The 71,698-nt window shown below is 46.3% G+C and overlaps 1 protein-coding gene across 2 annotated transcripts; it reads left to right on the forward strand.

Moving 5' to 3' along the window:
- Positions 1-5,427: 5,427 nt before the first annotated feature.
- Positions 5,428-60,082, forward strand: Eva1a (eva-1 homolog A, regulator of programmed cell death). 2 transcript variants are annotated; one of them, XM_013119251.3, is made up of 4 exons: positions 5,428-5,685; positions 30,789-30,922; positions 35,105-35,264; positions 58,773-60,082. In XM_013119251.3, exons 3-4 carry the CDS (start codon positions 35,165-35,167, stop codon positions 59,144-59,146), a joined length of 474 nt encoding a protein of 157 aa, XP_012974705.1. In that variant the 5' UTR covers positions 5,428-5,685; positions 30,789-30,922; positions 35,105-35,164; the 3' UTR covers positions 59,147-60,082. The 2 variants fall into 2 exon arrangements, with proteins under 2 accessions (XP_012974705.1, XP_012974707.1); XM_013119253.3 differs by lacking the exon at positions 30,789-30,922.
- The last annotated feature ends 11,616 nt before the right edge of the window (positions 60,083-71,698 follow it).

The raw sequence follows: 71,698 nt of genomic DNA on the forward strand, positions 1-71,698 counted from the left end.
GTCTGGAATGTAGAAGCTCAGAGGGTGATTAACTGTCAGGGGTCGTTTGTTTGTCCCTAAGAGGTACCCATCAGACCTTGGAGAGTGCTGCAGGGTGAGTGTGAAGGCTCAGAGGGTGAAGGTGACTCTGACAACCAGAGTCCCATTCACAGAGCCTACCGGGTAGAAGGGGAGAAGTGACTCCCACAAGTTGTCCTCTGACCTCTACCAGTGCCCACATGCTCCCCACACATACACAGGCAACATGAATCAACACATGCTTTGTTTTCTTAAAGACTGCTGCAGTCTGGAGCTATCAATAAGTGGTAAGCCATTCTTGGTGACTAGGAGGTGTTAGTAGCTAACACAGCCAAGCGACTAGCTTTGCTTTAGGAGATTGCCAAGGACTGGATGGATTTAAATGCCACCTGGTTAATGATGGCCCATGAGACTTAACAGAAACCCCTTGGCCATGGAATGTAATGGCAAAAATGAGGCACTGGGTTGCAAAAGAAAAATGAAGAAAGATGAAGAGAGGGAGAGAAGAGGGAGAAAAGTTGAGTATCTTGCTTTTCCAAAACTAAGATTTCATATTACTTTTTCTTTGTTTGTTTGTTTGCTTTTTTTGAGGTTATGCAGCTCTGGCTGGCTTCAAAGTCACTACATACCAGAGGATGACCTTGAACTCATCTCCTTCCTCCCAAGTGTTGGGGTTATAGGTATGCCCCACCATGCACAACCCAAAGTAACATTTTGTTTGATTGTTATTTATTTACTTGGTGATAAAAATAAAACAATTAAAGAACATAGTTCCACATAGCCCAAGATAGCTTTAAGTTCTCTATGTAGCTGAGGATGATCTTGAATTTGTGGTTTTCCTGCCTTCACACACACACACCCCAGCCCCGACCCCTGCCAGGACTGGATTATAGATGTGTGCCACGATACCCAGGTTTATGTAGTGCTGGAGAACAAAGTCAGGATTTTCTACACTCTAGGCCACTGAGCTTCATCTGCACCCCAACCTAGCATCATAAAATAGTATACATTTTCTTTTCAAACTCACTTTTGCCAAGATGAATAGATATGAAATGACTGTAGGGCAAAGCATTCAAAGAAATTTCTCAGTCTCCTGATCTTCCTCAAGTGACATTATTGAAGGTGACATGAGTGTCTCTGTCTGCCTATCCATTAGCATCTTGTTGGGCTGTGAGGCAATTTCCTTTGTCTCCTGGTATTTGGTATACACCCCTGCTTTGCTCCAGCTCTCCTGGAGATCATTTAGTACTTCTGGGATTAATAAGAGCTGCGAGTTTGTAGCTCCTTGTAAAAGCATTGCCACAGGATGGGGAACAGACTCTGGTTTCAATCACTTATACTTTCTTACGAGGGAACCAGATTTCTTCCCCTCAACTTTAACGGCTGAATTCGCCAGTCAAGGTACAAGGCAAGTCCAGGGATTTTTGTCCATGTGGCTTGCCCTTTGTTGTTGTTTGAAGGTAGGGTCTGTTTCTGAGGTTGGCCTGGAACTGACTACTCGCAGATTCACTGGGAGCTTCCTGTCTTAGTCTGCTGAGTGCTGGAATTGTGGGTGCACTAGACATTGATGTTTGTTTGTTTGATGGTCTGCAGAATCTAGGCTCAGGTGGGGAATGTCTGTGGGAGGTTAATCCCCATGGAAGACTTATTTTAACTGTGCGGGGAACTATCCCTTATCAGGAGATTCTGGACTGAATAAAGTGGAGACAGTGAACTGCACATGAGCGAGCATGCCTTCATCATTGGTCCTTTTCTTGATTGCAGATGTGTTGTAACCTGCTCCTATAAGATCCTTGCTGTGATGGATTGTAACATGGACCAATGAATGAGCCAAGACAAATCCCTTTCCCCTTAAGTGGCTTTTGTCATCATATTTTGTCACAGCCACAGAAAAAGAACCCAAGAGTCTCATGCTATGGATTTGGCTTTTGTTGTTGTCTTTTTTCCAGGGAGGGATGATGGTGTCTCACTATGCTTTTGAGGCTGCCTTTAAATTTACTATGCAGCCCAGCTGGCCCGGAGCTAATGGAAATCTTCATATTCCTGCTTCAGCCTCTGGAGTATGGGAGGGACATTAGAGTGTGTGTGTATGCTACAAGCATGCACCACCATGCCCAGCTTGGTGTTGTTATCATGCCTTGGACATGGGTCTGACTGGTCTCTTTTTCCTGCTGGTTTCTACAAGTCATGTTCTATGAGGTTGTCTTCCTCACCATTCTAGAAGCTGTGGTCTTTGAGGCCCTAGGTTCTTTCTCTGCATTTCCTATATCAAGGATGTAGAGCCTGCCTGCACATATCTACTACCCCCAAGGAGTGCTTGATTAAAATGCTTTCTGGTCTGGATCCTACCCTGTGATTTGAGGACAGTTCCCAGGAGAGTGCTGAGTACGATGCACCGTGAGGTTGCCTAGGGTGGCCGGGATAGTTTCCTGTGATGGACAGGCTGTGTCCAGGAAGTGACAGGTAAGTTGAATTACATTGATGAGTACATGCACATCATGGTGCCAGGGGATTCAGGGTAAGGATGTCTTCTGAACACATCTCAGTGCAAGCCTCTTGTGGTCCCCTCAGCAGTGTATCATCTTGGACTACGAAAGTGGTCTAAGGGCTCATCTGGGTATCAGCTTGTAGCTGTTGCTTTTGTCCTCTGTATCTAGATTTGTGCCATGCACCACTGCTCATTAATAAATGAGAACATCCAGGTCAGTGGGTTTTCATTGTTATTTGCTTTTATTTTTTGTTTTGTTGTCTTTTTACATTGTGTGTTTGTGTGTGTGTGTGTGTGTGTGTGTGTGTGTGACATGGAGGTCAGCAGACAACTTGTGGGATATTCAGTTTGATGATCTCTACACTTGGCAGCAAATGTTGCAAACATGGCTATCCCACGGGCCATCTTTTGGGTTCAAACAATTAAGTTTAAGACAGTGTCTCACACTGACTTACTAAGTAGTCCAAACTCACAGCAACCCTCCTGCCTCAGCTTTCCATGTCCTAGAATTACAACCTTGAGTCACCATCTCCAGCTCTGAGGCTATAGCTTTTGAGGCAATAACAAGTATGGTATTGGCATGTAAACTGTAATAGTATCAATTTGTTATCAAGTAAACACAAACAGAGCTTTTAAGTAGAAGCAGCAGGGATGGGACACAGGGAGGGTAGAGCCATAGCTTCTCTCCTGTCAGATCTTGGCATCATTGCAATGTTTGTGCCAACAAGGGAATGATATGAGGAATGCTAAATTACCATCTCTCTTTTTGCTAACTGAAGAAACTCCAGGGGTTGAGATTTTCTCCATAATTATATCTGGGCTGTTGTCAGGGATAGTGGTCCCTGCTCTGGTCACCGGACTCTTGGGAGCCCTATGCATGCTGCAGGGACTGCAGCCTGTGGTCACCCCTGTCCGTATCAGTGAGGCTGCACATCAAGAGGTAGAGGCTGTGTGGGTGACAGCTTTATTCCCTCTCACCCCCTGGACTCCCCAAAGCTGCTGTGAAGCAGAAGTACAATTCTATCTGCTTCATTATCATGGAGTGAGGCTGCATTTCTGTAGGACTGAGCGAGTTCTAAGAATTCAACCCACTGGCAATTCTTACTAGCAACAGTAAACTTATATCCAGAGTCAGATGGTGTCAGAGTACTCCAGTGTCCTTTCTTCAGTCTGGGGACAAGTGACTAGACTCTGGACTGGAGCCAAATGTTCTCCAAATGGTCCCTGAAAAGGTCTCCTACCAGCAGCTGTGGTCTGTGCATTCCTTTAGTCCACACACATTTGCTGAGTGTCAGCTATGTGTGTGGCCCAGATCCAACCTGTGACCTCAAGAATCCCTATGTGAAGTGCCCAGGTGGCCGCAAACACAGCATTACATCACGGAACCTCCTCTGTGTGTGCTGCCTCTCTGTCTGCCTACGATACAACTGGCCAGTTATGGGGAGCATGTTGAGTGTCGGACTATGGAATTTGGAATTAGTTAAGTGTGTGTATGTTTTACAGATAAGAAAACTGAAGTCCAGAGAAGAGGCCTATTCAAGTTCAGATAGTACTTTAGAGGCTGCTCAAAGCTAAAACTGGTCCCTAGACCAGTTGCTTCCATATGAGAAGAGGAAAACTGGTCTACATTTACTGAAGGACCCTGCAATTGTTTTCTTTGGGGGAAATGCTGCATTTCAAGATTACATAAAGAAAGTACCCTTTGAACAAGTATAGAACATGGCTCACAATTCTGGTTCTGTCAAATCACCTGGAGAGTCTTTCAGAAACACTCCTGGAACCCCTCATCAGACCAATTAAGTATTTGTGTGCGCAGAGCTTGGTCCCCTATTTTTAAAAATGTAACAGCTTAATGTCCAGCCAGACTCTGTGGTCTGGTATAGTCAGTCCACCATGCCATCAGTGGTCTAGAGAGCAATGCTTACACATAGTGATGAGTATGTGAATCTGGGAATTTTATTAGAATGTAGTCTTAATTGAGCAGGTCCAGAGGGGCAGAACAGCTGCTGTTTGTAGACTATACTTGTGATAGCTGTTCCTGAGGGCACACTAGGGATTCTGGTGAACCCTTTCGTCCCTGGTTACTCCATTCAGTTTCCACCTCTCCACCATCTGAGCCCTTTTTTTTTTTTTCAGTTGTCCTGGCTCCTAGCAGCGACCTTCCTTTCTTGGACTGGCAGGGTATTCTCTTCCAGGCTCCCGTCCTCCCTGCCGGCAACCCTAAATTTGTGCTGGACCGCACAGTTTTCCTGTCTTGGCTGTTCTCACTGTATGAAAAGCTCAGCCTGTATCTAAGGACTCTTTGCTCCAGACACCTGTGCTAACTGCTTAGGAGCAGGATACCTTTGGGTTCATTTTAGCCTGGGCTACACCCAGCTAGGTGCCTTTCGCCTGCTCCATAAATACTCAGTGGACTTTAACAAACAAAACTCCAAACCCTCGAGAGCAAGGCTGTAGTGGCTGTCTTCTGATACAAACCAACATTCCTTGGAGATTATGCATCAGGCTTTATGCTATCCACTCAGAACAAAAAAAAAAAAAAAACAACAAAAAAAGAGTCGATCAAATTTAACCAAGTAAGTGGTTATTTCCTGTCTGGACTTGGGGTTTAAAAGCTGGCTCAATACAGTGCAGTCCACCAGGCAGGAGTAAGAGCTTATGGGGGTTAGGGGTACGGTTGGAGGTCTGCCTGCAGATCTGGGCTCCTTGCAGCAAGGAGCGAAAGGTTGGACATTCGGGTCAAGGTGGGGTCTCCGGGTGGGGAGATCTTGTAGCAAACAAGGGGAGGCAGGCAGGAGTTGCCAGAGTTGAACTAAGTTGGTGCAGCCGTTCAGGTTTCTCTGGGAGCCCACGTGGGGAAGGGGGCGGGGAGCCGGAGGGAGGGCAGGTCCAGAGCCGAGGGGCGGGGGCGGGGGGGGAGACTGAAGGAAATGAGACAACCTTTTCCTCCCACAGACTCAGTCTCCTTTAGAGTGTGCAGGGCTCGGGAAGTCTCGAGGCCAGGTTCACGCTTTCCCTGCTCAGCCCTGACCAGGAGGGTCTCCCCAAATTGTTCTCGGGTGCACGGGTGCTCCAGCCACAGGGCACAGCCCCACTTTGCCGCACCCCTCCCTGGGTGATCTGATCTACTCCAGGCCCCGCTCGGGCTCCGGAAGTGTGCGCCTGTGATCCCAGAGAAGGTAAGCTACTCCCCTGGTGCACAGGGCTCAAGGACACCCCAATTCTGCTGAGCGGGAACTCTTCAGGGCTCTTAGCATCGGAAACCTCCGCTTTGTTCCGGAACTCCTGTCCAGGTGTTAGTGCGGGTCTTACTTTCTCCTCCTGTTTCCTCTTTTTCCAGTCCAGCCTCTTGCTCCGCTTTAGCTGTCTCCCACCACTCTCATCCCCCTGCCTCCGCAGCTGGGCTTTGAAGAGTCAGTGAGTTGCAAATCTGGGCGCTTCTCTAGCTGCTCTAACTCCAGGAGCTTGGCTGAGCGGGCTAGCCCGCGGCGGTGGCGGGCTTTGACTTTGGGTTTGCTGGGGGTCACCCACCTGAAGTCGGCCTGGTGTACATTGAAATATTTACCCGGTTCCTCTCGGAGCCACTGAACTATTGACACTTATTTGGCGACCCCCAGATCCCTGAGATTAGATTTGACTTGGCGTGCAAAGGCTGTTGGCGCCCCCTAAAGCCTTAAAAGGGACTCTCTACTGTTGGAGAGGGGCTCACTCATGTCCTCAGACTTATCTGAGGGTGAAAGTCCCTGAAGGCTCGGGTAAGAGAAGAGCTCATTGCTGGTCATGAAGACCACGAGGGGAGAGATAGGTTTAAGAGAGAGCTCATTTGGTAGTTTCGATTTTGAGCCTTAGTTAAGCTCGTTTTTCCAACATCAAGTCTATGGACCTTCTAGAAGTCTCTTGTGTACAAACCGGCAAAATGAAACCAGGGAATAAGCAGACTTGAGCCACTTAAGTTTGTAAAAAGGGTCCAGCCTAGATGTAGACCTCATCTGGTCTGTGCCACACACCCCAAGTCCAGCCCTACAGATGGCTCCTCTGTCCAGTCTGAGCAAGAATCTGCCACTTCCTGCCTGCACACACCCGGGGAGACCAAACCTTTGCCTTTTATAGCAAATACATAGCGATTCCATTCAGATCCAAAGTATTTATTTAGTTCCCCGCTGCCGTCCCGGCTCAGTAAAGGCCGTTGTACTCCTCAGCCTTAGCTTTAGCCCCTCCTTCTCCTCCAGGCAGCCAAATTTGTATTCTGCTGCAGCAGGCTGGCTTGAGGTCAAGTCCTGTGTGGAGGAGGCCAGGTGATAGGGTCAGACTATTGGCCTTGGTGATGCCTTCCTGTAATTGTGTCTTTCTCTTCTGAAAAGTAGACAATGGGCCAGGTGTGGTGTAGCACACCTGGGATCCTAGCCCTTGGGCGTGGCAGGAGGATTGGGAGTTCAAGGTCATCCGTGGCCACAAAATGAGTTTGAGTCCAACCTGGGTTCCACAGGACCCTGTCCCCAAATACCAAAATCAAAAACCAAGTCAAGAAAATAGTAAAGGTGGTAGAGTTTATTTTTATTTTGTATTTATGTGCATGTGTGTGAATGCCACATGTTTTAATTGTGTCCCTTAAGAGAAGTCTGGTAGTATCTGGAGGCATTTTTGGCCATCACCGTGTAAGTGGGGGAGGATTTGTTCACTTGGATTGCTCAGGAGAACCTCTCTTCCCACAAAGCAGTTATCTGGCCCACAATAGTTGGGTGGAGTCAGCCTGGCTTACTGTATCAGTTCACAGAGAGCCAGTATTTCACATCTCCTGCTCTCATCAGCTCTGTTTTAGCAGATCATCCCAGCCCCTGTTCTATCTCTTCCCCACTGCAATCCCAGGGTCAGAATTCCATTGCTGAATTCCCACCAGGCTGCGCTACCACCCTGCCCTCCACCTCTGTTCTCTTCTCCATTGCTAACAGAAAGGGCCTGGATTGGTAGGTGCTTGTCAGGCATTAACAGCAACCCCAGAGCCAGTGTTTACGGGTTGAAATCTAACCTGCGACCTTATACACCAGCCCCAGACTTCCCTGCCCAGCCTCATCCTCCAGCCCTTCCGCCATGGTCTCCACGCACCCCAGCTCACTGCCGCTTGGCTGTTCTGACCTCTGGGAATCCTTCCTCCCCATGGCTTGGCAAACACCCCATCATTCTTTGGTCTCTTCTGGATGAAGCTTTCCCCCTGCTTATGACAGCTTCATTGTTCCCTGCTGCCCTATCCAGTCCGCCTTTCTCTCTTGCTGCAGAATTTACAGCAAGGGACCCCTTGCTCACCTGTCCGCTGATATCCACATTCTGAAAGCCTGCTCACAGTGCCCGCTGAGCTCACCAGCTTGTGGACGTTGCTCTCTGTGTTCAAATCTCAGCTTTACCTCTTGTAAACTTTGTTGCCTTGAGCAAGTGGGCTCGAACTCTCTCAGAGTCTTACAGGAAGGGCAGTATGCCTTCTCTGCAGACTAGTGTGCTAACCAATAGGATAACTGAAGGCTATTCATCTGAAGGCTGAGTGCCTGCTCAGTGCTATGCTCGCTTCCTGAGTTTTGACTTGCCTGACCCTTATTTCATCTCTATAAAGTTCACATGGGGGCACAGAGAGGCTACAAAGTTTGCCTAATGCCACACAGCTCATTAGTGGTGGGGCCTACATCCATATAAACATTTGAATTTCAGAACACTCATTCTTCTCACTATGTAGGTAAGGGGTTTAGTTCGTATCAGACTCAGTATATGCTCAGTAAATGTGAGCTGAGGTTCGTTGACTTATTAGCGGGAACCTGAACCCATAGTTTTTCTTTTTACCCTGTACCACACTTAAGATCCATGACTGTACTGTTCAGATGGTACTGTTCTGACTGTGCTGTTCAGATGGTACTGTTCTGACTGTCCTGTTCAGATGGTACTGCTCTGACTGTGCTGTTCAGATGGTACTGTTCTGACTGTCCTGTTCAGATGGTACTGCTCTGACTGTCCTGTTCAGATGGTACTGCTCAGACTGTGCTGTTCAGATGGTACTGTTCTGACTGTGCTGTTCAGATGGTACTGTTCTGACTGTGCTGTTCCGATGGTACTGTTCTGACTGTGCTGTTCAGATGGTACTGCTCTGACTGTGCTGTTCAGATGGTACTGTTCTGACTGTGCTGTTCAGATGGTACTGTTCTGAGTGTCTTTTTCAGATGGTACTGTTCTGACTGTGCTGTTCCGATGGTACTGTTCTGACTGTGCTGTTCAGATGGTACTGTTCTGACTGTGCTGTTCAGATGGTACTGTTCTGACTGTGCTGTTCAGATGGTACTGTTCTGACTGTGCTGTTCAGATGGTACTGTTCTGACTGTGCTGTTCAGATGGTACTGTTCTGAGTGTCTTTTTCAGATGGTACTGCTCTGACTGTGCTGTCAGCAGTCCTGGTTTTCCTCCTCCTTTTTGCTTTGTTGCAGCTACGGAAGAGTTGGGCCTTGGCTCCTAGCCATGCCAACCCCGCTATAGAACTTACATGTGCTTAGTCAAGTCTGGGGCAGCACTCACTCTTGGAGGGGGCTGGGATGGCATAGAAGAATGCAATTAGCACTCCTGTTTGGAGGAGAGAGGTTCAGACATGAAGTAAGGGATTCTGGGTGAGGGAGGTGGATAAATGCTGACTCTCCCTATTATGTCTTCTCGTTTATCTATTAAAGGTAAAATGCAGTAAGGGATTTTTAATGCTCATTAAAATGGAATACTGGAGAGCCAGGTTTGAAGCCCACTGCTGACACTGGATGCTAGGTGACAGCTGGTCACTTTACCAGCTCAGAATCCTGTTTCCTTCAATCAGCCTTGGCTCTGCAAGCTGAATCTGCTGCTTGCTGGTTCTGGAACCTTGCTCCGTTGAGCCGAGTTTGACTCCGTTGCCCAAGTCCCTGCACATTTGTGTCTTCTGTCTTCGAACTCAGCTGCTCCACACATAGTCTGCTCTTTTCAGAAGGCTGTTCCCTCAGCTTTAGTGAGATGAGATCACTTTGTGTGGTGCGGGGACCAGTTTTGTAAGGGGTCCGGGAAACACTGTGGTGGGCATTTTTCTGTTCACTAGTCTATATGAGAACTTTCAGTTTCCTATCCCAGACCCTTTCACTTGGCATGCCCCCTTCCTAGATCACCAGCTGCTGATGCCAGAAGCAGGTTTCCCTGGCTGTTAAAGAGGAAGAAAAGCCAGACCCCAGGCCTGGGCATCTCTTCTATTTGACATTTGGACAGTCTGACTCAGAAAAAATCTTGCTCAGAATGGTGGCTGGGGAGTCAGTTGGTACCAGGACCTTTGATGTCACACCCGATGGCTCTCTCCATGTATCATTCTTCCTGGTCTCTGTGACATGTACCCTCCTGTTAAACTGGGTGTGAATCTCATTTGGCTTATGAAAAGATGTTTTGGTCCAATGTTAGGATCACTGCCTGAATCTTCAGGTGTTACCTTGAACTTGGAATTCTGGCTCAGTGCTGGGTGCTGGAGACACACAGACATGACCCTTCTCAACCAGATCATAGACCCCGATGTGATAGACAGGTGGTCAGCAGAGTCCGTTCAGTAAGAATAAGAAAAAATGGGTATTCAGTGGTATCAGTCCATCCTACAAGAAAAGTCAAGAAGCTTGCTGGGCTTCTGGGCTGGGCAGGGCCATCCAGAAGCAGGAGTATCAGGAAACACAGGCACACAGAAGGCGATCAAGAAAGGGCTTTGTAGATCTTCAGAGGTTTGGTGGGGACTGGAGGCCCAGAGATGGGCATGGGGAGGTGTGGCTTGTCACCAGTCCAACTGTCTGTCCTTGTATTGCTAGAGACAATGGAGTGGGCGTTCCCAGTTCAGGTGCGCAGACTGCTTTGAACGGTGAGATAGAAGGCAGACTTCTATCTTTGCTGGCCTTGTTTCCTTCTGGGGCCAGGGGATCAGAGCCTCCGGGGTGGAGGAGGGACACTGTCTCCAGTAAGCAAAGAAACCACAGTCAAAAGAAAGCTGAGCTCAGTAGCTGTGTGTGGCTGTTTTGTTTTCTTTTCAAAGCCCTGGCTGGTAAACTGTGTGGATGGTCCCTCCAGAGCCCTGGCTTTGGAACAGTTTCCTGTATAGCATCTAGAAAGCTGTATGGATGGCTAAGTAATGGGTAAGTTTCTCAGACTTAGGGAGAGAGGGGCAGAGGTAGAGAGGGAGACAGATTTGTGGAGAACAGAGATGGTGAAACTAGAAGAGATGGAGTTTGATATTTGGGCCTATTCTATTCCAGCAGGTCAGTGGCTATCAGGGTTGACACACTTTCCTGAGCCCAAAGCCTTTTGTGTGCACTTGCTGCCTAAATCTCCCTTAGGTGATGGGCTCATCTGCTTGCTGATTGCATAACTGATGGAGGTACCTCTGTGCTCTAAACTTAACTCTCCACCATTCAGCACCCGCTGGGCAAATGCAGGTACTTTTGGAGAGACAAATGAACAAAAGCCCTAGTTAGCACAGGAGGCAAACATGTCCCAGCTCCAGGATGTCCATAAACTGAATGGAGAGATAGGAAGACAGCCACACAACACGGGTAATCGAGGACTAGAGTACAATGATAATGTAATAGTCCAAAAATTGAATTTCCCCTGGAATCTCAAGATGGGAGAAGGAAAAGGCTGGGATCCTGATGCCAGCCAGAGCAGGAACGTGTCTCTCAAAGAGACTTTATATAGTTCTGACCACTTGTCAGACCACCTCCCCAAAGACAGTGAGGATGGAGGATGAGGGACCACATCCTGACCAGTATTTGGCAATTCTGCTTAGACCCGGACTGCTCTGGCTTCCTTCCTAATGTCTGATTAGCTTTCATCTCTTTTTTACTGTTTTGTTTTATTGTGCTTAACTGGCTTAGCGAAGATGGACAGCTGAGTCTGGCTCTTTAGAACCACCAAGGCCCAGGCTCCGACCCTAACAACTCAGGTAACAGGGATGGAGGAAATTATTCCATCCAGAGCTCAGGGGATGGAATCGAACCTACTCTGGAGAAAAAGGACTCCAGGAGGGGACTCCTTGTTATTACAGGAGTCCCTGGGGTAGGTGTTAGACCCTGGGTATGGAGAATTTTAGATATATTTGTCTCATCGAGTCTCCTCTCTGAGGGGTGTGTGCAAATGCATGCATGTGTGTGTGTGTGTGTGTGTGTGTGTTTGTGTGTGTGTGTGTAGAAGGGGAGGAAGGGAAAGAGGGAGAGAAAGAGTTTTGTGGGGACACCCATTTATAACTAAAAGGCAAACCCAGTATCAGATGCCAGCCATAGACTCAGGCATCCAGTCCAGCTCCAGACTATCTCAGGACAGCAGGGTCTGATTGTTAACCCAACCCAACAACAAGGAAAAAAATGACTGAGGACTTAGCTCAGTTGCTAGAGTGCTTGCCTACTTTGCACTAAGCCGCGGGTTCAGTTCCCAAGACTGCATAAACTGGGTTTGGTGGAACATGCCTGCCTGTCATCCCAACTCGTGGGGTGTGGCGGTAGGAGGAGGATCTGAAATTCAGGGTCGTTATCAGCTATGTAATAAGTTCATAAGTTCAAGGCCAGAAAGGAAGCAAGAAAGAGAGCAAGCCAGTGGGAACAGCCATTTCCTCCTGCTTTCTTTCCTGTCAGACTTGCCTTCTCTGCTTCAGAGAGGACTCTGACTTTTTTGCTTCTCTTGCCCCAGATTTGATCCCAGAGGCAGCTCGCACTTTGTCCTCCACTGTGAGAGGAGGCGGAAGTGCTGCTGGGCCGAGGGGCCTCCATAAACCTGTGAGGAAAACAAGGCTTCTCCCAGAACACCTGAAACGAGTGAAACCTCTCCCCTAGCCCTGCATCTTCCTGTCACTCAGAAGTGCAGTAGCCTGAGGGAGCATACTTCAGGGGATCTCCTTCCTGTTCAGAGAGGGCTAGTCACAAGGGCAGGCTAAGGCTGTCTCCCCAGGCACCTATGCAAACACAGCCTGCGGTCCTCTTGCTTGCTCTTCTTGTTAGACAAGACAGGTCACAGCAGCCCTCAAGGAAGGGACAGGTGGCACCTTCAGGAGGAGAGGACAGGCAGGCGCATTACTTTTTCAAGGTTCTCTGTCTAGTGTGCCTCTCGGCTGAGCAACCTCTAACAGCCGATCCCTGAAGTGTCCCTGAGGTGCAGTAGTGAATGTATCTGTGTCCCGAGGGGCACCCACCGGAGTGTCCAGGTCCTTATGTCCCACTGCAAAGAACTGGACCAGGGACACATGGTTAGAAATAGAGATAAAACAGTTTATCAACCAAAGAAAAGGCACTCCCAAGAGTGGGCATGGACTAGTGAGCTGAGGGAAAGCCTGTGCTCAAAAACACTGGGCCCTGGGCCGCACGGCCCCTTACAGTACGTTTGTAGAGCGCTGGCTTTCTCTCTTTTGTGTTTCCCACTGTTCCTTGAGTTTGCTGTATGAAACCCAGACGGGGAAGGCCTTCATCTTTCTCTATGAAGGATGACTTTGATATGTTAATCTTGATGTAGCTGTCTCTGGTCTCCCACTGCTTGGCTACTGGAAGGGGCTCTGAACTGCCGCTGTTCTACCTCGAGGACTTCTGTTCATCTCTCAGTGAGTCAGTAACACAGGGCAGGAATGGTCGGCCGAGGCGTTCTCCAGGGTTCCACCCTGAGACTCTCATGCAGATTCTGAAAGTAACACCTTGGACATTGCTCTGGGAATCACACTTGTGAAAGTGGGACGTCCTCTGGGCTCCCACAGATGGCTTGGTAGCCTTGGCGTGTTTGCTCAGCTCAACACATCACCATTTGCTGATGCCTCACATGCCAGCCAAGCCTCATAGATATACGAAGGTACTCTATTTTTCCTGAGAACTCAGAGACCCAGTGTAGAGGCAGATGGAGTCAGAGGTAGGAATGTAGCATCTCACTTTCCATTCTTCATATGAATGTGCGTTCTCACATATCCCAAGGACTCAATAAATGAATGTCTTTCTAGTTTGCTTTCTGTGGCTTTTACTGCATACCCCAGACTGGACATTTTATTATTATTTTTAGAAAGGTTTTTTTAGTATATAGCTCTGAAAGCGTAGCTTAGTGCCTAGTGAAGGCCTCCCTGCAGGACCTTGATGTAGATGGCATCGTATGGCCAGACAGAGCAAACAATTTAGCTCAGGTCTTGCCCCTTGTTCTTCTAAAGTAACTCTTGCAGGCATAGGACCTAATCCACGACCTTATCTTATCCCAATTGACTCCAAAAGGCCACCTGCAAATGTCGTTGACGTGATGGAGATTAAGTTTCTAATAAGTGAATTCTAGGAAACCCATCCAAGCCATTTCAGATGTGATGTTCTAAGATGTAGAGATGACAAAGTGCTCTGAGCTTTGAGAGGAGGAATACTTCAGCTGAGTCTGGACAGCAAGTAGGAGGGTCCAAAGGGAGAGGGGAGGGGAGAATGAGAACTGATATGTAGGTAGAGGGGTTGGAGACATTGCTGTGGCTGGAGAGAAGGGAGGTGAGAATACAAAAGAGCAAAGCCCCCATCAGGAAAGGGCTTGATGAAGTGTCTGAACTTGACTTTGAAGGCACTGGGGAACTCCTGCAGGGTTTCGCATGGAAGACCAAGTCCGGGCATCGTAATGATAGAACTTCCTGGCTGTGGAGAAGACACTAGAAAAGAACCAGGCTGGTGTCAGAGGAGCAGCCATGATGCCACTAGTGTGGGGTGTGTAAAGGGCCTGGAATCTGGGGTCAGATGGACCTCTGTTTGCTTCTCTGCCCCCAGCACCCCTGTGTTACTTGGGCTAGACAAAAAATGAGAGACTGTCTTCTCTGAACTCCGGTTCCTCATTTACAGGCAGTACGGCCGGTGTTGGAATCTGTATAACATGAAATGCTTCCAATCGTGTTTTAGCCATAAAGGGCGTATGATTAATCTTTTTAATACTGCCACTATCATCCATGCAAGAACTAATAAGTTTCTAAGACACTGGTAGCAGGGTGGAGAATGGGGCACAGACTCAGGAAACACTTGGCTCTGAAGTCAGCGTGAACTGATGGCTGATTGGATGAAGGAGTACAGAAGGGCAGGAGCCCATGATTGCTGGGGCATTTTGGCCTGGGCAACCTGGGGAAGGATAGTAGAGCTATTCATTGGCAGAGGGGGGGTGGAAGGGTGGAGGCAGAGGAGGGGGAGGGCGCAACATGGCAGGAGAGGGCAGTGAGCTCAGTTTCAGACTGGCCAACTTGGAAGCTTCAAGGACAGGTAGGGAGAGGCATCTGGGCAGATGGCTTTATGAGTTTGGCATTCGAGAGAGGCTTTAACGAAGACTCATGAGCCAGGTCTTAGCAAGAGGCAGTGAAGTCATGCTTTGTATCATTTGATCAGGGAAAGTTATGGGGTTTGGCAAGAGGGCCATAAGTAGTGCTTTCTTTTTCAGTGTTTATCTATTGTTTGAGACAGGATTTCATGTAGTCCAGTCCAGCCTCAAACTTTCTATATAACTGAGGGTGACTTTGAATTTAGGACCCTCTTGCCTCTGCGATTACAGGCGTATATCCTGGTTTATGCGGTTCGTGCTTGGTAAGCACTTTACCTACAGAGCCGAACCACTAGGTCCAGATAGTGCTTTTTAAGTGCACTGTGCATTATAAACCCTTGTATACGCAGATTTTTCTCTGCCCAGCCCTGTTCCGCAGCCACTTTCAAATAGTCATTCAGAGACTTATATTAATTAAAAATGTTCGACCAATAACTCAGGCTTATTACTAGCTGACTCTTACCTTTAAATTAACCCACGTTTCTATGTTTGGTACACGGCTTGTGGCTTTTTACCTGTCTTCTGGCACACCTTGCTCCCTGGGTGGCTGGCCCGGCATCTCCCCCGACTCCGCCTTTCTTCATCCCAGCATTATCAGTTTGGCTCTCCCACCTAACTCCATCCTGTCTGTCGATTGGCCAGTAAGCTTGTTTATGAAATGAATCAGAGCATAATTTACACAGTGTACAGGAATATTCCACAGCACCCTTGTGTCAATCCTAATTATGAGCAAAGAAATACCATCAGGAAGGGGACTGCTGAAGAGCCTGACTTCAGAGTACAACGGGCATCAAGGAGGACGCCTATCAATGTACCTGTTTCATAGCTGAGTAAGCTGAGGCACAGAGGTGATGAGTGACTTGTCCACATGACTCTCAGTGACAGACCCAGGATTTTCACCCAGCTTGTCGGGATCCATGCCTGTGTCAGACTTCTGTGAGAGCAGGGCTTGCTAGGATGCCACACAGAGCTCCGGGATAGGGAAATAGAAGACTCTGTGAAGGCAGGATTGGAAGGGGACTTGCAGAGAGCAAGAGGGCATAGGAGACTGGACTGAGATTCAGAAGCCTTTCCGGAAAGGAGGGACCAACAGCCCAGGATCAGGTCAGGTCCACATAGGTTGAAGTGCCCATTGACTAGGGATTAGAAGGCCATTGAGTGATGAGCTGGTGAGGGGGTCAGCGAGGAGTCTGGGTTAATGAGCACGTGGAAAGTGAGGAAATGCAGCTGAGCTGCACAGACAGTTATTGACGGAGCTCTCGTGGAGGTCAGAGAAGAGAGAAGACAGGTAGAGTACACAGAGAGGGATGAGTTCCAGGAAGCATGGAAGAGAAGCCCCAGCACATCGGGGAGGATGCTATAATTGGGGTGGGTGTGGGAAAGCCCTCATGGAGAGCTCAGCTCTTGATCACCATAGGAGGATTCACACTGGAGAGAAGTTTTTGAATGTAATGGGTGTGAGCAAAAATTCTCTGAGCTTCTGATGAATTAAACATCAGAGGAGCCCCACGAGAGAACCATACACCATCTCCTGGAGTGAGCATCTCTTTGTTCCGCTTTCCTATCACAAAGACCTTTGATATTTTGTTCCACGTTCTGGGCAACAGCCACGTGTACAGTGAGGTAAGGAAGTCCTGATGCACAAGACCTGAGTTTGATATCCAGAATGTGTGTGAAAAGCATGCCACGGTGGTGCATGCTTGGAATCCCAGCAATGGGGAGGTGGAGACAGGGGCATGGATCTCTCTGGGACTCGCCAGCCAGGTGGCCTAGCATACTTGGTGAATTCCAGACCATTGAAAATACTCAGTCTCAAAAGAAAAAAAAGCGGGGCTACAAAAGGTGGGAGGCACCAAGGTACCGACCTCAGGCCTCCACACACACATGACATATCTGCACGCACAAAACACAAAAACACCCGGGTGGGTGTTTCAAACACTCCCCTATTCATAGGTGGAACACAGAAACTTTCTTCAGAATACCCCGTGATGAGTCACTGCTTGTAGAATTCAGACAGGTGAAGTTCAGGGACAGCATCCCACCCCCACCCCTGCCAGCTGCTTGGGTGGGTTTGCCCTCAGAAGAGTCTTCAAGGTACCGTGACATGCTGCCTTACCTGCTGTGGGAACAGGCACCTGCTCTGTAGATATCAGGGAAGTGAGAGTGACAGCTGACATGGGCCTTGAGGAGAAAGGAGGGGGATCTCCATGGACCCTAGCCCTGGGGAAATTGTAGGGAAGAGTCACCTGCTCCTGCTTGGACCCAAGAATCCTGGTTCTTGGAGCAGAGGGAGAGGGAGGAGCACGTGGATTGAAAGATGTGTGGCTTTCAGTGCATTTGCTCCGAATGACCCTGGGTCATTTGGCTTCTGTCAGTTAAGTTTGTCATATGAGAAAATCTAGTTCCCTTGCTATGCTTTGCTGCTGGGCACAGAAATGCAGACTCAAGAGACCTCCGGAGGGGACTTCCTCATCTCAGGGCAAAGATAGTTTCTGGGCTTTGGGAGCCTAGAATTCTTTTCCTCGGACAGGGACCATGAAGGGTTAAAGTCATAACTCAAACAAGAAATACTGCCTTGCCTCAGCTCCTGAAGCTAACATCCCAGAGGCACAAGGCTAGAATTAAGATCTGGTTTCCAACCTTGTAAATAGTCTGTGGTTGAAATGGCATCTTTGCTCTTGGAAGTACCTCAGTGAATGTACACACCTTCACAAAGGGTCTGTGACTGGCTTTCCCAGAGACCTGCTCCCCTGAATCAAAAAGTCCATGGGAAAGGGCCTTGGGTGAGTGCATGAGCGTGTGTGTGTGTGTGTGTGTGTGTGTGTGTGTGCAGGTATGGAAATGTGTGTTCGTGTTTATCTGTAACTGTGTGTGTATGTGTCTCTGTGTCTCTGTCTATATGTCTTTCTGTGTTATCTTTGTGCATGTATGTATGTCTGACTGTATGTGTATGGGCATATGTATGTGTGTCTGTGTCTGTATATGTCTGTGACTGTATGTGTATGGGTGTATGTGTATGTGTCTGTGTGTGTCTTTGTACCTTCACACCTACAGCAAACATTCCACTGAATTATTAGCTTCATTTTCTTCCTCGGGCTGTCAGAAAAGGTTTCGTGGGTCTGTGGAGAAACACTCCAGGGACCAAGGATGGATGGGGATGTGGACATAGTGCACAGGGCCTTAGGCTGGGTGTTGGTGGTATGCACAAACAAGCCACTGTAGCAGAAGAGGGAGGAGCCACAGGTGCCTTGCCCCACCCTTCTTTGGTAGACCAGGGGAAGCAGGTATTCTTCCCCGGGAGGGTGTGCCTATGGCTCTGCACAGAGGTGGATTCCGTGAAGCCATAAACCTTCCATGTGGCTTTTGTCCAATCCTACGGGTCTGAATGTTCTGTCAAGGGGAAAGGTTGGGTGTGTGAAATGAGTACAGAGAACTGTGTGTTACATGATAATTAACAGTTCATCTTCTGAACTTCATTATTGAGAACAGTGGAGTGTCATGGTATACATGGAAGCTGAGAATTGAGGTCCCACTTGACAGCTACAGCTTCAGACAGGTACTTTAGACAGGATGCCTTGTAGACTCAGCCTGTACTGATTGAAAATCAGTTTTCATCCAGGCGTGGTGGCCCACACCTTTATTCCAGCACCCGGGAGCCAAAGGCGGTAGACATCTGTAAGTTTGAGGCCAGCTGGTCTATATAGGGAGTTTCAGGCCAGCCTGGTCTACAGAGTGAGTTCTAGGACAACCAAAGCCACACAGAGAAAACCAAAGCAAACCAAACAAAACTCAAGCAGCTAAACAAACAAAAGCTGTCAAAACCTGGAAGAGGAATTATTTTAGTTAGGGTTACTATTGCTTTGATGAAACACCATGAGGGAGGAAGGGGTTTATTTGGTTTACACTTCCTCATCCCTGTTCATCACTGAAGGAAATCAGGACAGGAACTCAAACAGGGCAGGAACCTGGGGGCAGAAGCCGATGAGGCAGTGGAAGAATAGTGCTTGCTGGCTTACTCCCCACGGCTGGTCCAGCCTCACCTTTCAGAGCGCTGGGACTGCAGATACGAGTGAGGTGCATACCACATACACTGTGTCTTTGTAAGAGCAGGCATTCCACAGGCGTCGCTGAGCCTGCCCCGTGTTTTATTGAGCACAGCACTGGGAAGCTGGAGTGGGATGGTGTGCCTGTGTGTACAGTTTTACAGCATGAAGAGACTTGCATGGGTTTGAATTGTTAAGTGATCTTTTTGCAACTCCAGATTTCCCAATTGATGACGCATCAACACGTGTGCTAGTGTAGTCACGGTTTTGGCAGAAGACCCTTCGTGCTATGGCACTAACAGAGCCAGCTAGGCTTGTAAGCCCACTGGACCTGTGTTTGTTCACAGTGGGCACAGAGTGTGTCTGTTCACAAGTTTTAAAATGATTTGAAGTTGTTTATTGTTATTTTATATGTGTCACTATCTTGCCTGCCTGCATCTGTATCTGTGCACCACTTGGGTACTGGCAGAGGCCTAAGAGGTGTCTGGACCCCGTGGCTCTGGATTTGCAGATGGCTGTGAAAGCTGCCTGGGAATCAGACCCTGGCCCTCTGCTTTTTATGTTTTAAATTTTATTTTTTCTTATAAGTGTTTTGCTTGCACATATATGTGGCACCAGGCATGTACAAGCCAGGTGTCCCGGGAGGTCAAAAGAGGGATCCCCTGGAACTGGAGTTCTGGACAACCCTGGGTCAGCATGTAAGTGCTGAGAATTGAACCTGGGTCCTCTGCAAGAACAAGTACTACTAACCAACGAACCATCTCTCCAGCCCCTGATGTTTTAAAAGAGATGCATTTCATTCTTAAATACGTACATGTGTTCTCGTACGGGTATTTGCTTATGAGTATGGGTGCCCATGGATACCAGATGTGTCAGGTTCTGTGCAGGTGGAGTTGCAGGTGGTTGTGAACTGCCTGATGTGGGTGCTAGGAACTGAACCTATGTCTTCTGGCAGAGCAGAGTGCACTGCTAGCCACTACTGAGTCATCTCTCCAACCTCTCTGTTTGCAGTTTTAAAACCATTTTATTAGTGAATTTGGATCAAACATCCATAGAGCCCTTGATACCCATGGGCTGAGTGCCACTGTGTTGGGGAGAAAGGTATAGATGGTCCTGGCTTTGCTGTGGAGCAGGGTTGGCTGGCCGGAGAGGACCTCTTTGTTGTGATCAAGGAAGGATCCAGCTCCGGCTCTGCCCACTGAGGTGCTCGGCAGCTCGTTGTGCTGCTTGGAGCTGAATCTGTATGTGTGACTACCAGGCTAGCTCCCCCTGATGGAGAACAATCCAGAATGTGCAGGTGGAGTATCATTTCTTCTCACCCATATGGCAACCAACTCAACCCAGGACTTCCTTCTAGTTTCCTCTAGATCCAAGCTGGTCTTCCCCTGAGCTTCCAGGGTCTCCAAGGTTTAGGGTTTTTAGTTTCCTTTTGGATTTGTCAGACTCCTTATATGTATGCTCTGGTTTTCCTAAGAAACATGTCTTGATTTATTCTTTGACAATTTCATGCATGCATGTATTTTGACCATATACACAGTCCATTGCCATCCTGTCCCAGGGAACCCATTTTTCTTCCCAACAGGTTTCACCTCTGCTTGTGTGTTTTTGTTTTCTTTCTTGTGAATCTGAGTTTCATTAGGACTGCTTGCACGAGTATGGGTGAGGCCTTATGTCCTGAAGCTCCAGCAAGTTTACAGTGTCTACACCCCTGAAGAAAATTAATCCGATTGGCACCACAGCCATTAGCTTCCCACAGCTCCTTGGGCTGGAGTGGGCATGGGTCGGGTGGTTCTCGAGCCGCTCCACACGTGACATTCTGTTTTCAGCCATGATAATGGCTTTCCAAGTCATGTTGGGAACTGTGACGTCAATGCAGCAAAGAAAGTGAGGAGCAGGAAAGTTGCTCTGTGTGTGTGTGTGTGTGTATCTGCTGTTTCTCGTCATCTGCAGATGCCTCAGACACATCCATCTCAGGAGGCCTGCAGTAGAAGATGGAGGTTTTGAGGATGAAACCTGGATAGGAAGAAAACAGTGGCTAGTGTCCTGCAGCAGGTGTCCTGCATTAAGGAGCCAGGGGTCTACCGGCATGTCCTTCCTATGCTGCTTGCAATGTTAGAAAGGTTGGATGGCAGAGAACCCACAGAGGCAGCTGACTGGAGCAAGAGGGAGCCCTTGGACCCTAGACTGGTGACTGAGAGCCAGCATAGGACTGATCCAGACCCCCTGAACGTGAGTGTCAGTGAAGAGGCCTCGGAAATCTAGGGGGCCTTGGATAGTAGACCAGGATTTAGCCCTGGCATACAAATAGACTTTGGGAGCCCATTCCACACGGAAGGATGCTGTCTCAGCTTGGACACATGGGGGAGGGCCTAGGCCCTGCCCAGGATGATATGACAGACTTTGAAGATTCTCCATGGAGGGCCTCACCCTCCCTGGGGAGCAGAGGGGGAATGGGTGAGGGGTTGGGGGCGTTGGTGGGGGTGGGAGAAGAGGGAAGGGTGAGGGAGCTGGGATTGACATGTCAAGCAAGCTTGTTTTTAATTTAGATAAAGGTAAAAAAAGGAAAAAAAAGTTGGATGGGGGTTGGTTTGGATTTTTCAGGCACATGGTGGTAAAGTCGAATTTTTTTCCAGTGTGGTATGGATTTTGTGGTTGTCTTCAATTCCATACAACTGTTTCCTGCCTGTGTGTGTGTGTGTGTGTGTGTGTGTGTGTGTGTGTGTGTGTGTGTGTGTGTGTGTGTGTGTGGTCAGGGAGAAGAGAGGTTAAGGTTAGTATTTGGTGACTTTCTCAATCATTCTTTGTCTCCTTATGAGACACAGGACTTCTTACTGAACCTGGAGTTTACTGGTTTCAGCTAGGCTGGCTAGCCAATGAGCCCCAGCATCTTCCTGTCTCTGCCTCCCCAGTGTTGGCATTATGGGTGCACACTGCCATGCTGACTATTTCTTAATTGTTTTTATTTTATGTGTATTAGTGTGTGTCTGTATGTGTATGCAGTGCCCGCAGAAGCCAGAAGAGGGGGTCAAATCTTTTGGAACTGGAGTTCCTCACCCGGTCTCAGTGTCTTGACTTCTTTTTCATGTTCAACACAGTCTGCCTCCTCTGCCTGCTTCTTCCAGCCCAGGCTGGTCCCCCTTTGTTGTCACTTGTGGTAGGGGGTTGCAGTGCAGTGGGTATTGAGATTAGGATCTCAGTCTTGCCAAGACCTCCTTTTTTTCCCCTTTTATCCAAATGAGCAAATTATAATCTTGAACTTTTGATCCTCTTGCCTCCTTCTCCAAAGTTGGGGACCAAGTGCACCACCTAGCATAGTTTATATGGTGCTGGAAATTGAATCAGGGATTTGTGTATACCAGGCGTGCTCTCTACCAACTGAGCTAGATCCCCAGCAGGGATTTCTGATGTGAACGCCTCGGTGCCGATTTCCAGCGTGCAAGCTCTACTTCACAGGACCAGCCATGAATATCTGAGATGTCTTACCTCATATAGGCTCTACTGGAACAGAAACCCCTGCCCTCAGGCTGACTCCACAGACAGAGCCCAGAGGTGGCGGAAAGCCTATCTTTAGAGACAAATTCCTGGACTTTCCACTTGTTTATCAGATAGCTTATAGCTTCTTGTCTTCAGTTTGTTTTGGGGGGAGGGGAGGGCCAGGGTCTCAAGTAGCCCATGTTGGCCTTGAACTCTTTGTAGCCAGAGACGACTTTGAATTTCTGTTCTTCCTGCCTCCACTTCCTGAGTGCTGGGACTCAGGTGTGCATGGCCACACTTGGTTAGTGCTGTTCTGGAGCTAGAGCCTGGAGCTTTTTGTGTATGAGGTAAGCATAATTACAGTTATGAAGTAGCAATGGAAATAACTTTATGGTTGGGTGTCATCACAACATGAAGAACTTATTAAAGGGTCGCAGCATTAGGAAGGTTTAGACATGCATCTCTGGTTGTAGGGACCTATGACACACTTACACAGGAGGTCTTCAGATTGCTGATTCTGGTGTGTCCTCGGGTTTTTCTGCTGATGGTTGTGTCTTGGATGTGACAGTGCCATGTGAGCTGCCTGTGTGTTGTGCTTTGGGGGCTGCAGAAATAAACTGAAACCAAAGAGAAGTCTGGAAGCATCCAGTGCCTCCACGAAGCATCAAGCATCTTCAATCACTTTCTTCCCATTCTGGAGGCTTCACATAATTAAAAACATCCCCAGCCAAACACTAAATAAATTTTACACATGCTGCTTGAATTACTTTGCAGTCTTATCCCAGGGTGGCTTTCTCAGAGATTAATATTTCATTGAAATGATTCCTCTGGGTAGGCTGAAGTCAGAAACTGCGAAACTCAACATTTGCTTTATACGATAAAACTTCAGGGCAGGACTACTTTTTATTTTATTTTTATTTTTTGGATAGGATGTTCACTTGAAAAAAAAGCAGCACTCTATTGGCAGAGCCCATGTGGCATGAGCCCCAGATTGTGTTTTTATCTATTCAGATATAAAACTGAAGGAATGTGGCTTTAGATGCTATCATATGACATGGGTACATAACAGTTATAATTTTTGCTTAGTGAGCGGTGCTGTGGTTTGGCTAATGTGTGGAAGGATTGGTCTGCAGTGTGGAAATGTGGAAAGGAGACCTTGTGGGGAGGGTCTCTAAGTCATTGGGGATGAGTATTAATGGTCTTCCTTGTTGCTGTGACAAAACACCCAACAAAAACAACTTAAGGAAGGAAACGTTTGTTTTGCTCCGCATTTGAGGGTGTAATTCATCATGGCAGGGGTAGTACGGAGGCAGGGGAATAAGACAGCATGGCACTCGCTACAGTCAGGAAGTAGAGAGAAGTGAACCCTGGTGCTCAGCTCTCCTTTTTATTTAGGCTAGACTCCAATGCATGCGCACACTGAGCGTGGGTCACCCCTCCTCAGGCAAACCTTTCTGATAACACTCTCATAGGCACAGCCAGAGGTGTCTTCTATGTGATTCCAAATCCAGCCAAGTTGATGAAGATTAATCATTACGAGGCATCGTTATGGAAGAGATTAATGTGGTTCTCAGGGAACCCCCATTTAGTCCCAGGAAGCTCTTTAGCTTCCTGTCTGGCCATGTGACCTCCCCCACTTGTGTGGTCCTCCATTGTAGTGCCACCTTGCATGAGGTGACTTAGCTAAGAGGGCTCACTGTGGTTGGTTACATACTCTTTCAAGTTTAATTCTGCTGAACTGTGGGCATCAGGCAGGCTTGTGAATATGGTAGATCACACTAACTGGGTTTTCAATAGCAAACAAGTCTTGCATCTTTAGAATAAGCTCCACACTATCATGTCATAAAAAGTCATGAGAAAGAAACCCTCAATTGCTGTGATCCTGTCTGCTGATACTGTCTGTGTTCAGGACCTTTGTGTCCGTATGCCCTAAGGTGTTTTTTTTTTTTTATTCCTGTTTTCTCTTTGTTGGGATGGATATTAAGGTCATGCTAGTTTGGTGAAATGCACAGGGGTTAGACTTCTTTATTTTACATAAAATATATATTAATTATTCTGGAAATGGTAGAATATTCAAGCAAAAAAGCTGGATCTGAAATTCTGAGGGTGGGGTTGGTGTTAGTTAAATTAGAAATTAATTTTTCCTTTTCTTTTCTCAAGTGTACGTGTGTGTGTGTACGTGTGTGTGTGGGGGGGGATTGAACCTAGAATCCAACACATGGTAGGAAAATATTATCCCATTGAGGTGTATCTTTGTTTCCTCACTTTTTTCTCTGAGATGGGGTCTTGCTAAGCTGCCCAGAACGGCTGTTCGGTCGTGATGGGCCTTCAATATCTCCTGTTCCTGCTTTCAGCCTCTTGAGTAGCTGGGAACACAGGCCCATCTTGGAATTCAGTCTGTTCAGTTACAGCACTGCTTTAATCACCTCAGGGTGAGCTGAAGTGGGAGTCTGTGCTTTACTCTGGCACAATAGCAAAGAAATTCATAACACCAGGGTTGACCTGCAGCCTCTGTTACTTTCCAACTGGTCTTTGTAGAAGAACTTTCTCCATGCCTTAATTTCCCATTTGAAAAATAGCAATAATCACACCACATCGTGGGCAGAAATAGTTAACTCGAGGGAAGGCCTTGGCAATGTGCGCCGAGGATGTAATTAGTGACGGGTACCCTGAGCACTGTCTCCATGGAGAGGGTGGTTTTCCCTGCTGCTTCCCCATTGTCGGAATTGATTACTCTTTCCCCGCTGCCCCTCTAACACTTAGTTTACATTGCTCTTGTGCTTCCTTCTTGTTGCATCTTAGGAAGGTAGACTGCAGATTTCTCCCACTGGCCATGTTCATTCATTTCTACTTTCCGTCATTCGTTCAGAGGAAGCCCTCTGAGTTGGGCAAAGAAGTGAATAAATGCGAATTGTTCTTCTACATTCTTAGTTCCCTGGGAGAACTAAGTTCCTTGCTTGGCTAAATAAATGGTTCCAGTGAGCCTTTATTACTATTTATTGATGTAAGATGGGCAGACTGTCTACCTTGGGACAGGTAGTCGGCTTTCAGGCTGAAAGGCATTGGGCTTAGAAACTTCAGCAAGCTATTCCTATTGGTGACCTATCTCGTCCTCTGTGAAGCACTGGGCTGTAAAATCCCCCCACCAGAGCAGCACTGGGGCTTCTGAGGGTGGGGCCCTCATGTTGAGTGATGGCTTGAGCCAGGCCTGGTCCGTTAACTCAGAGCTTTTGTTCAGTGAAGACAAAGTCATGGCCAGCTCTCAGGAGTTACAGGATTGCTCCCGATGGCCCAGGCAGTGTCGATTCTACTTCACAGCCTGGAAGTCTTGCCCCGCCCCACATTTTGGTCCTGGTCATGTGATGGGATTTGTTTTGAAGTGTTCCTGTGCTAGGCGCTACTGATCACCACTGTTGGAAAATGATGAGGCATGAGACCCTGACAGTCAGTCACCTTCTGGAACAGTCTCTGGCAACAGACTTGATCATGTCACCAGGGCTGCCTGGCTAAGGACACTTTCAAGATACGCTGGTCATAAAGCCAACTTTTGTGGGCCAAGAACTGAGTGTGGAAAGCAATGGAAAGTGTGAATGTCTGTGAAGATGCTTGTCTGGGAACATGTGATGGTTTCTGTTGATTGTCAATGAGACATCAACCAAGAGATAAGCTTCCAGATGCACAGATTATGTTACCCGTGGCTATGGCTGTGTGGGAGCATGTTGATTAAATATGGCAGGGAGATCCATCCTAGACGTGTGTGACACCATTCCTGTGGGCTGGAGTCCTAGAACTGAATGGAAAGGAGAAAATGAGCTGAGCGCTGGCGCTCCTTGCTGCCTGCACCCTGACTGCATACCGCTGCACAGCTGCACCACGCTTCTGCCGCCGGGCCCTCCACCATGGTGGACTGTACTCACAGACCGTGAGTGGGAACAAACCCTTCCCACCTTCAGTTGCTTTTGACACAGCAACAGGAACAGTAACTGAGGCCGGAAGGAAGAGGAGGGAGAGCAAAGGATCTGTAGGGGAGGTGGACCAAGACAGGGTCAGTTAAGTGTGGGGGCAACCAAGTAAGTTGGCAGCAGATAAGGTAGATAGAGGAAAAGATGGATAGAGGGAGTGATTGGAAAGAATAGGAAAATATTGGAGAAAGACATACATATACACACACAAATGCATGCATGCACATATATTTGCATATGTGAGTACTCATCTGTGTTATGAACATGCACATACATATCTGTGCAGTTGCATACATATACATGTATAGGTGGAAAAAAGCAAGAACGGAGAGTCTGGGGAAGTTTGAGAATTACACACATACATGTCATTTCTCTCTATTATAAAATACTTCTGCCTGTGTGCCCACTTTTTTAATATGCAAAGATGAAGATGAGCTAGAAAGGAGAAATGAAGAATGAATCATTGTTGGAGTGTGACCTATAAGAAGGAGGAAGTGATCTGAAAGAAAGTGCTGGTGTCAGTTCTTTAGGCCAGCAGGAAGGTTGGGATGAGACCAGGAGTGGGGTGGAGGGTGGGAGTATGGGGAGTATGGGGAGTATGGGGAGCTGTCTCTGCTTTCTTAGGAAAGCTGGGAGGATGACCCAAACTGCAGATGGCTTTATTTTTATAAGCCGTGAGCTTTGGACAGGAGAGCAGGCCGGTGGGGGCTGGAGTGGTTAAGAGATAGGTCTAGGGGAGAGAGGGGATGTCAGATAGGTCCTGGTGAGAACTGTGGGATACAGTTGTAGTAACCAGGCTGTGTGGAGAGAATAGCTGAGCTTAGCATGATGAGCCAGATGAAGACAAAGAAGAGAGGGGGTGGGATGGGGGCTCCCAGAGAGGCTGGTGAACACAGGAGCTTTTACTCCATGGTGTGGAAGCAGGTTCCTATGGAAGAATATGATCTCCCAGGGAATCTCTCATCCACTGAGCATCAGTTCTGCTCAGCTATGGGAGACTCTGGGGACAAGCAGAGGGATTAAGATACTTCCCTCGCCCTAAGTGTTTCACAGCACAGGACTCAGAGCTGAAGAAGCCTCTCAAGAGGGCTGATGGAGTCCAGAAGTATCACTGGAAATGACTTGCTGCTAGAGGGGCAGTGGTCATCAGATGGTATGCTTCGTGGGTCACCATGAGTCCTATGCAGAAAGTTTAGGTTTCTGTCTCCTTGGTTATTTCTCTGGAATCATAAACATCTTCTCCATAGCTAAGGAGTGGGGACTGTGCCCCAGCTCCAAGTCATGACTGGTTGTGTGTCATCACTGACCAAACACCATAAGGAAGGAACCACCATTTCGATGTACTGTTTCAGAGGGTTTAGTCCTTGTTTTGCTGACCTGTTATTCCTGGCAGATGAGAAATTTTAGCACCAAACCATCAGGGCTAGTGACTCCATGCATTTGGACAAAGCATCATGGTGGCAGGAATGTGTGGTGGAGGCTACTTTCCTCTTGGTGGGTGAGAATCAAGGCAAGTAATATAGGGAAGGTCAGGGCAAGGTATAACCCTAAGGACATGACCCCAGGGACCTACGTCCTCCTACCTTTGCGTTCCCCCACCTCCCAGTGGTCTACTCAGATTTTGAATCTGCCAGGATCAATCCATGTCCTAGTCAGAGTTCTCAATAGGAACAGAATCAATGGGGTGAATGTACAGGTACATATGAGCTTCTTAAGTCAGTTCATGTTAAAATAGTAACAGCAGCTGAGTTCCATCTGAGACCTGTGAACCTCTCGGTGGTTACTGGGTCCTTGAGCATAGTGTAGGCCCTGAAGTAACTGCCTCACACTGGGGAGGCCAACAATCAGGTAGTTGCTTAGTCCCCAAGACTGTGTGCCTTAGCAACTCCAATTTATCACCAAAAACTGGAAAGGTTTCTGGAGAGCTGTTAGTCCTTAGACTTTTATGGAAAGCTGGAAACACTGGTCTGGCATCAGTGTCAGCAGTAACAGGTTGAATCAACTCAGCAGCAAGAGGGAGCCTGTCTTAGTTAGGGTTTCTACTGCTGTGAAGAGACCCCGTGACCACTGCAGCTCTTATAAATGAAACCTTTTAATGGGGTGGCTCAGAGTTTCAGAAATCCAGTCCATTATCATCATTATGGGACATGGCAGTGTGCAGGCAGATGTGGTGCTGGCTACATCTTGATCAGAAGGCAGCAGGAAGTGGACTAAGACACTGGGTGGTAGCTTGAGCGTATGAGGCATCAAAGCCTGTCTCCACAGTGTCACACTTCCTCCAACAAGACCACACCTACTCCAACAAAGCCTCACTTCCTAATAACACCACTCCCTATGAGCTTTTGGGGTCAGTTACATTCAAACTATCACATAGCCCAAGCAAGCCCAAGGTGAGATCTATTCCTTCTGCTATACCCTCAACCTGCACTGCTACCAGGAGATGCTGTCCACAGTCAGGGTGGGTTTTCCCAAGTCAACTCAGGCAATCAGGGTAATCCTTCAGTTGAGGATCCCTATGCATTTGATTCTAGAATTGACATTGAAACCAACTACAATAATCCATTCATGAAGACAGGGATTTCATTATCAAACCATTTCCTAAAAGTCCATGGGCTGGCAACCATGAATCTATGGGATCTTTTTCATTCAAAGCATAATGGTCAGTCCCATGTTTTTATGAGTGTGGATCAGTGAGCCTCACAGACCTGCTTTGGATGTAGGTACAGGAGTTTGTAAAGAATTACTGATCAGAAGACAGAAGAGATTGCTGCACACAGCTGGCAGGAGTCAGGTACTGAAGAAATCAGTGTGGAGGTTTTGCAAAAACTAGACATAGATCTTCATATGACCCATTGATATCATTCCTGGTGGTTTATACAAAAGACTCCAAGTCCATAGATCTCAGAGGTACTTGTACACCAGTGTTTATTACAGCAACATTCACACAGTTAAATTATAGAATAAACCTAAGTGTTCAGTAACAGAGGAAAAGATAAGGAATGACCTCCACACTGCTTTCTTCAGCCACAAAAAAATAGTAGAGTTATAGTATTTGTTGGAAAATGGATGCAACTGACAAGAATCATATGAAGTGAATTAAGCCAAGTCCCAGAAACACAAATGTCACATATGTTTTCTCTCATTGATAGTTCCCAGATTTTATATAGATCCGTAAATCATGTATGTACAGATGACATGAAAGTAGAAATGAAACTGTCTGAGGGATGTGGAGGGGGGACATCTGGAGGGGAAGGGTGGGAAAATGGAGAGCATCCCGGTTTGCTTTTCTGTTGCTGTGACAAAACACTGACCCAGCCAACTTTGGGAGGAAAGGGCTACCTTGATTTACAGTTCCACTCAGGATTCATCATTGAGGGAAGCCAGGGGCAGAACTTGGAGACAGAAACTGAAACAGGGGCCATGGAAGACCAGCGCTCTTCAGCTTGCTCAGCCTGCTTTCTTGTATAACCAGGTCCATGTGCCCAGGGTTTTCCCCACATACAGTGAACTGTGCCCTCACAGCAGATACCGTTAGTGAGTAAAATGTCCCACTGACTTGGCCATAGTTCAGTTGGATAGAGGTGATTCCCCATTTGAGGTTTCCTCATCCCAGGGAACTCTAGTTTATATCAGTTTGAAATAAATAGGTAAATAAAAAACAAACAGCCGGGCGGTGGTGGATCTCTGTGAGTTCAAAGCCAGCTTGGTCGCCAGAGTGTGTTTCAGGACAGTCTCCAAAACAATACAGAGAAACCCTGTCTCAAAAAGCCAAAAACAAACAAACAAATAAATAAAACAAACAACAAAACAAAAACCCAACTAACATAGAGATTAAGGGAAGGGGGGAGGGTAGGACATGTGCAATCTATGGTATATAGACTTGAAAACTTCCTAAAACATGAAGGAAGCAAAACAAAATGACAACAAAAGAATTGCCAGTTGGAGAATCCAAATAAAATGCCAGATGCACTCCCATGAGCCTAGAGATCAGGAGGCCAAAGCAGGAAGACCTAGAGTTTGAGGATAGCCTGGGCTAAAAGAAAGACCATGTGTCCAAAGCAAAACAAATAAAACAGAAGCCCAAAAACGAATGAAAGGTCCTGTGCTTCAAGCTTCCTCTGCTTCTTTAATAATAGTTAATTTTTTATGTGTATGAATGTTTTTCCTTCATACATGTATGTGCACCTTGTGCCCACAGAGGTCACAAGAGGGAGTTACAGGCAGTCATGAGCCACCATGTAGGTGCTGGGAATCAAACCTGGACCATTTGCAAGATGTCCCTAACCACTGAACTACCCCTCCAACCCCGGCTTCCTCTTCTTTCTCACACTCCTGTAAACAGAAATGGACATAGGAGGGTGCTGCAGCGTCCTTGTGAGGAGAAGCCTTGACATAAAGTCTACAAGGACAGAAACATGCAGGAGACCGTGTCCACATGGAGCAGGACACTTAACAATCCAGGAGCTCCATGACTGGTCCTTTTTATTCTTCCAGAACACTCATAAACGAAGCTGGTGACAGATTGCCTCTGTCCTGGGATGAAGAGAGAGGCTTCCTGAGCTGCAGGAGCAGGCTGTGGGAACAGACGTGTCCGAATTTACTGGGATTTAGCGTCCACACGGAGCTGCGTGAGATTTTTATTTTGTTTTGTTTCATGGTGCATCTGGGCATTGCTATCTGAGAACTGATTCCCTTCCTTCCTGTTCCAAGAGAGTGCCTTGCAGGCTTCACTGATGTGGGGCCAGGCAGACTGGTCCCTCACTCGCTGGGTTGTGAGTTTTGGCTGACGAGAAAGGAAAGGAAGTCGGTGTCTCCGATCATCTGTCTCTTGCTTCCTTTTTGTTACGAACAGAGGAGGCTGGGTTCTCCAATTGACTAGTCCAAATTCTAATAAAATCCTGACCCATGGGGGCTGGAGAGATGGCTCTGCAGTTAAGAGTACTGGCTGCCCCTGTAGAGGACCTGGGTTTGTTTCTCAGCATGTACATGATGGCTCACAACCATCTGTAACTCCAGTTCTAGGGCATCTGATGCCCTCTCTGGCCTTTCCAAGCATATTCATGACGTATACATAAATACACTCAAGCTCATAAAATACCATACCCATGGACTTTTTCCTCCGAGAGAATGTTATCCAGCTCTCCAAGGACCCAGACACACCAACCAAGACCTTTCTGTTGAACTATGATAGCATCAGGTCTAAGGTGCGCGGTGATCTCCCAGACATGTGGTGTGGTGTGGTGTGTGTGTGTGTGTGTGTGTGTGTGTGTGTGTGTTGTGTGCGCCTGCACACATGTCCTTTCTTTTTTTCTCTGCAACATCTGAGAAGTCAATTGAGGCCAAGCAGGTTTAGAGCTCTGCCTGGCTAAAACCAACCTCACTGAGGATGACCAGTGCTTACCAGATGCTTCTCTGTTCCTGGCAGCCCACCTCTCCTCAGCTAGCTAAAACAATAATTACCCATCCCTGAGAGTTACCTGCATGGGAACGGAGGTGGGCTTACTTCTCGGGGAAGGCACACTGCTTATGAATATAAGGTGTGATGGACTATCACCAAGTGTATTTCATTTCTGTGATTGCACTCTGTGTACATGGATGGACTCAGGGCTGCAGAGAATGTATGTTTGTAACTGTGGGAATGAGGTTACCTGTAAGGCTGAAGGCGCTGAAAACAGCACACCGTGTATCCAATTAACCATTCAAGACAGGGCATGTTGATGTCTCCTCAGGAGAGCAGTATGTGGTCAGGAAGCTGAGGCACTGGGGTGGGTGTGGAAGAAGGAGGTTCTTTCTTCCCATTGGTTTACAGTTGGTCTCCAGTTAGAAGACGTGGTGGGCCAATATGTGAAAGAAAGCCGTTATAGAGTTAAGACCTGGGGGCCTGGGAAGCTAGCTCAGTGGGTAAGACCACATGGTGCACCAGCATGAGGGCCTGAGTTCGAATCCCCAGCACCCACTTAAAAAGCCTGTGATCCCAGGGTTGTGGGTGTCATAGACAGAAACATGGCTAGCTGATAGCCTAGCTCCAGATTCAGTGAGACCCTGACTCAGGAAATGAGGTGGAGTGATATAGAAGGATGTGACTCAAGGGATAAGGTGGAGTCATACAGCAAGACATCTGACCTCTCTGGTTTCCAAATGTGCTCCTGGGTATGTGGTGCTGTGCACCCGTGTATGCGTACACCCTCTCATCCACACAAGAACAGATAGGTGAGTGTTGACAGGGTGGCCTCTAGAAATGATTTTTCTCAAGAACAATGTATATTTAACCCAATGGGCTACCATTTGGAGAAAGCCCTACCTTTGAAAATATCCAACTCCCTTATAATTCTTCCTTTCCCAACATTACTCCCGTCATTCCTGGCATCAGTGTGTCCGGAGGGCTGGATCCCAGTCTTGGAGTGGACCTTGTACCCTGTGAGTCAAGAAAAGACTTCAATGGAGGTTTCCATATAGGATGGGCCATTCTAACCCAGGGGCTCTCTATTTATAGATTAATAAACCACTGCTATCTTTGGAGGACTTTGCTATTGTAACTCATTCTCCTAAAACCTGGTCACTTCTGGTCACTGGAACACTACATTGTTGGACCAGAATTTGGAGCAGTGTTCCTGTGGGCAAGGCCATGACAATTTCTCTGTGACAACTTCCTGTCTTAGACAAGGCACATGGGTTTCCTAAACCCGAGGTTGGCTTAGACTGAACTCTGAAGTAGTTATTTTTGCTCATTCTAGAACCCCACGAACACTTTTGGACCAGATTGCTCTTTTATGGCAGAAGTCTGTCCTGTATATTATGGAAGATTTAGTAGCATCTCTAACCTCAACCCTGGATACCAGTGCCACCTTGCATTGTAGCTATGACAACCAGAAATGATGCTAAGTGCTGTCAAATATGTACTAGGAGGCAAAACCACCTGGGTAGAGAACCAGCCCTCTTGGAGCTAAGAAGGAACAGAGTTTCCCAGAGGAACATGGCATAATCCTGCACATAACTATGCTGGTGTGTCGCTTCACATTGTGCTGGTCACATGAGCCCACAAAGTTCATATAGTACAATACTTCTCAAACTCAACTCAACGGGGTGTCATAGAAACCGAGAATAGCATTTATTAGGTCTGGAATGGTGCCTGAGACTATGCAGCCCTAACAAGCTGCCAATCAATGTTGACACTGTTGATTCTCAGATGACACTTTGGGCAGTGAGAATGTAGGCCAGACATCTACATGATACAGTCCCTGGACCAACTTGAGATGACTTTGTTTTTTGTAAGTTTCTTTTAATTTTAATAATAAGTATGTATGTGGGGGTATTTGTATGTGAGTGCGGGTACCTGAGGGAACCAGACAAGGGTGTGTTAGATTCCTTGAATCCAGAGCTGCAGGTGGTTGTGAGTTGCCCAACGTGGGTGCTGAGAAACAAACCCAAGTCCTCTGTAAGAGCAGTGGGTGCCGAATGAAGGTTGCAGTCAAATAACATAGAAAGTTGAAGGAGCTTGTTTCCCCTGGGAATTAAAGACAATCTGGCATTGTGGAAGCTTTCGGTGAGCTTATATCTGTCTGTAGGTGTGTGGCCTGCGGAGGAGGCTCCGTAGGAACTGAGGTCAGAGTCATAGAAGTGCCTGTTATTAAAGTGAATGGAGACTGGCTGTGGGCTTAGGCTGCCGCCCGTGATCACATCTGTGTTGTGGAAACACACCCCAGCTGGTGAGTGGGTACTCACTTTAGCCAGGAGGAAGAGTCATCAAAATGAGCGTGTGGGAGACTGTTGCAACACTCAGCACTGAGTGACATGGCCTGCACCACGGAGCATTGGTGAGGACAGGTGGGAGGGGGTTGATTTGAAGTAGCTGTTTCTCTTCCTGGATCCTGGGGTCCTTAAATATACTCAGCCCAGAAGTGAGGAGGGGGCCAGTGGCCTGGTCTCCCACTATTCGCCTGTATCCTTCAGTGTTCACCTTTCAGAGATGCTAACGGCTAGTAAAGGAACACGCCTTGCTGTGGCTCAAGGCTGGGGGGAAGGGAGTCCTGTCCGTCCCTGTGTCCCTGCCTCTGCCACAGCCCCACCCCAGGATTCCCGAGCGCATTAGCTCCCACTCTTCCTTCTGACATTCTGAGCTTTAAACAAAAGTATTAAGAAAGATTGGGTACTTTTTCAGGGGTGTTTGCCTACCACTGTGCCTGAACAACCTTACTGTGTCATCCCCCCGACTGCTACCCTGCCTGACAGTTTTGTTGTTGTTTTTAACCTCTTACTTCTGGACTCTGAGGTCCCTCCATCCTTGCCCTAATCCCGGCCACATCACTGATCCAGGAGCAGACTGAGCTCCCAAGTCTTTATGGGTGTTTTAGAACTACACATATGGCTGGCAGCTGTGGGATGGGCATCGCTGACCCATCGCCAAGGGTGGCGTGCTTTGACCCGAGGGACGAGGCACCTGATCAAAGTACGTCGGTGCGGGCTTCCAGAAAAGGACAGGAGCAGAGCAGTCCCCGAGGTGATGATGTGGCTCTAATTGCCGGTTTCTCGAAAATGAACCAGGAAGAAGGCAGTGAAGCATATGAGGAATGGCCGAGGGAGGGCTGCAGTGGGGGCTGAGAAAAGTCCGGAAAAAGAGTGTTACTGCCTCTCGAAAGCCAGGCGCCTGCTCTGATCAAAGGACAAAACCCAGATCGTTGTGGCTGCCTGCCTGGGAAAGGTGGCTTCCTTTGGGACCCTGGTTCTTTGTTACTGAGCACAGGCTGCTGGAAACACAACCCCAGGAAAGCAGACTGTGTGTGCCTCATTGCTCACTTTATGTCTCCAAACAGGAGAAGAGAGGGAGGGGGCCACGCTCTTCCAGAAGTGTCCAGCTCTCCTCCTGATGCCATATGAGGCTGCCCCTCAACCCCAGCGCAGAGCCAGTGGCGGCGGAGCCCTCGGAGATGACTTTGCTCAGCAGTGTCCTGGCGGCCTGTTCCTATATCTCAGGTGGGTGCTGGTGTCTGCTGGCCAGGGCTGTGACCCGGTACCGAGTCCTGGGCTGCTTCCTGCTGGCCAGGTGAGAAGTGAGTGGCCATCACGGGGAGGCTCTGCTCCAGATGAAAGTTCTCCAGCCTCTTATTTGAGTGTGATATTCTCTAATTTGGCAGGTGCACACTCCCAACAGCCTTGCCTTTCTGGAGAAATGTTTAGTTGCCTTTCGGCCATGGCTGCTGCTGGTTTCTGTACTCAGCACATCAACCAATAAGTTATTGAGGAGTCCAGCAGCCTGATTATTTCTGTAGGTCCTCAACCCCACATGGGGTTCTTTGTCTATGAGTGTGAGTGTGTGTGTGTGTGTGTGTGTGTAAGAGAGAGAAAGTGTGTGTGTATGTGTTTTCAGGGGCCATCAGAGATGTTTAAGAGCCTTCTGGAGAAAAGGTAGACAGAAGGTATTTGACTCTGAGAGACCTGATGTTGACCTCTTTTTGATTCTAAGTCATGCTCTTCAGCAAGATGGCTGAGCCTCCCTCCCCCCGCCCCGCCTTTTTTTTTTTCTGGAGACCAGACATTGTTCATATAAAAGGTACTATCTAATAGCACATGGAAATGCCCTCTCGTTTGAGTGACCAGACTTGTGCTGCTGGAGTGCTTTAACCTTTCATGTCTTGATAACTTGCTTGTATTTTGGTTTGTTTTGGCTGGAGTTTTGTGGATACTATATGAAGAAGGGGCTGATGCTTTGATTCGACTCCCTTTAGGGGAAGGATTTTATTTTCTAATTTTCTAGCCAGAGCTCATATTGGTAATTTAAGGCTTCAAATGTAAAACCCAATGCTTCTATTTACAATGGCTCAGTCAATGTAAGAGAACTTCTCAGGGCTAACCCACAGGCTTATTTGTGGTGGCCCGATGGGATCATGTATGAGTTACTTTCTTGCTGCTGTGATACAACACCCCAAAAAAAGCAACTTAAGAGAGAAAGGGTGTGTGGTAGTTTATAGTTCAAGGTTCCAGCCCATCTTGTTGGGAAAGTCAAGGCAATGGGAACTTGAAGCAGTCGACCGTATTATCTCACAACCAGGATCAGAAAGCAGCGAGTACAGGTATTACTTGGGTATTATTCTGTGTTTACATAGCCAAGATCCTATGCTCTGCCTAGGGGATGGGTGCACTTATCCCAACTGAGATTGACTCTCTCACATTAACTAACATAAGAAATACAATCTCCCAAAAGACATGAAGTTGAGAGGGGGTAAGGGTGAGCCTAGGAGGAGCTGGGGGAGGAGGGTGGATGGATATGATCAAAATACATTGCATGCAAGTATGAAATTCTCAAAGGGCTAATTAAAATGTTTTTAAAAAGATAATCTCTCACAGACACTCTCAGAGGCTAGCCTTAGTCTAGAGACAATCCCTCACAGGTATACCAAAGTCTGTTAAGTTGACCATCAACACTGACTATTATAGGACATCTAGTCCATGGGTGTCATACATCCTGTTTTTTTTTTTTCATGATGCAGAGAATCCAACTCCCAGTTAAGGAAATCTGATACCTACTACCTCCTTCCTGGGCATCCACCCATCAGAGAGACTTCACTCCTGTATTTTATTTATTTTTTTTGACACAGTCTCAATGTGTCTTCAAATGTCCCATGTGCTGCTGCCGCCGATACATGTGGTGTATGCTGGAGCATGAACCCAGGGCTTCACGCAGGTTAAGTTAGCACTCTACACACTGAGCTACACTTCCAGCCCCTTTGCTGTTTACTTGAGTTGCACTGGGGATAAAGGACGCCAAAGCTGGGTTAGGGAAGTTTGGGACTGTGACAACATGTTTACATGGTGACCTGAGGAGGGTGAACCGACTCTTTCCTGAATACTTCCCCGCAGTGAGGCTGTGGGCAGCAGGAGGGCCTGGGATTTCCACAATTTCAAGGATACCTGCACAGCGGCTCTTGGATAAGAATGCCTCTGATGAGAGCAAACAGCACTGGACTTTGGCCCTCTGCTCAGCAAATGAGGCACTTGGCAGGTTTCCGTTTTGACCAGCCTGACCCTGAGTTGTGATCACTGATGTGGTTATCCATTGAATTGGCTGCTGTTTACTGGGTGTCTTGTGATCTCGTTGAGGCTGAAAATGCCCGTGGCCCCATTTTTCTGTCTCCTCCAACTTCCTTTTTCCTACCCCATTACACTGGAATTCATTATTATGTGAGACACAGTAAAACTTCTCCTTCTTTGAAGTGGGCATGTGGGAGGGGCATGCTGAGGAGAGGGCTCAGCAGGTGAAGACATGTGCTACCAAGCCTGACAGCGTGAATCTGCACCCCAGGATCCACATGATGGAAAGACAGAACCAGCCCCAGGAAGTTGTCCTCTGACTTCCACACTCGTGCCCTGGCACAAGCGCCACCCCACCCAAATAAGTAAATACATGTGAGCATGTTTTAATTAAATGAACATAGGCTCAGCAGAAAAAAATCAATGGAATCCCGAAATTTGCAGGCAAATGGATGACACTAGAAGAAACCATCCTGAGTGAGGTAACACAGTCACAAAAAGAGAAACATGGCATGTACTCTCTCATATATGGATTTTAGACATAGACCTGAGGAGTGCCAGCCTACAATCCCATGGCCAGAGAGTCTGGGAAACAGAAACTTCATTCAGTGGCTGATGGAAGAAGAGGCACACTCCCATGGCTAAGCACTGAGCTGAACTCAAGAAAGCCAGTAACAGAGAAGGAGGACTGATGACCAAAGGGATTAAGACTGGGCTGGTTTAACCCCCAGAAACAGGTGACCTGACAAAGGTTAACTCTTGAATCCCAGGCATCAGCCTGGGAATCCAGCATGGGACTGATCAAGACCCCCTGAATGTGAGTGTCAGTGAGGAGGCCTAGGTAATCTATTGAGCCTTGGGCAGCAGATCAGTACCCATCCCGAGTATACACAGGGACTTTGGACTCCCATCCAACAATGTGAGGTGCACTCTCACCCTGAACTCTTGGGGAAGGGTCTAGGCCCTGCCCTATATGAAATGACAGACTATGGACCCCCCATGGAGAGCCTCACCCTCCCTGGGGAAATGAGGGGGTAATGGGGGGGTTGGGGAGAGGGCACAGGAGGAGGGGAAGGAAAGGGAGAGGGACCTGGAACTGACTTGTGAAGCAACCTTGATTCTTATCTAAATTTAAACTGAAAAATAAATAATAATAAAAAATAAATGAGCACAGGCTAAGATTTAAAGTGAATGCCAGAAAATGGAAACTTGGGTATCTAAAATAAAATGTCTTATGTGCAGTAAAAAGACAGTGGATTAAAATTGATTCTGAGTGGCTAAACAGATGGCTTAGCAGTGAAGAGTGAATACTACTCTTGTAACTCCAAGTTCAGTTCCCCATACCTGCACATGACAGCTCGTAACCTCCTGTAACTTCAGCACTAAGAGATCTTGTGCCATCTGCTGGCCTCCACAGGCACCTGCATGCAGGTGCACATACTCCCACACAAATGCACACATGAATAATTTTTTTATTCTAAAATCAGGCACCCTCCTCAATTACAATGGCAATGAAAAAGAAATGTTAAAACACAAAGATGAATACAATAAGTTAAAAGTAATACTGTCCTTAAAGGAAATGTGGTAATAAATTAGAAACAAAGGTAAAAAGCACGGCAGGAGAGACTTGTGGGAATATCTTGATCATGCCTTGCTCTCTCCCCTGCCCTTTCTCCTCTGTCTGGTGATTGGTTTCAATGGGACCCAGCATCTCCAGCTTACTCTCAGCGCTTCGGTTGTGTGCTGGTTGATCTTCATTGTCGACCTGAACGGATGGAGAGATGCCTACAACTTTGGCACATGTCTGGGTTTGTCTAATGGGCTTTTTGAAAATTGGTACCGAACAGTGAACCAAGTCAGGAAGACTCATCTTGAGTGTGGGCGTCTCTGTTCATAGACTGGGGGTCTAAGTGGAACAACAACGAAAAAAAAGAGGAAGAAGGGGGAAAACTTGTACACAGGTGGTGTCTTTGTGCTGCTTTCTGCTGCTGTGATTAAAATCCTGACAAAAACAACCCAGGTGAGGCAGAAAGCATTCACTTTTGATCACAATTCCAGGTCAGAGTCCACAACTACAGGAGAGTGAAAGTGCCTTTAATTTGAAGGGGCTAGTTGTGTCCACAGTCAAGATCAAAGAGAGAATGCAGGCGTGTGTGGTTGTATTGCGCTCGCTTCCTTCACTCTCATACAGCATAGCATCAACTACATAGGGAACGGTACTGTCCATAGTGGGCTGGGTCTTTTCACCTTGATTAACTCAACTGGACAATTTCCCACAGACCTGCAAACAGGCCAACTGGAGCTAGACAACCACTGAGATTCTCTCCCCTTAAGAATCAAGGTTGTGCTAATTTGGTAATTACAGCTAACTGTCATAGGTAAGTGTGACTCTTCCTGAGAGGTATGGTTTTTGCTTCTGGCATTGACATCAGATTCCAGGATAGTCCATCTTTCTGCAGGGACTTCTACCAGCATGAAACCCTCCAGCTCTTCAGCCTGCATTACTGGTCCCTCTTCTTCTGGGGCTTCTAGCTGCTCCAACAACTGAGCAGTGGTTGGCTTCCGCAGTTCTCCAGCCTGCAGACTGTGGGAGTCTATAGCCTCTGATCCTGAGTCTAACAAATTCTACCCCTCTTATTCATTCTGTTCCTTAGAAGAATCCTGATTAATACAAGTTATCTCTCATCCAAAACATAAAGTCCAATTCTTTAGCAACACACTTGATACTTCTAGTGCATACGGTTGTCTTAGTTCTTTGTCTGATGAATCTCTCTCTCTCCCTCTCTCTCTCTCTCTCTCTCTCTCTCTCTCTCTCTGTGTGTGTGTGTGTGTGTGTGTGTGTGTGTGTGTGTGTGTGTTAGGGATCATAGGAGGTTGTTGAACTTTCCAGGAGAAAGGGAGATAGATGGTTGTGTAAATCTGGGAGTCCCTTATGTTTGTCTTCTCCTCAGCTCAAAGTTGTGCTTTTCTGCAAGATAACTGACTTCTTGAGCTTTCTTCTGTAGACCAGTCATTTTTGTGCAGAAGCAGCTCTTTGATTACATATGGAAGCCTTCCTGCCCACTTGAGTGAGCTTTTCATTTTTTGGTAGCTGGCTATTGTTTTGTCCTTTAGCTGACATTTGTGGATGGTGTTTGAAGAGGAAGGGGCTGGGTTTTTGATTAAGTTTCCTTTGGGGAAGGACTGGCTTTACTTTTTGATTCTTTAGATAGAGCTGATGTATGTGTGTGCAGGTGGAAACCAGCAGACCCACATGGCCTCTGATCCCAGCTGAGCATGTGACATGGTACTGTGATCTTCCCGTTTTCTCCTGGGCATGTCTTATGTAGTGTATGTGTGACATGAATCTTATACCATAACTATTGTAACATTTTACCATTCTTCACAACAGCCACCCTCAGCGTTAACCATTCCAATAACTGGCAGAATCAGTCCAACAAAATACTCCCTGAAAAGAAATGATAAACTGCATAGCCTAGGCTGGCCCCTAACTAATGGCAACACCCCTGCCTCAGCTTCACAAGACCTGGGATTATATTTATAATCACCATACTAGACAGACTCTTTCTTTAAAAAAAAAAGTGTTCCTAATGATAAAATGCTGGAATTTGTAGCAAAGAAAAACTTCACAAATTTAATAAAAGAGTCCCAAGAGAAAAGACAACAAAGGGCCAGAATTGGCAGTTTGCATAAGGAAAAAATGCAAATGGGTGATAAAGCTGAGCAGTTTAAAATCCTAGCAAATACATGAAAAATGAGGATAGGATGGACGTGCAAGTGCTCGCACGCAAAGCTGATGGGGTCACAGACTGACGGAAGCTCTCTGCCAAAAGCCTTAAACATGCATGTATTTAGGACCCCATTGCTAGGAACTTCTTCTAAGGGCATAATTAGAGATGTAGGCAAGCACATTACTGTGAGGACAAGAACTCTCAGGATAATTTTGATGGAAAAATGAGAAAGTGTGCTGAATATGAAGTGAAATAGAAATATGTAAATGACGTGCTTATATTAAGGGGGTACAGAACATGCGTGTATAGTGTGTACTACATGTACTCTGCTATCAGTCAGTTTTAAATGTGACTGCATTCTGTTATAATTTGTATGTTGGTGCTAGGATCAAGTGGGTGTCTGTGTGCTTTTTATATCATTTTGATTATCTCTGTTCTCTGTATGTTGTTTCTGTATGGTACAGGGTATGTGACACATGTGCATACATGTGCACATGGAGGCCAGAGGACAGCCTCGGCTGTCATTCTGAAGGTACTGTCTGGTCTTTTGAGACAGAGTTTCTCTGTGGTCTGAAATTGCCAAAGTAGGGTCAAGCTGGCTGGCCAGTAAACCCCAGGAGTCGGACTGCCTTCACCTCTTAGCCCTTGGATTACAAGCAAGCACCCCCATGCCTGCATTTTTTTAAGTGGGTTCTGGGTATCAATCTCAGATATCAAACTTGTAAGGCAAACACTTTACTGACTGAGCCACGCCCCCTCCCTAGCCTTCTGTAACTCATTGGTGGCACCTTAAAAGAATAATATTTGATTAAAATATTAATATCCACTTAATATACACATTAGGCAATTCCCACTTCTCTGTCTTCCTGAGCTCCATAGCCTGAGCTCAGCCCGACTAGACTGTTGTGTATACCTAACTCAGAAACAAGAGTTTTACATGTAGATGCGTCTTCTTCCCATTGCCTAACGTCAGTCTGTCTACCGCTCCTGGTCCTTCAGTTTTGTTCCCACTTCATGGCCGCAACACTGAGTTGGTTTGAACTTCACCTTGCATTTGCCCAAATTACTGTAATGGTATTGTCTACCATCTTCCTGCCTCCAACCCATAATTTGTACTTCTGTAGCAGAGAGATCTATCTAAATTCGGGTATGAGGATGAACTTTGCTTTGTTTTGTTGCTATCTTGAGCATCCTATGTATGCAAGTGCGAGGATTGGAGTTCAGACCCCCGTCACCCACGTAAATGCCGGTGAGTGTCGTGGCCTGCCTGCAGTCCTAGCACATGGGAGGTAGAGACAGGAGATCCTGGAGCAAGCTGGCTAGACTAGCCAAGGGTGAGTTCTGAGCCCAAGGGAGACTTGCTGCCTCAGTGTGTAAGGTGGGACCATCAAGGAAGACTCCAGATGTTAACCCCTGGCTTCTACATGGATGTGTGCATGTCGCGTCTGCTGCGCGGCCTGTGTCCGAGAACGTGCGGAGGGTGTCGGGGATTGACAACACAGAGACTCGTTCAACGATGTAAAGAAAACTTTAAGCAGGCTCCAAAAAGGTTCAAGAAAACTTCCCAAGAAAGGCTCCCACCAGAGAAGCTTCTGCTCTCTCCTCTACCCTGGCTGGTTCTGCTCTGACCCCAGAAACTGATCTGGGCGTGGCAGAAGAGGCGGTTAGTCTCTGGACAAGGTCGAGGTCAGGGTGGTTTCTGCGGGCAGGCCTTTTCCAGGAACTTAATGCCCCCAGGCATTGTATTGTTTTTAGTAAACATTGTCTTACAGCTGCCTACTCCCAGGCAGAAGGGGAAGTGGGTCTCTGCTCAAGGTCTGGTGTTCCCACAATTCACCCCTTTTTATTTTTAAATGAGGCACTCCTGGCTTAGGTCAAGTAGGGTCACCCTCCCTTTCCCGTCCTTGGGGGACCTTGAACCCCTGTCTTAGGCGGGAGGGGTCTTCCCCACAGGTGGCCCGTCATCAGAGCACCCCAACTTTAAATCATCTGTAACCAACCTTCATGGCTATCGGGATTGCCATGGGCTAGGCTAAGCAATACTTGGTTACGGATCTCTTGCCTCTGGAACAAGGCACGTTTGAGCCCGGCATAAAGCCAGAATGCCTACCGCCACTGCCACCATTTCCAGGACCCCCATTGACATAGCGCCTCTCCATCACCGTACCCATCACCAGATCTGGGCCATAACATTCTACCAGCCTTCGTCTGTTACAAGGGTAACCCACACGTGATTTACATTCTGTTACAAGGGTAACCCGCATGTGATTTACATTTACAATTTGATAAAGTTTACAATTGTTCCAAGATCTGCTCAGGAAAGCATTTAGAAAGTGCACTTGCACAGATACATTAGGTACAATCATTGATGTTACACATGTAGCATTATGAAAAATATGAACAATAGGCTTGTTGCACTATCCACAGAGCACCAATTTGTTCCTTTGGTGATGCAGTTTGTTGATTCAACGTCAGCTGATTATGCGACTTGAGTCAAAGTCTCCTTTTTGTCGCATTAGGACAAGTTGCACCTCTCTAGAAAAATACACTGGCCTAGTCGTGATTCCAGAAACAGGAACCACCAAGTCTGATATTTCAAGTGACCATGTCCTGTTCAATTACTGAAAAGAGGCTTTTGCCCCTCATCACAGTCCATACGAATGTCCAAATGTTTTAAATGGGTCCTTTTTTCTCTGTTGGCTTCATGATGAAAACTCATGGGTCCGGAAGGTTGATGCAGCAGGTCTGTTGAGAAACTGGAAATCTCGAACCGACTGTTTTCTTTCTTTCTTGGGCTCTAGATTCGATGACAGCAAGGGTCAGGAACACTGATTTAGGAGATCTCAAACTGGCTTGGGTAGGCTCCCATGGTCTCAGGTCCAGTTTTTCTCTGTTCCATGCTGAAGCTTTTATTCTTTTCCTACAAGAAAACACAAACATGCCCTCGACCCCAAATTAGGGTCTTCTCCACTGTTTAGTGCATGGATGTCTCCATTTGACCTGAGCAATAGTTGCTCAAGTTCCATCATGCCAGAATCTGTCTGAAGCTCACTGGCATTCACATTATAAAATTTTTAAATGAGGAGTGTATTATTTGATGAGTCATGTGGGGACTGGGGACATTATTCCCCCTTTTTTATTTTCTAAAAAAAATTTTCTTTTTTTGAACTGTTGAAGCTGGACCATAACAGTAGAAGGATTTGTCTACCCTCCTTGGTTGACTATCTAGGTAAATTGGGATTACTACTTAGATTATTTGTAGATGCCCATTAAAAAGGACATATCCATTAAATATTTCCCCAAAACTTCTGAAAATCACTCAAAGATTGTAAACTATAATATGTCCAAATAACTTGTGAAAATTATTTGAAGTCTGTGAGCAGTCTTTCCCAATCTAACCTGTAGAGCTCTCACTAGCTGACAAGGCCTCATTTGTATCTTAAATTTTTCTGTAAAAACATTAACAGACTGGCTGGATGTTCCTTTTGTCTATATTTAAAGCAATCTAGGTAGCTTCTTAACTATTTTTGAAGGGATTTAAGTATCCTTTTAATCATATAAGCAGTTCACACTCACGCATTCACAATCACATTTCATACATACCGGTGTGGCCACGCCATACATTCAGAACATACATGCATCTTTCAGTCATCCTTTTTCCCTAGGTCATGATTAGTCTGTTGCAATGAAGCTTCCTTAATTGAAATCTATATAAAAGAACAACTCCAGCCAATCCTTGAACTAAAAGGTTAAAAAGTCCTGTATGTTCTTTATCATTCCTCCATTTGAGCTACAGTCATGGGGTACAGCCGTACCTACTCCTTGTAACTCTGTAGATGCAAGGTAGAGAGGCCAAGCTTTTGGCCAAAAGTTTTTAGAGATGACTCACAAAATAGAACTTAAATGTAAACAAAAATTTCCATTCTATATACCTTTCTCTTTTTCTTTTTCTTTACTTAATACCAGTACCTCTTTACTGTTAAAAAAAAATGGGTAAAAAAAAATTTTGTAAGTCAGGGTTTCTCTGTATTGTTTGAGGCTGTCAGTCCAGCCTGGCCTCGAACTCAGAGATACGCCTGCCTCTGCCTCCCAAGTGCTGGGATTAAAGACGTGTGCCACCAACGCCCGGCTATTCACCCATTTTTAATCTATTCTTCGACCCAGGATATTCCCTCATGCAAAAAGCCTTAAGATTTACACAATCCACCCTCCAATTGAGGGCAATCTCTGGGTTCCCCTTTTTCCAGACCTTAGTGTCAGGCTAAGGCCTAGAGATTTAATCCAATCCCCCCTCCAACTGAGGGCAATCTCTCAGGGTCCCCTTACTTTCCTGACCTTTGTCAGGTGAAGGCCTGGAGATTTAATCCGGTACCCCTAGCTTGGTCCCCCCTTTTTAACACATCCACATAGCCTTACTGGCTAGCCTTTTAGATCTCTCAGTTCCCCTTTACTTTCCTGACCTCAGTGGATCAGGCGAAAGACTGGAGATTTTTTATTTTATTTCTTATTTTACCCTTTTTATTTCTTTTTTCTTTTTTTTCTTTTTTTCTTTTTCTTTTCTTTTTTTTTTTCTTTTTTTTTTTTTGAGACTGGGTTTCTCTCTATCCTTTTGGAGGCTGTCCTGGAACTTGCTCTATAGACCAGGATGGCCTCATTCCTTCCTATCTCTGCCTCCCGAGTGTTGGGATTAAAGGCGTATGCCACCAACACCCGGCTCTCTGAATATCATAGCAAACATCCTCCCAATCTGGGACATTTAAGCCTTCCCCAGTAATGAACCATGGGCTCCCTCGTTCAATCCATTTTAAAAAGCCTGCCATGGTTGTAGTCCCCTGTTCTTCAAGCAACTTTTTTACGGGATACTGTAATTTAAACTTCCAGGGACTATTTCCCATTGTTTCTTTTCCTATTTTCCTCCATCTGTCCCTGGCAGGCAAAAGGGACGACCCCGTCCACTTACCTCGCTTTCACGATCTCGGTAGGACCTCCAATTGTCGCGTCTGCTGCGCGGCCTGTGTCAGAGAACGTGCGGAGGGTGTCGGGGATTGACAACACAGAGACTCGTTCAACGATGTAAAGAAAACTTTAAGCAGGCTCCAAAAAGGTTCAAGAAAACTTCCCAAGAAAGGCTCCCACCAGAGAAGCTTCTGCTCTCTCCTCTACCCTGGCTGGTTCTGCTCTGACCCCAGAAACTGATCTGGGCGTGGCAGAAGAGGCGGTTAGTCTCTGGACAAGGTCGAGGTCAGGGTGGTTTCTGCGGGCAGGCCTTTTCCAGGAACTTAATGCCCCCAGGCATTGTATTGTTTTTAGTAAACATTGTCTTACAGCTGCCTACTCCCAGGCAGAAGGGGAAGTGGGTCTCTGCTCAAGGTCTGGTGTTCCCACATGTGCACACACATGTAACCATGCATACACATAGACATACATTGCAGGCACATGCACATACCAAAATAATCCAATGCTTTGTATGCTCTAACTGCTAATGCTATTTGTTAGCTACAGGTAGTAGCTTAACTGGTCATCTAACGAGGCTGTGGAGCTCTATCACCCATAGGTGGCTGGAGAGTTCTCTCACTTGGAGAGTTCTCTCACTCATCCTTGTTTCCTTGACTTGTATTTCAGTCCTTCTGTCTCGGCACTTGTATTTAGGGTATTAACAATTCCCTTCTTAACTATTTGCAAGCAACTCATTAACCAGAATATAATGCTTTATAAAGAGGATAATAATGTCATTAATAATAATAGCCTCATTAATAATTTCTAATAGGGTCATTAGAAAGAATAAATGGAATAATTACTCATTTTAACTTAATGATTGGGTTCCTTAGTGTATGTGCCTGGCTCAGGACTCCATCCTTTTAAGGTTTTCCTTTAGCGTTACCTTCTCAGTGAGTTTCTTGCTGGTCACTGTCTACCTGCTCCCATCAACACGCATTGAGTACCTCCTATCCGCTCTTCTTATCAGCCTGTGAAAAGACACTGAAAGAAGTCTAATTTCACAGTTGTCCCCTTCATCCAGTTCCATTCAGAGGCTTTGGTGTACCCTTCTGGTCACCTTCCCCCTATTTTATATATGCGTAGTGGATTGGATATACTGTCTGCCCCTGGCTTTCCCACTAACATTATGACCTGGAGACAGTGTGGGTCAGTATAGAGTAAGCTTCCTTGTTCTGTTAGACAATTGCTTACTTCACCATTGCACAGATGGCCCCAAGCTTAGCCAGCCCTTTGCAGATGACCAGTGGGAATGGCTCAGACCTTTCTCAAACAGAGCAGTGATAAGTAACCACAGCATGCACATTCAAGTGCATTTCCAGACTTAGTTTCCCAAAATACAATGGTTGGATCATGTCCCATACACATTCAAAGGAAAAACGTCACCAAGTTGCCACCTAAAGAGCTTTACTAGTCTTTTTAAAGAGAAATATGCCATGCTCAGAACAGTGTTTTCAGTTGTTTTTGGAGTTTTGACAATCTGATAGATGGGTAAGTCTCCCTAAATGTAATTTAATTTCTGTTGGCCAGGGGCCAGCAAACTTTGTTTTCCCATAAAATGCCAGTAAGTGTTTTCAACTTTGTGGTCCAGCTTATGTCCTACCAATTTAATTCCTCTGCAGCACAAAGCAGACAAAGGCTATATAACTGAACAGCCATGCCTGCCTCTCAGTGGAAATTTGTAAGTACAGGAGTCTTGTCAGGTGTAGCTCGTCGCCCACGGGGTTCCAGTCCCTGTTGGGGGAGACCTCTTTTATATGTCAAAGACCCATTCCTATTGCTTTTTCTATCTGTGAATTGATAGATCCTTTCCAATTTTTCTTTATTAGTTATTACTTATTTGTTTAATATTTATTTTTTATTTTGTGTGTACGGGTATTTTTCCTGCATGTAAATACACCACATTTGAGGAGATCAGAGCAGGGCATCGGACCCCCTGGAATTGGAATTACAGATCCAGTTGGCCAGAATCTAGCTGGAGTTCCTAGTGAGTTTGGTGTGAAGGAGGTGGTCTTTCAACACTGAGGCCTTAGACCTCCACAGCTCAACTGAGCCAGTCACAAATTTGAACACGTGAGAAAGTAGTACATTTCCAGGTCTATTACTGTCTGAGAGCTGAGTACTTGGGGCCCTTAGCTGCTGAGAAGCTTCCAAAGCACTTGGCTCATGGCAGGACTGTGGAGTAACGCAAGTCCCCTGTAACTGAACGGTGTGCTTTGTAAAGTTTCCCCAAAAGTCTTTATTATTGACTTATTTGTAAACTTACATTTATTACATTTGAGTTTGTGCGCGTGTGTGGATGTGTGCGTGCATGTGTGCATGCTTGGGTGCATGCCTGAGGAGCCCAGATGAGGGTGCTGGATCCCCTGGAGCTGGAGTTGGAGGCAAGTATGAGCAACCTGATGTGGGAGCTGGGAACCGAGCCTGAGTCCTCTGCAAGAGCAGCAGACGCTCTTAACTGCCAGCCCATCTCCTCAGCTCCTCAAATTTTAATAGTTGGCATCTCCCTTGGCAGGAGAAGTTTTCTGAAGGAGGATTTGCTTTTCATGTGAGGCTGAGGGCCAATTTTGAGAGAACACTTGTACTACATATGAGGAGATATTGTGATGTACAGCTTGCTTGACACAGTTCCATTCTGAGAATCCCTGAAAGGCGGTAACTGACAAAGGAAGCAGTATTAGACCCCAAATGCTCCTATCCTCATTCTTTGATTTGGTTAGATTAGAGCAGACTTGATTTGGTGTGTGTAGGTGTTTTGCCTGCATGTGCTCCTGGTGCCTGAGGTGGCTAGAAGAAAGGGAGTCGGGATCCTCTGGAACTGGAGTTATGGATGGTTTTGAGCCACCATGAGGGTGCTGGGGATTGAACCTGGGTCCTCTAGAAGAGTAGCCAGTGCTCTTAACCATGGAGAAATCTATCCAGCACTCATTATTACTATTTTTTAAAATATATTTTTTAGCCAACTAAATGTCTGAAGACAAGAAGCCATTTTTGTAAACTGTAGTCACTGTCACTGGCTGAGCTACTGTAGCTGTGGCTAGCTGAAGCTTGAAGAGGGATGTAGGTGCTGGACGTTGTGTGAAATGTACTCAGAAAAATATATGTATCCTTGATCATAATAGCCAAATAAACAAAAAGAAATTTGTACATGTGTATAAAACATGGAAAAGACAGCAATCCACCTCATTTTCCTGTATATTATAGTTCTGTTCATGTTGTGAGATATGGTGATTTTTTTTACAGATTTTTTTCATTTACTGTTCTCTTTTTAAAACCTCATTTATTTATTATGTGTATGCATGTGTGTGTGTGAGAGAGAGAACGTGTGAGTGTGTGTGCACATGCCGTGGTGAGCCATGTAGAGGTCAGAGCACAGCTGGAAGAGTTGGTTTTCTCCTTCCACCATGTTGGTCCCGGGAATCAAACTCAGCTTGTCAGGCTTGGCAGCAAGCACCTTGACCCCATTTCCTGTTCTTCTGACGACATTTCATCATGTATACATACATCTACACACATACATATATGATGCAATACACACACTGTTCAAATGTAAAATGTCTCTCAAAAGGCTATGTGTTCCAGCTGCCGGTGTTGTTTTGGCAGTTTCTGGAAACTTTAGGAAGTGGAGCCCAGTTGGAGGAGTAGGTCACTAAGGGGTCCCTGTAGATACTTTTTCCCTGCCCTCTTCCTGTCTTCCGGTCTACTTCCTGTGTGCCGTGACCTTCTCTCCCCTGCCATACACCAACACTGCCATGATATCTGTATAAGTGACCATGGGTTGAACCCACCATGTCTCAGTTTCATTTCTGTTGCTGTGATAAAATCCCCCGACTAAAGCAACGCTAAAAGAAGAATGATTTCGTTTAGTTTACAGTTGTAGATTACAGTTGCGGTCATTGCAGGAAGTCAAGGCAGCAACTTGAAGCAGCCAGCATGCATCACACCCGCTGTCAAGAGCAGAGAGAAATGGATGCTCGGCTCACTCTTCTGTTATACAGTCCAGGACCCTATCCAGGGAATGGTGCTGTCCACAGTGGGCTTGGGCTTCTCATGCCCATTAAGATAGCAGGACAATCCTCCCCAGGCAGACCTGCTCTCGACAGATCCCCTTTGTGATTCTCTTCCCGGAGAGTTCTAGATTGCGTCAAGATGACAGCTGAAACTTTGGTTCTGAAACTGTGAACCAAGATAAATCTTTAAATTGTTTATCTTGGGTATTTTGGACAGATACAAAAAGCTAACTAATAACATATATCTATGTCCATAGACACAGTCACACACTCAGATGTGTAATACACTTATGAACAAATAATAACTGTATTCACTGAACTTTTAGAATTCATGTTCATGATTAAATTTAAAGTGTAACTCGTGATTTAAAGTAATCATCATATTTATGATAAACTCAAGAAGTGGGTTCTGAGAACCTATAGTGAGTGACTCATGGGTTCTGCTCTCAAATTTCTCTCTGTCATAGGGAGAAGGTAATGGCTGTATAGTTCATTACAGCAGAGGTACATACAGTGCCACCTAGGCTGGAGGGACAGATTAATCCTAGGCCTCAGACAAGCATCGGCCTGTAGTGTCCAACAGTGGTACAGTCGGAGTCAGGTTTACATCAGGATCTTCCTTCGCCTTTCCCTTCTTGGGCCCCACGGAAGCTAGTTTGGCTTCTATTGCTGGGATAAAACACCATGACCAAAAGTAACTAGGAGGAGGAGAGGGCTAACTTCATCTTACAGGTTACAGTCCATCATCAGGTGAACCCAGGGGCAGGACCTGAAGACAGGAGCTGAAGCAGATATGGAGGAATGCTGCTTGCTGGCTTGCTTCCCCTGCCTGGCTCAACTTCCTTTTTTATACAGCCCAGGCTCACCTGCCCAGGCTCAGCACCTCCCACAGTGAGCCAGACCCTCCTCCATCAAATAGCAATTTAGAAAATTCCTCAGAGAATTAGCCAGAGGCCAGTCTGATCTGGGCAATTCTTCAATTGAGGTTCTCCCTTCCCAGGTGACTCTGGTGTGTGTCAAGTTGCCAAAAACAAAGGAGTCCACTAAGGGGAGAGAAGTGTCAGCTGTGGACTAGATAAGGTCTTGGAGCTTCCGGGTGGGGTGTTTACTGCGCAGGAGGAGGGAGGAGAAGGTGAAGGTGCTAAAGGAGCAGAAGTCAGAGCTGGCCTGGCAGGATGGATTCTGCAGTATTCCTTGTTCCCAAGCAGGACAAGCCGGGGATGGAAGAGACCGAGGGAAGCCTCCTCAACGTTCCACAAAGAACCATCTGTATAATGATGGAGAACTCAGTGAAGACATTCTGCCCGCACAACCCTGCTACTGTCTCTAAAGCCCACTTCAAAAGTATATTCTTTCCCCATTAAAGACTGAAAACTTCGAGGACAAGAAACTTCAGGCAGAGAACATGGTATGCTGGCTTGGAGACCAGCTGACCAGCCTGATTTGGGCCTGGCCTGGTGTGGCTGCTCCTTCCTACAGTTTCCTGGGCATGATCTGACTTCCCAGCATGCAAATGAAATCGGCCTCAGAACCTCCACAAAGGGCCTCTTCCTGCTCATGAAAACAATGACCCTGCAGGAAGCAAGATAGAGTAATACATTTATTTTTATTTATTAAAGGAAAACAACCAACAAAAGCCCTCTTCACCCAGCTTCCTGGGTAATTAACAGATGTCTGAATGTGGTCAAGACCAGGGTGGGTCATTGGCCAAGAGGGAAGTGACCTGGAGCAGGAAGTATTAGCGGAGAGTGAAAACAAACAGTCTAGAACTCATTTGATGTCAGCAGAAAAGTGAGCTAACACAACTCAAATTACACCAGCTCTGAAGAATCAGTCTGGTACCCAGTGAGTCCCGGCAAATGCCATTTAAGCATCTCTCTGGTTGTGTTTACTGTACTTCTCTTGGAATCTGTATCTGGGATGCTATATGTAAAAGAAAGTGTTTTCTGATGGAGAGAAAAATTAATTAGTTTAGAACCAGAATAGCAGTTACCAAAGTGAGGTCCATTAAGTAGGCATGGTGGCTCATGGCTATAATCCCAGAACTCAGGAATTAGATGCAGGAAGAACTAGAGTTTAAGGCCAGCCTGGGCAGCATAGCAAAATCCCATCTCATAGACAACAAACAAACAAAAACCCCAACAACAGTAAAAGTTAGGCCTGTGTAATAGATCTGTTTTCCAACTCTGTCTCAAGTATGGCTTCCATCTCATGCAAGTTAGGACATGGGCCACCCCAGTCTTACTGTTTTAACCCCAGGCACCAGTACTTACCCACTCTCCTAAATTGTGCTAATATTTAAACATAAATGACTAGCACAAAGACATTTTCCCAGATCCTGGCAAAAATTCAGTAAATGAGAGCCCCCTCTGTCTATCTGTCTATCCATTCATTTTCTTATCTTTCTTCGTTCTATCTCCTATCTTTCTTCCAATCTATTATCTATCATTTACCTATCACCTGTCAATAACCTATCAAACCTCCTCTCTGCCTTCTTTCCACTTTTCCCTCCTCTCATTCTTGAGAGTGTATGTGCGTGTATGTACAGTATGTATTTCTGTCTGTCTGTGAACATTCTTTGGGTCCAGTGTTTGGAAAAGGCTGATCAAATGGAAGGATTTGTTTCAGCTCAGATTTGAAGGATAAAGTTTATCACGGTAGAGAATTCCTGGTGGTGGGAGTCTGTGGCTGACTCACGACATCTTGATAGATCAGGAAATGGAGAGCACAAGATGTAGGACAGGCTGTCCATCTGCAGGCCATATTGAGACAGAGTAGGAAAACAACCCTTCCATGAGCCACTTCCTTCCACTGAGCCCACCTCCTAAAGGTTTCCTAAGTCCCCCAAACAGCACCTCCAGCTGGGAACTAGGTGTTCAGACAGAAGCCTGGAGGAACATTTCACATTTAGGCTATAACAAGGGGATACAAAGTGATCCCACTTGTGATAGGATTGGAAAATGGAGGACTTGTCCAAGCTCACGTTGTGTCTGTTCAGTGTTGGAGCATGTGACCAATGTGACAGTGTCAAAACTCATGGTCTGAGGCTGGGTGGTGGTGGCGCATGCCTTTAATCCCAGCGCTCGGGAGGCAGAGGCAGGTGGATCTCTGTGAGTTCGAGGCCAGGCTGGACCGACAGCCTCCAAAACAATACAGAGAAACCCTGTCTCGATAAGCAAAAGAAAAACAAAACAAAAAAACTCATGGTCTGAGACCATGGTCTTGTAGTGAATGAAGAAATGTCTCCAAGGCACGGGGACTGGAGCTTTAGCAGAGATAGACTGTTGACTGCATCAGTGGCCTGAACTCTCTAGGGTCCTTTAAAGGTGGTCTACTCCAAGTTTCTTTCTGACCTATCAGTGTGTCTGTGTGAACCAGAGCTCAGTGTTCAGATCCCCCACATCCTTTTAAACAGCAGCTGGACATGGCAGCCTGTCCTTTCAGTGCTGGGAAGATGGAGATGGGAGTGCCAGGAGCTAGCTTGGCTAGCTTGACTAGCCAGAACAGCAAACTCTGGGTTGAGAGACTCTGCCTAAAAATAAGGTGAACAGCAACCGAGGAAGACCTCTGATGTCAGCCGTGGGCCTCCACTTACACAGGCACACATGTGTAGGGTCACTACACACAAGCACCCGGGAAACTTAGATCTGGAAATGACTTGGGAAAGGACGTGTTAGTTCCAAGGAGTTATTGCCTCCTGACTGTTAGTATTTCCTTTTACGTGCTGGCCGTGTCTGCATTTGATGGCAGCTCACTGTGATCCATACAGTTCAGGCGTGGCAGGGGAAAGGGCGTCTTTAGTGAGATGCTTGGGGCCTGGTGGGAGAGTGGGGGCAGGTGAACACCTTGTCTCCTTCAGGTGTCTTCTCAGCTAAATACAGCATGGGAAGGACCAAGAAAATGTCTATCAGAGACATTGAAAATGGTCCTTTTAAGGCCATCCATGAGGCTGGCATGGTGCATATCTGTAATCTCAGTTCTTAGGAGATGGAGGCAAGAGAACCAGGAGTTCAAAGTTGTCCTAGGTTACATGAAACCGTATTTCAAAAATACAAAGTGAAAATTAAAACAAACAAAAAGCAGCTGCTCTTAACCTCTTACACACAATTTCCACTGTGAAGACAGCTAACCCTAGAGCATAGCTCACAGCCAGAGTCCAGGCTTTCTTAGACTCATAGCAACACAGACAGGGTCAGTGGCCTAAAGGGCCCTGGTGGCTGGGTGGATAGAGGAGGAACTCTGGGCTTCCTGAGAAGCTGTCACCTCAGGTACAATGACCTTATTTCTGTCCTCTGCAGTTGGGGACAGGAAAATCAATGCTCATAACACCTGGGGGCGGGTGTGTGAGGCTGAATCAAGTCTGCATTAGAGAGAATGGGGCTGTGGGATCTTTCTGCACAGAGCATCCAAGCCAGGACCCGGCTCCTGGGAGAGGTCTGATTCTGGTAAACAGCAGAACTCATTTTCCAGCAAATAGATTTTCATTTTGCTTTCTTGCAGCGATGCACTTCTGAATTGTCACTGGAATGAGGTCTGATAGGGCCACCCAGGCTGAGCCTCTCTCTTGCCTTTCAGAGATCCATCCCCTGAGCCCTGACTCAACTCTGCCAGGTCCCTGTCTGCGTCTGCTCCAGTGTGCAGTACATGCCATCCATTCGTGTGTGTGTGTGTGTGTGTGTGTGTGTGTGTGTGTGTGTGTGTGTGTGTCCAAGTGTGAAAGCCAGAGACTGGAGTCAGCTGTCTTCCTCTATCAGACTCTCCCCTTATTTTGGGGGACAGGGTCTCTGTTGAACTAACTGATTTGGCTCATCTATCTGGCCCTGGGACCTACCTGTCTCTGCCTCTCTAGGGCTGGCGTTATAGTAATGTGCCCGCATCTCAATTGTTGCATGGGTGGTAGAGATCCAAACTCAGATTCATAGGTTTGTGCAGCAGCTGACACTTTGCCCATTGAACCAGCCCCCTCCATCAGTATTTTATCATGTGCTGTGCAACTCGAGGGTCTATGAGCCTGAGATGGACCCAGGCTGAAGTGACTGATGGATAGGAGTGCCCTCCTTCCTGCTGCACAACAGAAAGACGATTCATAGGCTTTACCCTCATGTATCCGAGAGCTTAGTGGATTTTCTGCTTTTGCTCAGGCCCAGTATCAGTGAGCCCTTGAGTCAGACGTATCACACAATAACAACAGATAGCACATTGTCATCAGGTGAACATAAACTAATCATAAATGTGCTGGCTAGTTTTGTCAGCTTGACACAAACCTAGACATATCTGATGGAAGAATTACCTCCAACAGATTGGCCTACCAGGTAAGTCTATGGGGGCATTTTCTTGATTGGTCGATGTGCAGGGTGGGCAGGTCCAGTGTGGCTGGTGCTTTCCTTGGGCAGATGGTGCTGGGTAAGAAAGCAAGCTGGAGTAATCTGGAGGTAAGGGGATGTCTGCAAGCCACAGAATAGCATTCCTCCCTGGCTTTGACTTACGTTCCTGCCTTCAGGTTCCGGCCCTACTTGACTTCATGCTCTGGCTTCCCTTGGTGCTGTACTATGATCGAGACCTGTAAGCCAAACATACCCTTCTTCTCCAAGTTACTTTTGGTCACTTTTTGTTTCGTTTTATTTATCATAGATAGAGAGACCAACAACTTAATCCCCCTCTTTAAGATTGACATCTCATGCTTCCCCACACAGCTACATATCTTTCACAGCTGTGCACCCTCTGGAACCCTTTTCCTGATCTCCATACGGTTAACTCATCACAGCCATCAACTCGTAGCTCAGAAATTGTTTTTCTAGGAAGATTTCTCACATCCGATGATATTCAATTTCCCTTGCTGCGACCAAATACAAGAAATAATTTTAAGGCTGGAGGATTTCTTTTGGCTCATTATTTCAAAGATATCAGTCACCCATAGTGGGAAGCTATGGCAGAACATGGCTGTTCACCTTAAAGAATCCAGGAAGAGGAGAATACTGTGTTCTAGGGTCCTCTTTTCTGTTTTCTTACCTTTATGTGGGCTCCAGGGATTGAACTCCATCCTTGTTCAGCAAGCAACATCATCTGATATGCCATCTTGTCAACCCCATCTGTAAATCATTAACATGTAAAAATATGAGAAACAGCTTATAGGCTCAATACACAATTCAGTTAACTTTAGGGTGTGTTCTACAGAGCACTGTTCTATAACCATAAACTCACAAATCCAAAAATCTCATTAAGAAACACCCTTTCCCATATATACTCTCTCACACGGGCAGGGGCCTTGTGTAGCTCAGGCTGGCCTTGAACTCAGTAGCTGGGGATGAACTTAAACTCCTGATCCTCCTACTTGCACTTCCAGAGTGCTAGGGTTGCAGGTCTAGGCCACCCTGCCCAGCTTTAAGTTTACAAAGCAATTCCACGTCATCTGTGATCTGTTTCTATTGAGGACACAAAACAGGTTGATTCATTTTCCAAGAGACTGCAGAATACAGAAAATTGGTTTGCTAGTGTGTATGTCGCGTGACCTGGGCCAGGCATATCTTCATGAAAGGGACTCTGTTCACCCGATGGTTCTGTTGAGTGTTGAGGGTACACGTCACCTAAAGAACAATTATATCCTTCTCTGGCTGAGCTCCCCAAGCCTGTTTCTCTTTCAATGAACTTGATGCCTATCCTGCTTTTAGATGCATGATTGATTATATGAGTTATCCATGTCTGTATACTAATTATCCCAAACTTAGGGTCTTAAAACAACATAGATGGCTGGAGAGAGGGCTCAACAATTAAGAGCAAGGACTACTTTGGTAGAAGACTTGAGTTCTGTTCTTAGTACCCAAAGTCGGCAGTTCATGACCACCTGTAACTGCAGCTCTAGGGGACCCGATGACCTCTGGCCTTCAAGGTACTTTCACTCCTTTGCACATGATCCCCCACATAAACATAAGTGTATATATGAATAACTCTTAAAAGTTGCATACACACCACTAGGTTTCTGGGGTTTCTGAAAGCTCTGTTGGCTTAGCTGGGCTCTCTATTTCAAGGACTGCTAGTTCAAGGCTAGTGGAAAGCCAGGCATATGTCACCTCATCTCAGTCTTCACCCTGAGTATGATTCACTTCCAAGCTCACCCATGTGGTTACTGGCAAATATAGTCCTTTGAAAGCTGTTAGCTGGAGGCCATTGTTGGCTCTATGATATTTGGACCTCTATATGAGCAACTTACCCATGGCAGCTGACTTCATCTTCCTGAGCAAAGAGAGAGAGGGAGGGAGGGAGGGAGGGAGGGAGGGAGAGAGAGAGAGAGAGAGAGAGAGAGAGAGAGAGAGAGAGAGAGAGAGAGAGAGAGAGAGAGAGAGAGAGAATATACGAGGGATGGGTATTGAAGCTTTGTTCTGCCTCATCTTGGAGTCCCCTATTGCTTTGCCATTTTGTGTAGAAATAAGTTGCTAGGGCCTGGGAAGACAGATCCTTTAGTGAAGTGCTTACCTTACAAGCATGAGGGTCTGAGACTGAACCCTAGATCACACATTTAAGAAGCCTGGCGTGGTGGTGTGCGATAGTAATCCCAGAATGGGAAGGTAGAAACTCCAGGTGGATCATGGTCGTCTCACCTAGTCTGCTTGACATCTTCCAGACCAGCAAGAGACCCTGTCTCAAAAGAGTAGGGCAGATGATTATTGAAAGATACTCAGGATTGACCTCTGAACTCCTTATGTGTGTATATTCCCACACACACTCAAACGCACATTCATGACCCCTCTTGAACACACACTCACATGTACACATACTCACACACATCCACTTGCTAGTTCCCGACTTTGAGAAGAGGTTGATTGACGAAAGGCATGGAAACCAGAAGGTGGGGTCACCCCATGGTGATTGGCAGTCATTCAGAGGCTTGTGTGAGTGAGCTGGTAAACAGAAACCTCAGGTACTCAAGAAGATGGTCTTCATAAACTGAACACAGTTGCTCCACATGGGAGGGGCTAAATTAGAGTTTTCCTACCTTTTAATTTCTTTGATCTTTTAACTTTAAAAATTGTTCTAAACTTTAGCATAAAAAGTTGTGCATTCATACATAGATACACATCAAATGTAACCGAACTCAAAGACTGCACATATAGTAATTTCATTTGGAAATTTCAAAGGTAAAGTTGGAAACAGAGTGATAATCTCACATATTCTTGCCCTTAATAGGTGTGTTGTTGGTCAGTTGTCAATACCGATGTATGTATGTATGTATCTTGCCTTTTTCTTTCTTTTTCATTTCATTATATTTACTTGTGTGTTTTCCAGTGCACTGTCCCATGGCACACATGTGTGTGTGTGTGGGGGGCTCAAAGGACAACTTGAGGGAGTCCATCCATTCCTTGTTTCCACAGTGTGAATTCCTGGGGTAGAATTCAAGTCCCCAGGCTTGGAGTTAGAAATCTGTATTCACTGAGCCATCTTGCCATCCTCTCTTAATCTGTTTAAGATAGTTTTTCTCTGGCCTCGAATTCCCAGCAATCCTCAGATCTCAGTCTCTCAAATGCTGGGATAATTTATAGGCACAAGCCGCTATACCTGGCTTAATAATGATGTTTGGAAACGATATGAAATTTATTCCTGGGAAGGCTGGTACTGGCTGCCATCCAAGTGCCACCATTCTTGGTGAGAGCATGGGCCTGCATCCCTGACCCTGCATGGAGACATGGCGCCTGTCCAATGTGATGTCCTTTCTCTCCCTGCAGAAAACCCTGAGAGAGCCGCTCTGTACTTCATCTCTGGCGTGTGCATCGGCTTGTTCCTCACTTTGGCCGCCTTGGTGGTGAGGATCTCCTGCCACACTGACTGCAGGAGGGGTCCCCGGAGGAGGTGCTTGCAGGACCACGAGAGCAGCAGTGACAGCAGCGACAGTGAGGATGGCAGCGAGGACACAGCCTCGGACCTGTCGGTGCGCAGACACCGCCGCTTTGAGAGGACTTTGAACAAGAATGTGTTCACCTCTGCAGAGGAGCTGGAGCGCGCGCAGCGGTTGGAGGAGCGCGAGCGCATCATCAGGGAAATCTGGATGAACGGGCAGCCTGAGGTGCCTGGCACCCGGAGCCTAAACCGCTACTACTAGGGCACAGTGTGAACCCCAGAACATCTGAAGGCCGCCAGGAAAAGAGTGGGTTCTGTAGGCAGGGACGGTGTGCACAACGGAGACCAACTCTGCTAATGGGTCTGGAGAGAAGCACAGGGCCAGCGTGTTTTCCCAAGGGCATGAGGGGTTGCTTTAGACCTCCGGAGAAATAAACAACCCATGCAGCGGCATCTGCCTTTCCAGGTCTTGACACCCACGTGGGCACACTGGCCCAACCTTTCCAGGTCTTGGAATGGTGCTGAGATTTCCTCTCCAGCCACGTGACAGTGACAGTGACGTGACAAGCTGAAAGAATGAATGGTCCTTACTTTCTGAGGCCCTCAGGAGTTTGCGAAGACTTAACCACTGTGTTACTCCTTTACAAAAGGAAAAATTCTCATAGCTGGAGAGCTGGGGGTATCAGGGTGAACTTAACCCAGAAAATTCAATTTTCTAAAGGATTCCGTGCAGTGGAAGCCATTTTAATTGAGATAGCATGATCTATGCTAATTATTTAAAGCTAATTTTTAGAACAAAAAAAAATCTTGGCAACCTCTGCATTTTAACTGACACCTCAGGGATTAAAATCCTATTTTTTAGTCTAGTCACCACCTCATTCATGGAAATGAATAGAATTTACTGTATTATGAGATGTATTGCTGACTTAGGAGATACATACATCAATAACCTCAAAGGATAAATGGGTTTATTTTTAGTAGTTTATAAATATATATTGACATGTGTATTTGAAAATGCTGCATAAAAATAGAAGCCCTGTGTCCTTCCATTTTGGAGAGAGAAAAGTCTCTCATGTCTTCAGAGACTCAGTAATATTTAAATAATATTTTGTTTGAAAATAACAGTTGGAATTTCCAAGAAAAGAATGGAAACCAGAGGTGAGGATTAAAGCCAAAATTAAACGATATCTAAAACAAACATTTCATGAAAATCTCCCATTGTTTCATGTCTGTCTGTGTGGTCACACATAAGCCTCTATGATCACCCTGACTTATGGGCAAATATGGCCTCTACCGGACCCCTAAAGGGTTGAGAATTTAAAAAGGGTGATAAGGGTTTTCTGTTGTAGGATATGTGTTGTGGTTGCATTATTGGTAAGAGATAGAGCTACTGAAGATTTGCCTAAGGCAAGAGGTAAGATAGTGACCCCCACCCCGTCATTTCAAGAAGTTGGTAGGGAGGCAAAGCAGGCAGGCCCCAGGGAAGGATGGGAGGAAGACTGTCATACTGGAAATTGGGTGACAGAATGAGGCCGTAGCTTCTAGGGCAGTAGTTCTCTGCCTGTGGGTCTCAAACCTTTGGGAGGGAGTCACACACCAATTATCCTTCATATCAGATATTTATATTATAATCATGAGTCATAACAGTAGCAAAATTAGAATTCTGAAATGGGAAGGAAATAATTTCATGCTTGGGGGTCACCACAACATGTATTAAAGGGTCACAGAATCAGAAAGGCTGAGAAATGCTGCCCTAGGGCATAAATAGGAACCTAGAAGTCTGTGGGGGGGCTCCCCTCTCTTGCCATGGACCCTTATTGGGTCCAGGTGCATGATCCAGAGCCTTCTTAGTGGATGGGGCTCCTTCTCTGCCCATTGCCTTATCACCATGCCTAAGAGATGGGCTGGAAGCTCTGCCATGAATCGTATAGCATTTCAGGAATTCATTCTCAGTCATAGAGGCTAAGAACTAAATGTACACTCACAATCTCCCGTTGCCAAGGGCCTATACACTTTGCCTGAAATCCTCTGTGGCTAACCTGATTATACCATTGAGATTGGCATCCTTTGGTCAGTAATGAGTCCTAAAGATCTTAGTAGGTCAGTGTCTCTGGGTCGGGATGAACATGCTTGTCATTCAGGTTCCCTGGAACCAATCACAAGGATCGTCCTGTTTCCCAGACTTTAGATTTACATCTTTGGTCTTAGTCTGCATCTTTTAAAAAAATGAAACAGTCAGTATCTACCTTAATCTCCACGAGGTAGCCCAAGCTGATCACAGGGGAGGTTCTGACCCTTGCTAGACAGAGGCTACAATAATGGATGTGCTTGACAGGGCTCTGGGGTGTGCACATAGCTGTGCTAGTGCTCGAATTGTCTGCATATTTCATCATGTCAATGATATTTCCATTATTGGGGTAGTACAGACACTATTTAAGGCACAAGAGCTACCAGACAATAGTTTAACCAGCAGTTTTATTTTCATACAATAAGTATTCCAGTTTTTTTTAAAGTGTCCAGTTTCAATTTTAGGTTTAGATTTATAACACAGTTATTGTTTTTAGCTTCTGTACCAGGTATCTATCTGTGTTTATAACAGAGAGATGCCCAATTTAAGAGGATTTATTGATGTATGAAACTCAAAGGACAGAGATGAATATAGCTTCAGAGATGGCTGGGTTCAGAGACTCACCATCAAGGTGGTTCCTTTTTTCCGAGTTCTGCTTTGTCTTCTTTGTTTCTGCTGTAGATGCAACTGTAACACACATGTGTTAACTTGAATGCTGAGCTTCTCTGCAGCACATAGGGAATAGTTGCGTGTACATGTGTGTTGGGGCAGGCAGAGAGGGAGAGAGCACAGAAGGGTTGTATTGGGTGCAGTTACAGATCTCTGATCTGTAATTCTACTGAGCAGTGCCAACTGAGTAAAGTCTGGAAAACTTTTTGGGAAACAAAGTGTCTTAAGGGCTCAAGGAAAGCCTCTCTAGATGTAAGACAACACCCACCCACTCCCTTAGGTGCCTCTTCCTGAGCTAGGCACTAGGCAGCAGAGGTAGCTACTGTCAAACTCACGACACATCCGAACCCACTCTCCGGAGTCATTGCCATTGTCCAAGTGTGCTGTGGGCACATCTAGATTTACAACATACCAATATAGGACACAGGAGAGTAACACCTCACTGCATGGTAAGGGAGGACGATGGAGCCTAGACGGATAATGTGGCCCCCAGCGGGGTCCCACAGAATTCATGAGCTTAAAGGTACTGTTTTTCTGTGGCTACGTTTTGAGGAATTTTGCTACACAACAGGCAACTGTACGATCCCATGCTATGACTCAGTGTTCCCTCTAACCCAAATTGAAATTTAATTGTATTGAGACGGTGCTGAGAGGTTGGACCTATATGACGTGCTAGGTCTCGAGGGTCCTCTCCTTATGGATGGATTAGTATCCTCACAGGCAGTGAATTCCTGACAAAAGTCACTGAGATGGGATGTCTCTCTCTTTTGAGTGCTTGCCTTTCTCCATGTCACAGCGCACTGGGAAGGCCATCACCGGAAACTGGGGATGTAGCTCATGGGATGTCCCCTCACTCTTGGACTTCCAAGTCTCTTTTAAGTGACCAAAAGAATCAGTACATTACTCTCCCCCTCCCTAAGGGAATGTCCTCCCTATACTTTAGCAAATGATAAATGGTCCCTTAACCCAAAGCAGGGACCATTAAAGCTCCTCCTCTCCTTCCTTGAGCCTCTCAGATAACTAATTAGAAAGCCTTCTAATACCAGCGACACTGTGGTAAATCTTGGTGTCAAGTTGACTAGACAGACACTTGGGAAACCAGAGTTGTTGGTGGAGCACGTTGCTAGGTATGTCTAAGAAGGCGTTTTCGCAGAGGATTGGCAGGTGGGTCAGTGGCCTGAGTGGGGAAAACGCAGCTTGTATGTGGGAGGGTCATTCATTATATTTCGACCCCAGAGGGAACACAACCTGCCAGTTCTCACATGTGCACCTGCTCAGCTCCCTCTGAGTGGCCCATGCTCTGCTGCTCACATCTCCCACAGACCTCTCAGCCTTCCATGTGGACTGGAAGCAGCGGCTCTCCAATGGGAGAGCCTTCAGTTTCACAATGAGCCTTCTAGGTTCATCTATGAACAACTATTGGGTTTTAAGCCTCTGTGCTTCAGAAGTTACCTGTTGTTTATAAGAGATTTTTTAGATCTATTTTTTTAAAAACAAGAACTCACATTAGATTCGAAGTCAATGTGTTTTGATGGTCATCTCTCTGTGAGGAATATTTTTTTAAATTTATTTATATATTCATCAGGATGTCCCTCCTCGAATTCTACCACTTATTTGCATGAGTACATATCTCAAATTCAACTGTGCTGAAATGGTGTGTGTCCAGCCACTCTGCCCCCATGGCTGCTGCCTGTGCTTCATCAGAATGGCAGCTCTGAACAGCTCAACTTGGTTTTCTTAGTGTGTCTTGGGCAGAGCAAAACTAGCCTCGTGTCTTAAGCATTTCTTCATCTTCTCAGTCCATGCTGTGACTGCACAAATTGCAAACAAACACCTCTGAAGAGTTCTGGGTAAACAAGGGGTTCATCTTACCATTTGCCAGCCTTAATCAGCCTTTCTAGACTATATCACCTCCTAGCTCCAAGCATTGAGTTGAATAGTTTAATGTTAGTATCAAGTCTATCAGCCTTTATGGGGTAAATGGTCTTTCCAGGTCCTCTTGCAAATTTACATCATAACTTATATTATTACTAAATGTTTAAACTCTTGTATGGAAATATGTTCCTTCCTTTAGATTAAGTCAAATGTTCCCATTGCTTCAACATGGTTTCTGGAACATTATGGCTGTATGTGATTTTTATGAACTTGTGTTAATACTCTGTACTCTGAGCTCCTGACAATGAACCATATTGTACTGTTAATACAAAAGCACATCTTTCAGTGCAAAGAGGATAAGAGGTAGTTTATTCTGGAACCAAATTTGAGGGACCATAGCCTGGAAACGCAGACTTAGGTTATCCAAATATGGAAATAGTTTCATGAAGTTTCAGAGTAGCAGGAAAAAAAGCCATCAATCAAGGTTGTGCTGCCTAGTTCTCATGTCACTTTGACACAAGCTAGAGTCATCTGGGTAAAATGAACCTCCACTAAGAAAATGCTCCCACCAGACTGATCCTTGCATAAGCCTTTGCTGTGTTTTCTTGATTGATGGTTGACGTGGGAGAGCCCCGTTCACTGTGGGTGCTCCTACTCCTAGGCTGGTGGTCCTCAGTTTTATAAGAAGGCAGGCTGAGGTAGCCATGAGGAGAAAGTCAGTAAGCAGCGTTCCATGGTCTCTGCATCAGTTCCAGCCTCCAGGCTCCCTCTCTGCTTGAGTTTCTTGCCTTGACTTCCCTCAGCAATGAGTAGTGATGAGAAACTGTAAGCTGAAACAAACAGCACCCCTCCTCCCCAGCTGTGTATGGTCACAGTGTTTCATCACCACAATAGAAACGATAACTAAGACAAAGGCAATTTAAATACACCAGTAGAAACACTAAGTGGTAGTTACAGCACTGTGGAGGAATCTCAGCTATAGGCTTCAGATGCTATCTGATGACTCAGCATTTTGGTGGATGGAAAGTCAGGGTTTGGTCAAATTAATACATTCCAATGGTTTTTATCTGTAGTTAGGATGCTAGGTCTTGCTAGGAGTAAGACGTTAGGTGACACACAGGAGAGACAAAGAATAACTAATAGGCTAGAGATTGAGCAAGATACATTGTAATTAGGCTCTGGTTCTGCAACATTCCAATGTCTCCACAGTCATTGACAAATTAATCAGTCTGAAGTCAGCCTTTGCTGGCAACTTCTTTCCAGTAATTCTCAATCACAGCACTCAACTCTGTGTTCTCAGTGTACACATAGGACCCATCTCAGAGTAGTACCTCCTTCGATATTGCTTCTGTGTGTGTGTGTGTGTGTGTGAACACATGGTTCTGCACTCTCCAGCGGTTGGAAACAGGTTCATACCACCACAACTGACTAAATACTTTTGAACTACTAAAGTGATGAGTAAAGTCTCAGAGTACACGAGCTATGATCTTCTGCAATGTGCTGTTCCATAGAGCCCCATCCCTGCCTGTGACAGGGATTGTTTCCTGGGATCATACACATCTGTTTTATCCATCTTTATCCATTCTTCTGCTGCTAACAATTCCTGATGTTGCTCAACTTCGGATGTCCCTTGTCTTCCTCTACATTAACAGAGATGCCCACGTGGTGGGGCTGTCAGCCGGAAGAATCCTCCAATTTCACTTCTGTCTGGAGAGTCTTTAAAAACCTCTCAAGTTAAATTAACAACCCATTGAGTCCAATCAGGGCTGACCATATGCAAATGAGTGTGCAGCCATCTACTGGGGCACGGGCAGCCTACCCACAGCCGCAGCCCTAAGAAAACTGGCTCTTCCTTTCCCATCAGCCATCAACCGCCAATAGCATCTCGGTTGAGGGTGGGGCTTCAGGAGCCGGCACCCCGTCCTTGATGAACATTTGACTGATTTGGTCTTGTGCAGATAACCACAGCAGCAGTGAGCTCCCAAGGGCAATGGTCCTATCACGTCCGGGAGACAGGATTTCACAGCACTCCTGGTATCCTCAGGCTCCTGCATTCTTTCCACTCCGCTCTCCCTGATGTGCCCCGTGCCTTGGGTGGGGTTTACACCAGAAGGGAGAAGCTATCCTTTAACTACAGTGGTTCAAGTGTAAGCTCACTGATAACCAATATTTAAGTTCTTTAACAATGAACAAAGAAAGGGAAACGTCAAAAACCTTACTTCTGGGAGTTGCCTCGTGAATCTGCATAACTGTCCTATCTACCTACATCCCTGACACTCCTGCCTTCGAGACTGTCTGTCTCCCCTATCTAGTCCGAGGCATTTGACTCCCAGACACATTTAGTAAAGTTTTAACGAGGAACAAACATTCACTCCCAAGAAAAAACCATGGGATCGAAATCTGCTTTTTTTTTTCTTCCTAAGAACCATTTTGTTTTTGATTTCTTATATTCAATCATAGACAGACACTCGGGACCCTGATGGAGCAGAGAGATGAAACACATCCTCGCTTTCAACTCTCATTAGACAAACCAATGGAAGTCTCTGGGTGGGGGTGGGGTGTAAGAAGAAAGACTTCTGTGCTTTAGAGATCATGGTATTAGGCAATCAGGTCAGACTCACAATCATAAGGTCCTTCCATAATAATAATAAAAAAGACCAGGTAATTAACCAAAATCTTCCTTTGCTGTCTTAACACTTCGTGCTTATTGCCAGCCTTTTCATGACTAGCATCTGTTGCAACAAACCTTGCTATGACATCAAACAAGACATATGATTTTAAAAAAGAAAAATGGTATCACCCCTGGTTGGTTGATCACACTCCAGTGAAAGGCTCTCCAACCGTGAGTATATGGACTCCATGGATTGTTGTTTTTGAAAAAGAGGACACAAATTTGGGGGTGGGGTGGATCTTGGAGGAATGGAAGTAGATCTGATGAACATATATGGTATGAAACTCTCAAAGAATTAATAAAAATATAGTATTAAAGGTAACTTAGCAGGAGCTTATCCCATTAAAGACAAAACAAACAAGACGACCTTAAGGTCAAGGTCTGCAGAAGGCAGGAGCTACTGAGGGGGGTGGTCCAGGGAGGGTCTTCTCTAGTGAACTTCTAGAAGGAAAAGGGTGAATTTGTAAATCAGAAACTGTGGTAATTTGAATGGAAAGCATTTGAACACTTGATCCCCAGTTGGTGGTGCTGTGTGGGGAGGCTTAGGAGGCCTTGCCTGATGAAGCATATCACTGAGGGCGTGCTTTGAGACCTTAAGACCTCACCCCATTTGCTGCTCACTCTCTCTGCTTCTTGATCTCCGAGCTTCCTGCACTTACCCCCAGGCCCGCTGCCCGCTGCCATGCCTCCTACCACAATAAACTCTTATTCCTCTGCAACTGTAAGCGACACTAAACGATTTCTTCCATTAACCACTGTTGGTTGTTTGGCATTTATTAGAGCAACAGAAAAGTAGTGAATGCAGGACCTTTTGTAGGAAGGAGATTCATGAAGACACACACATTTTCTGTTCATGATGCTACTTTCATGTTGTAGGAGTAAGCTTTCACCACTTACCTGTTCTGGAGGGACAGAGGGGAGGCCCCAGGCAGATGCTCCCACCTTCTTGATAATTCCTTTTGAATGTGAACCAGAAAATAGACAGGGCAACCATAAGTGACAGAGGCAAGATGACAAAGACGCTTAGCCGAGCCACAGGCAACTTGAAAGCAATGTCTTAAGAAACTCATGGAACAGAATTCAGCAAACTTCAGTGCATGCACTGAACTCACTTGTCACCTGTTCGTGTGGCTTGCATTCTGAGAATGGTGTTTGCATGTTTAAATGGTTACAGTTCTGATGGCTGTATATGGAGCCAAATGGTGTAGATACACTCTATAGGCATGTACAGGAAAGGTTTGGGGTGGTCAGTGAGAGGACTCAGGAGGTAAAGGTGCTTACACCATAAGCCTGATGACCTGAGTTCGGTTCTCCAAATCCATGTGCAGGTAGAAGGAGGAAAACGACTTTACAAAGCTGTCCTTTGATCTTCACATGCACACTGTGACAAGAGTGCCCTCCCCCATCATGTACACACACACAGTAATAATGCATCTGAAAATCTCTGAAAAAGAAAAAAGAGGGTTTTTTTTAATGTCCATTGTAGAATAGTGGACCAGGAACATGCATAGGAAATAAGTAGAACCCTGTACCCCACTACTCCCCCTCCCCCACAGAAATGTGGTGGACTGAGAAATACCCCTCCTATATTTTCACAGAAGAATCTTTGGACTCTTTCCATCATTTAAACCATGTGGTTTCCTTTCTAGTCAGACTCTTGATCTCCCGCCTCTGTGTTAAGACAATTTTTCCTGCAGCCAATCAAGAGCTTATCAGCTCATTACCTTTTCTGTGATTTGCATGCATTGGTATCCTTGGTAACAGGGACCTTTAGTAGATGAGTGAAATCCAGGAAATTGAAATGGGGAGATAGATGATTCTGGGTTACATGGGTGGCTCCAGTATAATCCCAAGAATAATTATAAGAAGGATCAGGGTTTGAAAAAGACATGTGTGACATCGTTAGCAAAGGTTGGGATGATGCGATCATGAGCCAAGGAATGCAGGCAGCTGTAGAAGGCGGAGAAAGGAATCCTTCTTTAGTGTCTCTAGAAATAGTGGAACTGGGGTATCCCTTTGTTAGTCTCTAAGACTCATTGCAGACCCTGATCTTCAAAAACGGTAAATATCAATTTGCTTTAAGCCCTAAATGTATGGTAATTTGTTACAGCAACAATATGAGGCCAACACTTTCACCAGCACTATGCCTCTAGGATTGGAGATGAACTGGAAAATTAATTTCTCCTCTTCCAAAGCCTGGTGAGTTCCTACAGGCAAGCTGGCTAGGAGACTTGGGAAACTGTACTAGGAAGCCCAGAGTGTAGTAGGTATTCCTGACAACAGGATGGTGGCTTCAAGAGCACTTAGAAAAGGTACCCAAAGGAGTGGAAAGTAGCTGTTTGGTAAACTGCTTGCTTAACATGCATGAAGCCCTTTGTTCAATCCCCAGCGTCACATTAACCAGGCAGTGGGGTGGGGGAGAAGGAGGATGAAGTTCAAGGTCATTTTTGGCTACATGGCAAGCTTAAGGCTAGCCTGGGCTACACAAGACCCTTTCAGGGACAGAGGTGTGGGTATGGGTGGGGGAGAAGTAGATATACAGATGTCATAGTTACTGTTGTATTGCTGTGAAGAGACACTATGAGCAAGACAACTTTCAAAAGAAAATATTTAATTGGGTGCTTGCTTACAATTTTAGAGGATGAACATATGACCATCATAGTGGGGAGTGTGGCAGCAGGCAGGTAGATAAGGCACTGGAGAAGTAGCCGAGAGCTGCTATCTTGTCTGCAAATTGAAGGCACAGAGAGCTAACTGGGACATGGACACACTTTTTATTAAACTTTTTAAAAAAATGTATTCTTTGTGTCTTTCACATCATGGATCCCCAGAGGGCATCCACCCTCTGCCCTTGTATCCACCCCCAAAAACAGAATAAAATAAAATGTAAGAGAAAGAAAGAAAATGAAGGAAGAGAGACAGACAGAGACAGAGGAAAGAAGGAAGGAAGGAAGGAAGGAAGGAAAAAAGGAAGGAAGGAAGGAAGGAAGGAAGTGAGGGAGGGAGAGAGAGACAGAGACAGAGAAAACCAATCTCATCTTGGAAGCTGCAGTGTGACACAGTGAGTATTCAGTAAACCCTTTTATCCATACATCTTTATTTGCAAATGTTCATTGCAAAGAGTCATCGGCTCCACTATCAATGCTGGGCCCTCACTGGGACTCCTTTTGAGGGTCCTGTTGTTGTCCTGTGTCCTACAGTCTTGGGTCTACAGGACTGGCTCCTGCACATGCTCCAGCAGATCATAGATTGTAAATGGATATGTCTTTGGGCCACCAGATCACAAATAATGACACGGAGACTTATTGTTTCTTATAAAAGCTAGGCCTTAGCTCAGGCTTGTTCCTAAGTTCCTACAACTTAAATTAACGCATAATTTTGAATCCACATTCTTTTATGTGACTCTGTTACCGCTGCTCTGTTCTGCCCATGCGGCTGCCTCTCCATCTAGCTGGTGATTCCACCTTCTTCCCAGACTCCTCTCTCTGCTCTGAAGTCCTGCCTCTACATCTTCCTGCCTACCTATTGACCATTCAGCTCTTTGTCAAGCCGACCGCAGTGACACATCTTCACACAGTGTAAAGGAATATTTCATAACAATAGGGGTAGGCGTTGGGGTGGGCCGACTCATAACCCTGGCTCTGGGCTTGGGTAGTTGCAGACTCTCCTTTGTCCTAACCACCAGCGTGAGCCCTCCAGCAGCGATGAGCAAGAGTGCAGGGACAGTTCTCCTGCCCTCATGTCCTCAGGGTCTGCTTTCCCACACCTAACCATCAGGGCCAGCTCTACCGTGTTGCTGGGGTGAGGTGGGGCCTCTCTCCCAAGTGCTACAGCTGCTGAGGAGCAGGGACAGCTCTTCCTTTCTTATGACCCCAGGGCCGGCTCTCCCACCTGCCACAGGTGGTAAAGGGTGGCAGGGGACCTCTCTCCCACCCACACCACCAAAGGGCCAGGGCCAGATCTCCGGCACTCATGTTCTTGGGGCTGGTTCACCCACACCCCTTCAGCAGAGTGAGTCCCACTGTGCTGCCCAGGGCCCACTTTCCCGGGTGATGCAACTGGTAAGGGAGGGTCACCTCTCTTGCCCACCACAGGTGGCAGGGACGAGGGGGAAGGGCGCCTTCCCCTCACTCTCACCACCACACAACAGACAAGAGGGGCATGGCCAGCTTTCCCACTCTCATACCTCAGGGCCAGCTCACCGGCACAGCCTCCTCCACAGCACTGTGCTGCCCAGTGAGGTGCCAGGCCTGCTCTTCTGGGTGCTGCTGATGTTGAGGGGCGGGGACAGCTCTCTGCCCTTAGGACCTCAGGACCAGCTCTCTCACCTGCTTCAGGCATAGAGGGGTGGGGGGTGGGGTCATCTCTCCCCAGTCCATGCCACCGTATGGCAGAGGAGGAGGAGAGGGCCACACTTTTTAACCCTTCCCAAACAATTCGACCAACTGGGAACCAAGCGTTGGAATGCATGAGTTTATGGGAGGCATTCTCATTCAACCCACTGCAGAAAGGAAGAGATGGTGTGAGAAATCAGAAACACAGAAAAGAATGTGGCTGTCAGGGCTAGAGACATGGCTCAGTGGTTAAGAGACATGGCTCAGTGGTTAAGACTGTTCTTCCAGAGGACCCAAGTTCACTTCCCAGAACACATCACAGGCAACTGGCAACTGACTGTAACTCCAACTCCAGGAGATCCAACACCTTCTCCTGACCTACACGGGCACCTGGACTCAAGCGCACAGAGCCCTCCCCATCCATGCATACACATAATTTAAAAAACACGTCTTTGAAAGAGCGTAGCTGATGGCCTAAGGCAGGTAGATGACTGACAAACTTGGGAGTCACAGCTGCTTTAGTGAGCCTCACATCCCTAGAGGCTTCCTTGCATATATCTAGTTGAAACTTAGTAGCATCTTCATTGGCAGACAAGCAGAAGCAGAAGGTACACAGTTCTAAGTGTGTGCTTGTGTGGCAGCCATATGAACTATGGCTTGCTCTCCATCCAGAGCCCTTACCTTCTCCTGACTCTTAAGTTCAGATGAAGTTTCCTCCCTCCAACCATGAATCCATCTGCTCATTATATTTTCTGAAATTTGTACATAGTGGTATCCTTGGCAACCAATGATTTGCCATAAACATAACATTTGGAATTCAAAATCACATCCTTATCCCAAAAATTATTCACTGTGCAGCACAGTACCCCTTGGCACAACATTTCTCAGATTACTATGCCCTGCCTGCCCCGCCCCAAATCATTCAAACTGAGCATGCAACATAGATTAAAATTGGAGTTTGGAGTGAATTTCTGTTTTTTTCTAGTTCTTAGAAGAGAGTCCAGTGCAGAATTCCCAAGGTTTTCATAGAAGATTAAGTCCATAATAATACAAATCCTCAAATTATTTATGAACACACACACACACACACACACACACACACCACTTGAAATCCTGTGAGGAGTAGATGAAGCTTTGGGTGAAGGTATATTGTTGACATGAGGATGGTCATGTCAAGGACCCCATGCCTTAGACCCA

This window comes from Mesocricetus auratus, unplaced genomic scaffold (genome assembly GCF_017639785.1).
Source record: "Mesocricetus auratus isolate SY011 unplaced genomic scaffold, BCM_Maur_2.0 Super-Scaffold_100676, whole genome shotgun sequence".
NCBI classification, from domain to species: domain Eukaryota; kingdom Metazoa; phylum Chordata; class Mammalia; order Rodentia; family Cricetidae; genus Mesocricetus; species Mesocricetus auratus.

Bases quoted from the DNA above. Each gene is read 5' to 3' on its own strand.
- Eva1a (XM_013119251.3), top strand. From the start codon at position 35,165: ATGAGGCTGCCCCTCAACCCCAGCGCAGAGCCAGTGGCGGCGGAGCCC. The intron at 35,265-58,772 runs GTGGGTGCTGGT...CTCTCCCTGCAG, and splicing joins GGCCTGTTCCTATATCTCAG to AAAACCCTGAGAGAGCCGCT.